The 70,951-nt window shown below is 40.8% G+C and overlaps 9 protein-coding genes across 10 annotated transcripts; 6 read left to right on the top strand and 3 right to left on the bottom strand.

Annotated features, from left to right (window-relative positions):
* Window positions 1–83: 83 nt before the first annotated feature.
* On the top strand, window positions 84–2,749 carry LOC134196886 (peroxidasin-like). Its single transcript, XM_062666107.1, has 5 exons — window positions 84–121; window positions 185–451; window positions 790–1,053; window positions 1,903–2,178; window positions 2,466–2,749. Exons 2-5 carry the CDS (start codon window positions 247–249, stop codon window positions 2,747–2,749), a joined length of 1,029 nt encoding a protein of 342 aa, XP_062522091.1. The 5' UTR covers window positions 84–121; window positions 185–246.
* LOC134189999 (uncharacterized) lies at window positions 2,404–3,954 on the top strand. 2 transcript variants are annotated; one of them, XM_062658403.1, is made up of 3 exons: window positions 2,405–2,726; window positions 2,792–3,061; window positions 3,415–3,954. In XM_062658403.1, exons 2-3 carry the CDS (start codon window positions 2,905–2,907, stop codon window positions 3,795–3,797), a joined length of 540 nt encoding a protein of 179 aa, XP_062514387.1. In that variant the 5' UTR covers window positions 2,405–2,726; window positions 2,792–2,904; the 3' UTR covers window positions 3,798–3,954. The 2 variants fall into 2 exon arrangements, with proteins under 2 accessions (XP_062514396.1, XP_062514387.1); XM_062658412.1 differs by having other exon boundaries at window positions 2,404–3,061.
* A 7,711-nt stretch (window positions 3,955–11,665) lies between these two features.
* Window positions 11,666–12,472, bottom strand: LOC134177418 (uncharacterized). The gene is made up of 2 exons (XM_062644196.1): window positions 12,230–12,472; window positions 11,666–11,937 (listed from the first exon to the last, which is right to left on the bottom strand). Exons 1-2 carry the CDS (start codon window positions 12,360–12,362, stop codon window positions 11,765–11,767), a joined length of 306 nt encoding a protein of 101 aa, XP_062500180.1. The 5' UTR covers window positions 12,363–12,472; the 3' UTR covers window positions 11,666–11,764.
* Window positions 12,473–37,744: 25,272 nt separating this feature from the next.
* LOC134196762 (uncharacterized) lies at window positions 37,745–39,944 on the top strand. The gene is made up of 2 exons (XM_062665983.1): window positions 37,745–39,846; window positions 39,915–39,944. Exons 1-2 carry the CDS (start codon window positions 37,750–37,752, stop codon window positions 39,942–39,944), a joined length of 2,127 nt encoding a protein of 708 aa, XP_062521967.1. The 5' UTR covers window positions 37,745–37,749.
* LOC134191135 (uncharacterized) lies at window positions 39,942–40,767 on the top strand. Its single transcript, XM_062659717.1, has one exon. It carries the CDS (start codon window positions 39,967–39,969, stop codon window positions 40,597–40,599), a length of 633 nt encoding a protein of 210 aa, XP_062515701.1. The 5' UTR covers window positions 39,942–39,966; the 3' UTR covers window positions 40,600–40,767.
* Window positions 40,768–44,417: 3,650 nt separating this feature from the next.
* LOC134194411 (uncharacterized) lies at window positions 44,418–45,253 on the bottom strand. Its single transcript, XM_062663349.1, has one exon. The coding sequence runs from the start codon at window positions 45,136–45,138 to the stop codon at window positions 44,527–44,529; it is 612 nt and encodes a 203-aa protein (XP_062519333.1). The 5' UTR covers window positions 45,139–45,253; the 3' UTR covers window positions 44,418–44,526.
* Window positions 45,254–45,361: 108 nt separating this feature from the next.
* LOC134196660 (uncharacterized) lies at window positions 45,362–47,060 on the top strand. The gene is made up of 2 exons (XM_062665870.1): window positions 45,362–46,461; window positions 47,042–47,060. The coding sequence occupies exons 1-2, from the start codon at window positions 45,449–45,451 to the stop codon at window positions 47,058–47,060; spliced, it is 1,032 nt and encodes a 343-aa protein (XP_062521854.1). The 5' UTR covers window positions 45,362–45,448.
* A 242-nt stretch (window positions 47,061–47,302) lies between these two features.
* Window positions 47,303–50,018, bottom strand: LOC134196651 (uncharacterized). Its single transcript, XM_062665858.1, has one exon. The coding sequence runs from the start codon at window positions 50,016–50,018 to the stop codon at window positions 47,388–47,390; it is 2,631 nt and encodes an 876-aa protein (XP_062521842.1). The 3' UTR covers window positions 47,303–47,387.
* Window positions 50,019–50,756: 738 nt separating this feature from the next.
* Window positions 50,757–54,650, top strand: LOC134196641 (uncharacterized). Its single transcript, XM_062665850.1, has one exon. It carries the CDS (start codon window positions 51,023–51,025, stop codon window positions 54,500–54,502), a length of 3,480 nt encoding a protein of 1,159 aa, XP_062521834.1. The 5' UTR covers window positions 50,757–51,022; the 3' UTR covers window positions 54,503–54,650.
* Window positions 54,651–70,951: the final 16,301 nt, after the last annotated feature.

Below are 70,951 nucleotides of genomic sequence, written 5' to 3'. Positions count from 1 at the left end.
AGAAAGGAGTCACATTCATTTATTTCATCGAAAATTTTCTTATTAGGCCCAGAAGGCAAACCAGGTCCCATGGGACGAGCAGGAAAGAAAGGGGAACCAGGAACAAGAGGATCTCGTATAGGCAAGATGAAAATACAACCATAAGTAGCTTTTCAACTCAAACCGTTTCTGTGCACACATGCAGCTGCTCCGGTTATTACCAAGGCACCTTCAAACGTAGTTACAAATGAGAGACTCACGGCTAGTATGCACTGCCAAGCAGACGGCTTTCCCAAACCAAAAATTAGTTGGCACAAACCGCAGTCGTCTGTTCCAGCAATGAGGTCCAGCGTAACGGAAAACAATAGCCTGGTGCTAATCAATGTGCACAGTTACGACTCGGGCGCTTACGAGTGTCGTGCAGAAAGTTTGTTTGGATCAGCAGCAGCATTTGCTAGTCTAGTGGTTCGAGGTTTGTAGCGCATGTTTATGTTTTTTGAACAAACACGCACACACATACACACACACACATTCACACACACAAACACTTTCTCTCACTGTCTCTCTCTCTCTCTCACTGTCTCTCTCTCTCTCTCTCTCACACACACACACACACACACACTTACACAAACTAAAACACACATACACTCACACACACACACACACACGCACGCACACACACACACACACACACACACACACACACTCACACACACACACACACACACACACACACACACACACACACTTGTTATATATATATATATATATATATATAGCAATGTATCTAACAGTTGAGTTGTATGACAGTGCCTGTGAGGTTTGACTACGTTCCTCCAAGAAAAGTGTATGTGACGCCAGGTCAATCTATACGTTTGCGATGTTCAGCCACCGGGTATCCGCAGCCCACAATTACTTGGTCACGTGGTGCAGAAGGCTTGCCTAAAGGAGCATACTTTTCTAATGGAACTCTGACGATAAAAGATATTTCTGATGTTGAACTGGGTCAATATTCATGTGTTGTGAGAAATATACTTGGTCAAAAGTCTTACTCCCTCGCGTTGGCTTACAGAGGTATATATATGTATATATATATATATATATATTCAGATGAGTCAATGCATATGCGTGTAAAATATATTGTTTGCGATACTTGGCCGCGTCTTTTTTTCCGTTTGCAATTTAAATCAGCACGTGCACTCGGGACGGAAAGGGAAGATTTGTGTAAAAAATTTTAGAAACTAAAAATACGTTTATATGGGTCTCCTCTCGAGGGGGCAACCTCCGAAAAATATTTTCTCTATGAAGTAAATGCTACACGATCCAGTTTATTTGAGCACAGGTCCAAGCCTGTCCTTTGTAGACTTTACGTGTCGCTGTCCTCCGCAAAGCTTCGAGCAATCGAATACAGTATTTATTGCCGATGAAACTCACTACTAGATCACTTTCGTTTCTCTCTAAATTTTGATTGCATTTCCACCAAATCCAACTTACGTGCTTTCTGCGCAACACAACACGTTTGGCAACTTTTATCAAACAAATTGCGATTAGAAAGATTTGAATTCATTCAGCGCATCCATAACGGTGCATGGATCAATATACATACAAACATACATATGTATATATGTATGTATGTATGTACACGATAAACGTGTGCAAACTAGGAAGAAAGAAAGAAGCAGACAAGAATAAGAAAGTGTGAATGGGCTTTCCGTTGTATATACAACAAATTATTTTAATTAAGTAGGTATCGATTGGCAAGAATGCATGCAGGAATGGCAGTAAATGAACGGGTAGATATTAGACTTGCCTATAAACGGACAGTAGAGACTACCATGCATGCATAAATGCCAAAATATATAGACTAACAAATGTCTGAAGGTTTATTATATATACGTTATCTTCATCTTTCTTTATCTACAGGCAAAGTGACTTCTATCGGTTATGGAGTAGAAGTGCGAGAATTTTCAGACTTAATACTTAACTGCAAACTCTGTTTTAAACTTGGAGCAAAATTCAACTTTACGTGGAGTAAGATCGAAGGCGAATTACCCCTAGAGAGGGCGTACCAAACGGGATGCGCATTAGTGGTCTCGAACGCGACCATGAACGACACTGGAAAGTACTTATGCTCAGGCAGGTCAGTAGACAGAGTGTCTGACGAGTCGATACGTGCGATCCTTGAGGTAACTGTCATTGGTAAGAACCTTAATATCACTAAGTTAAGTGTAACGTGACACATTTTATAGTAACCAACGTTGGATACACACACACACGCCACTCACACGTACGCACGCACGCACGCACACACACACACGCAAGCGCGCACGCATGCAAGCGCACACACACACACACACACACACACACACACACACACACACACACACACACAACCCACATTGCATTATATCGCCATACTTGTATTCATGCACTCGAGAAAACTGCAGATTCTACATAAGTCAGTACTGTAAGATTTCTGTGAGCAGGTGCTCCTAAAATCACAACATTATTCAAGGACGTCACACTCGTTCATCCAGGTGGGGATCTAGAGCTCAAATGCTCGGCCGTCGGACCGCCACATCCCGTCGTGACGTGGACCAAAGGGTCACAAAAGGTCTTAACAAACGATTCTGAAACAGCTGTGCTACTTATAAAAAAGGCAGGAAAAGACGACGAGGGAGAGTACCGTTGCTATGCGACCAACTACCTGGGAGAAGATGTAGTGGAAACTGTCGTCTATCTAATCGGTCTGATGTCAACAAATAATTAGTTTAATTAGCTTTATAGCGGTTTAAAGTTACGTTTTGTTTAGAAAAACCTCGTTTTATTTATAAACCTGCGGGTGTCGTACAGTTATCCCTCTCTGGAAGTTTAAGCGTCAATTGTACGGCGACTGGTCAGCCAGCTCCTAGTATTACATGGAAAATGCCATGTGGAGCGAAATCGTCTCGTCATTCTGTACTCGGTAACGGAACATTGGTCATCAGTGACGCTACTGTTTGGGAAACGGGTATTTACGAATGTATCGCTCATGGTGGAGGAGCAATCGCGAGTGCTAAAATTCAGATCATCGTTCCAACACGTACGTGACGCACTTTTTTGTCGTCTTCTTGCATTGCATCACTAGTAAATATTACATGATTAATTATAATTTAATTTATAGCGATTAAATTGTATGAAATAAATTGATTTTGGTTTATAATTCTACTCTATTAAGCTTGTATAGTCTAAGTACCAATCTATACATTAGTAGCAACTGTGCATGTTTATATGAATAGGTCTGATTTATTGTGTTAATTTTGAGATTTACTTATACAATAACAATTTTCGTTAGGCCGTAAGTTTATTAATATATTATTATTCAAATTAATTCTTTCAGAATCTTTCATAAAATTTTAAAAATTATTGCTTTGAATTACTAGATTTTTGTTTTAGTTGATCAATCATGGAGGTTGAGTGACAGTTGTAGTGGTTTCAAGCAGTCAAAATACAACAGTTCAGTCTCATATGCTGCATCTTCATCAAGTACATGGTCGACATCGAAGTATTACTATTGTCCTTCCGGATATCACTGGGCGTGTACAGAAGAAGGAAAGAAAATATTCAAGAATAATAAGAACTGGTCAGGACAATACACGTACTATGGCAAATGTGGGTGGAGTGCATACACTTACGGAGGATATAGTCGGGAGTATTTTAGATTTCGAGATTCCTATTCTACAAATGCTGTCAAGCACGCCGGAAGTTATGAAGAGTATCAGCTTGAATACACCTCCAGAACATCCAAATTTGCGGGCGCTGTTTGCATTATTAATTAATTAACTTAATTCAACTGTATCTTGCAAGAGATTCAGAAACACAACTATGTGCGTAAACTCACGCACTTAGTATCAATGTAGTTTACCATATATATTAGAAATGATTCGCACTCTTGAAAGAGTCGTATCTAAATATATTGACCTAATCTGATTGCAATTTTGAAATGTTCCATTTATCTAACAGTTGCATTACAGCTCTACTTAAACAATAATTAACAGACACAACTCATATAATACCAGCTACTACAACAAGCAAACTATCGTGCACCAGGTGTTTGCCCTTGTTTCCGCGGTCGCACAGTCTTTTTACCGACGAGTACCTTTTTCGCTGCATCTCAGAAGACTTTCACTGGATTGCAACGCGTACACTCTCGGATACAATGCAATATGCGTATACACGTGTAATGTACGCACTGTCTGTTACAGGATACATGACCGACGCTACCGTAATCATCGCTCCAGCGAATGCGCTGTTTGAAGCAAATTGCCTAGAGTTAGCAACTCTATACGGACCCGAGAGTTGCCAAATTCAATTCAACCTAACACTGACCAAAATTGACGCACCTACAGCGTCTAATCTTTTAGCTAATATATGCATAAAGTTGCTATCTACAAAAATTCTCGAAAACAGAAAGTCGCTCTAAGTCTCGGGGGCGTAGGAAGCAAAGTGACTGGTCTGGCCTAACGCGCGGTAATGGGTGGGGCAACGTTGCGTGCTCTAGTAGATGTGTAGGGTAACACTATATAATAGTTCATATCTCTTGGAAACGTTGATAGTCTCGACTCCATGGCACATCTGAAGATGTATTTTACAAGCATTATCGACACACGCACACACACACACACACACACACACACACACACACACACAGACTCACACAGACACACACACAGACACACACACACACACACACACACACACACACACACACACACACACACACACACACACAGACACCAATTATTGTTTAAATATCCTTCTCAGACAAGGTGCCAAAAACATTCTTTCTGTGTTCATTACTACTGGCAAACGTGTTTGCAAGATCTCTAATTGACAGTCTTGTTCTTGTGCACATGAAGCAACATCACTGCATTTAGTCGAGTCTGGCCCATTGTAGAGCGTAAATTTGTCTTGAACCTGCTCATGGCGGACAAGGAACGCTCACTGATGGCGTTGGTGGCATAGTTAACTAAGATGAGCCAAAGAAATTTCAACACTTCTGAAAAAATTACACGTTCTGCAGACTAAACTCTTTCACATAAGTCAGGATATCCAGGAGACACAGTTCCATACTTCCATTAAATTGTGCCGCTAGTGATTTCAAATGCAAAGACAGGCGATTTGGGGCGAAGTCATCGCCATAGTAGTCTGTCACCGACCTGAATTCGTCGCTGGCATCTTCTGCACGCAGTGTTTTCAAGAGGAGGCCTTTCACTTTGCGGTACATTGCATATCCAGATTGATTAAAGCTCGTGTTGATGGTAGAGATAGCATAGTCTAAGACTTCAAAATAAATCTGACGGTAGTGGTCTTCCACCTTTACTGGAAAATCTTTTGATTCATTAGCTGTGTCTAACCCCTGAGGTGCTCTCTGACGGCGAGAAAGCCTGAAACGCCTCCAATTTTCTACCAAGCGCCAAAACATCAACACCTCGTTCCGCCATTTCACCCAGCTTCCTCCCCTGCTTCTCTCACTTGCTCTTCCATTTTTCTATCTCCTTCCCCAAACTCTCTCTCTCCCTCAATAGCAAATCTCGTCTTCTCCTCCTTCAACTTATCAACATGCTTCTCTATGTGCTCCTTCCATTTGTCGCTCGTATTCTTAAGTGCCGTTTTCTTAACTGCCTCTCTCGTTCAATCGCAGCCTGTATGTCTCTCTGAACGACTTCCACCATGTCTCTCGCATCGTTGGCGATTTTTCGAAATTTCGTCGCTTCCCGTTTCTTCCTTCCGACATTAATCGACCACGAGTTGTTCAACAATTCTATTTCGTCTTGCTACTTGCCTTTCAGACGCTTCATCTCGCGACGATTCGCTTCCGACTTCGACGCCTCGGCGTCTCGCACCTGCGCGAGTCGCGTCTCGAATTGACTCTTTACCGAACTCAGTGCGTCACTCAGACGACGCGCGTCGTCGAGGTTTTGCCGCTTGAGTGCCGCCTCGTCTCGTGCGACGTCGGCACGGAATCTCTCGAATTCATTCATGGCCGGTGCGTGCTGCTTCTCTTTTTCGCAAATTGAGGCTTCTAGTGCCTCTATTTTCACTCGGTATTCGTTGTGGCGGCTTACGGCGTTTTTGTACGTCTCCATTCTCTCTTGTGTGTCGCTGGTGAGGCGCTGGAGTTCGTTATTGTGTTCATGGCGCGTGAAAGAAATTGTGAGTTCGTGTTCGTCGTTTCTCGTGTGGAGATTGTAGACGACCTTCGTCATTGAGCGAGTTTCTTGGACATCTTGTGGTGAAAGTCTTGCGTGAGTTGTATCCCCGCCAGATTGCTTGGTCGGCTCGCTGTTGACGCCATTGCTGCGAGTTTGTTTTGTGCATCCCACGTCTCTATGGTAGTTCACGTAACGTCTTGCCGTCACGTTCCCATATAAACATTGACAAGCTAGTCATTTGTAAGCTGCGTTTTCATGACAACGTCAATCACTATGTAAAATGCTACGCTAGAATACTACCGTCCAACATAGACATAACAAAAAACTCATACTTAATACTAAAATTAAATGCAACCAGCAGCAGCATTCCTCCCAATACAATATTATCATAATTCATCACCTGCACAGTTTGCAAACCATCTACAGGTACGATGGTCTTAATTGATATGCAAGCTGACGCAATTACAGCTGCCTGATCGTACGCATTGACGTGAACAAGTCCATCATTGATACAATGCTCTGAACCGCAACACACAAAATTCTTCTGGCTATAGGCATGGTTCTTGATAGAGCTGAGTAAGGGTATCTACTATATAGAGCTCAAATTGTCTGTGTTTGTGTGTGTGTGTGTGTGTGTGTGTGTGTGTGTGTGTGTGTGTGTGTGTGTGTGTGTGTGGGTGTGGGTGTGTGTGTTCGCGTTTGGGGGCCACGTCTTTTGTCCGTTCGCAACCGAAATCGGTACGCACACTCGGCACGCACGGGTGAAGGTTTGCGTAAAACAATTAAAAAAGGATGCACCTGTTCCCCTCTCGAGGAGTCGACCGCCGCGTAAAATTTCTCGATGACGCAAACGCTACACATTCCGGTTCATTCTAACACACGCCCACGCCAATCCTGTGTAGACCGTATGCATCGTCGTCCTTCGCAAGCTTCGAGCGATCGAATATCTCTTGCCGACAAAGCTTACTCTTCTATCGCATTCGTTTCTCTCCAAATTCTGATTGCATTTGCACTGAATCCAACCTACACGTTTTCTGCAGCAAGCGCTAAATGGGGAATGTGTCGATTTCTATCGAAACAAGCGCGGCGACGTACCTGAAGTGTCTAGAGAGCGAGAGCCACGAATTAGCCCTCACAGAGCGACGCATTCTCTTCAATGACTTGCCAGGCAACTGGAGACTGCGCGTGCAGGATTTCTTTATGTCTAGACCGTGAGATAAACCAACCAATCACTATCATCGCATGTGACCATCACGCCTCAAAGTAAACAACAGTCCCAATTATGAACAAGTCCCAAAGGAAAAGACCCCAATATATAGAGGTTAATGTATTGTGTTGGCCATTCCTATGGGAGGGACCATAACCGCGTCTAGAGTTAGGTGTATGGTTTTTGTGGTGTGAATACAGTTGTGTACGCTGGTACGGAGAAGGCCACTCGGTGTCTCTCACCAAGAACCCAATAGTACGTGGTGTCAGGAGTGAAGCAACTCTAGAGAACTACCGGCGATGACTACGTTCCAGGATGCACCTCCAGAGAAGTCTGACTTCTCGTCCTATAATTAACTAACTGAGCAAAGGCCAGGATAAAGTCGCAGATTTGAGAGATTCCGAACCGCTTCAGGTCTCGCGGAGAGAGAAGACGGAATGCAGGTCTTTACACTCGTGTACTCCATGGGCGCTCAAGCAGAAGAAGTTCTAACGTGTTCCACCCTACCGAGGAGCAGAGAACGAAATATGCAGACGCCAAGGCTAGATTAGATGACTACTTCATAAAGAAACGAAACGTGATCTATGAAAGAACGAAATTTAACCAATGACGCCAAACGACGGATGAACCGTTCGAGACATTCATCACAGTGTTTTACAGCTTGGCGGAGCATTGTCATTTTGGAACGAGCTAATTCGCGACCACCTGGTGGTAGGATTGCGAGATGCCAAATTATCGGAACCTTTGCAGATGGACTCAGATTTGACTCTTTCGACAGCAATAACAAAATCTCGTCAGTGCGAAGCTGTAAAAGGGCAGCAGAATGTTGTTCGAGAGAAACTACCCTTGGAACCTCAGAATTGAGCCAATAGAGTTGGAAGCAGATTTTAAATAAGCCGCGCGAAGCGATTGCTACCAGAGCAACGACAAAGCAAGCCGGCGAATTTTCAAGATCGTAGACTGTGAGCAACAAGCAAACGAGCACACTAGGAAGTACATGCCAGAGGTTCGGAGCAGAACCTACACGCGGTAGAGAGCAGTGTCCTGCGATTAACACGAAATGCCAAAAGTGCAGGAAGTTGGGACACTGCGTGTCTTCAAGACTAAGAAGGTCTCAACGGTATTTGAAGACCAAGGCTCCAGAGAGTTTGGTGATCTTTCCTCACTGAATAATAAAAAAGCACTAGAAGTGCAAACCCTCGGCCGGTATGCACCGTGAAGGTAATTAGTCCCGCTATGACAGAATAGTTTAATGTAAATATTATTTCCAGTTGCTTTGTGCCAAGGGGGCTACCATCAAAATCTGCTGTAATTCCACCTTCATTGGCTTTCAGTGAACGACTAAAATCAATGGCAATGAGGAGAGAACTTGTACCTCTAAGAGTCTTGAGTAGCCAGCCCCTCCCCCTTTTTAACTTTCTGATCCATTGGCGGGTATCGGAATTCTCAAGACGAGAAGCGGCATGAAAAGGCTGATTTCCATTATTGTCTGTCAGATTGCCCTTTGCACCTTGTAACAACAAGAACGAACAAATCTCGGGATTCTCCCAAATGACGGCATAGAGTAGAGCTGTGCGTCTAACACCTCTATCCACAGCATTCACGTTCTCTCCTTGTTTAACCAGTCGTCGAGCCTTCTCCCAGTCTTTGTCACGCGCAGCTTCAGCGGCATTTCGTTCCATCTCGAAACTTTCGTAAAATATTCGCTAACACACAAATCCCACAATTAGCTAAGACAATCGCTTACTATATATCAATTTTCTCTTACAGAACCAGTAGGTAAAAGAGACCGCACCATAGCAAGCCAACACCCAGTTTGCGTCATGTGAGCTACTATGGCAAGCTCCCGTATACGATACAGACCTTCGCCAATGGTATGCTAAAGCGGAGATCTATGGGTCGCTGTGTGACGACACATCAATCTTACCATCGTGAGTTTCATCACAAACGTGTTGATTCAAGTAGAAAATCTTAGTGTCAAGAAGTTGTGGACAGTATCGTATAATTATTAGACTGATTTACGCAGAATATGCTGTGGGTATGTTACCGGATAACCTCATACAAGCAAAGGATAATTGCCGTTGCTCTGGTAGTCCTTCTTGACTTGCGTAAGGCTTTTGACACTGTGAACCATCAAAGGTTCGCTTACAAAGATCGCCAAATGTGCGGTTTTCGGTAACGCGTTCCTAAGTGCATGGCTGTCCAATTATCTATTTGATCATTGGCAGTTTGTCCAAGTTAGAGATGCGGCCTCGCTGTTTGAGAAGGGTTCCGCAAGATTTAAGATTTGGGCAAATGTTATTCAATTTCTAAACAAGTAACTTTTCTTTCAGTAATTTACGTTCTTCAGTCATTTCGTATTGTGATGACACCCGTCTTTCTGCATTTGGTGATTGATATAATACTGGGATGTCCTTTATGAAAATTGATGTTAACAGCCTTTTTCAGAAACAGTTTGATGGCGCTAAATGGAACAAAATGTATCTAAATTGGTTCTACATGCATTTCTAAAATTAGTGATAAAATTTATGTCATCTTTATCAATTACAGGTCTCTCAAACCAATAGACTGCAAAATAGCTGGGTGTTATTTTTGATCACAATCTGATTTGGCCTCCAAATTTAAGTTCAGTTGTAGAAGAAAGTTGCACGAAAATCAGGCATTCTATACAGTTCATTCGATTTACTCAATGATCCTGCTCCTGTAGCGTTTGTGCGATCGGTTATTGAACCTTATCTTGACAACTGTTCTTCTATTTGCAATGACGGTTCTTCGGGTATATCGGCTACGCTTCCGAGAATTGAAAAGTGATGTCTACGAGTCCTCGATGGTCGTCGTAGTATAGTATAAGGAGCCCACTAACGACATTTCACGTATTTTTGCAATATATAGAACCTGTCCCTGCATGTATGCGTTGTTGTTCGCCTGTATCTAAACATATATAGTTCGCAAAAGTTGTCATTGCAGCAGGAAACAGACGATGAAGCTGCTGGCCGGCTTGAAGCAAAGCACATGTGCCCATTGACGGATCGCAAGAGCTTCTTCTAAATCGGGACTAACAGCTGCAAGCGAATACTTGGTCACTTTTACAGGGTTACATATTATCCGGAATTTTCTGTTTTTTTCCGCCCAGTAAGCGAATTGTATGATGCCTCGATTATATATACGCGGGAATTTGTGTTAATTAACAGAAACTACCCAAGCTAAGATAGTCTAATCAGCTAGTAAATATGTACAATTCGAAAGGCTAACAAGTAACATGTATTTGCCGTCATTGGTCCATTTTGGTGTATTACGCACTTCCCAATTCTGAAGCCAGGCTACGTGCCTGTTCTCTGTCCTGCATGTAACTATGTATAATTTGCCAGTCGGTTTGCGTTCCTCATCCAGATATTTGGAGTTGATTAGCGTTTCGTTGCTTGACATCTTTATAGATAAATGTAGATACGACATATTCTATCGCCATATATTCTCAACCAGATAATATTGGCAGAAATTAGCGATTTTGTCTACACTAGATCATTCATATCTTCGTGCTAAAATGCATGGCTATTCCATCCGTACATGGTCGTAGTAGAAAATAATATTAAACTGTGCGTGTTGTTAACACCGACAAGTAGTGACATAGCTTAATTAAGATTTGCAAAGAGTCGAGAACATGTACCAGCACTCTGCTCACACTTGGGCCTCTCCATTAGCACTTACGGAGACTGAGAAGTCTTTCCGTTTCTTTATGCTTCAACATAGAAACATTGAAGAAAAGACCCGTGTGTGTGTGTGTGTGTGTGTGTGTGTGTGTGTGTGTGTGTGTGTGTGTGTGTGTGTGTGTGTGTGTGTGTGTGTGTGTGTGTGTGTGTGTGTGTGTCTTTGTGTGTGTGCGTGTGTTCCTGCAGCGACGCCAGATTTTTTACGCGATTGACTGCATTTATGCGTGCCTGACTGTCGGTTCGTTTGTTTTTCTGCTGGCCACTCGACTTTTCTATTTGGTTCACCAACGGTGTTGTAGTCTATCATTGGTAGCTATATACAGACGACGTCAGAAAGTTTCACAAATGGAGTACACAAATTGCCGCCAGCGAACAATAAAAGGTGAAACTGATAGGGTGCTCAATTAGTTCAGACAGGCGGTTTGCTAATAGAACTACATGCCTTTCTATATATAACGTTAACTGTTACAATGCAATTGTAAAAATTACCAACTTAGTTGAAGAGAAACTAAGCTATTACTGCATACTTTGAATAGGTTCAATCAGTTAACCGTCAGCAACATCTAACTTTTCTGCTCTGCAACTTACCTAATTCCACTGTCTCAATGGATTCTATACGTTTACTAAATTGATGACTGCGAGTCTACTCGTCCTTCTTGAATCCTAAAGTGACATCTTCAGGTAAGTTTGGACATTTCATTTCTATTTTGAATTGCGTCCTTATGATCACTGCGACCGGCAGAGTCTTCATCAGTAAAGAGGTAAATAAAGAAGTCAGCAATCAATTTATCACGTCTGTTGGAAGAGCGAACTCTTTTAATGGCAACATGGACAGAAAACACTAAACGACCTGCAAGAGCCAAAGCAACAATTAATACTATTTAATATCAGGAAATAATTGGAGGCCGGTTGTCGACTCGACAGCAATGCGGTGCTGCCCCTTGCTTCTTTTATAGTTTGCCATGCGTTTGCAGATTATTGGCCAATAGTTTAAACGACAACACGTCATGTTTCTTCAAACTCTATTTGGCAACCATTTTTAGTTTCTGCATTTATTTGTTGCCTCGACTCGTAGTTTTGATTGTCTGTCGACTTAACACATTAGAGCTTATCGACAATCGGCCATTAATATGATAACTCACCAATAAGATATGTCACAAAGAAGGCATGAACCAACAGCAAGATGATTGAGAAAACGCGTCTGTCGTTGACATCATTCGATGTCGTCAGATTGTCTGCTGTCGCTTCCTGAAGTGTTATCAACGTGCCCAACATGAGACTCAGAGAAATCACAAGCAACGACAAAAGTTGTAGCCAGTGCTCCGATTTACGTTTGATCGGCTTGAATTGTGCGTGAAACAGCAAGAAGAGATTAGCAATCAAAGCTGCGATTGCCACGCCAGACAAACTATTGCTACCAAAGTATGCGATGGCACACGTGAGCAGGAATTTTCGTACAATTTCCAAAAGCTCCCAATACCAGAACTTCGTCTCGTAATTCTCGTCGAGAAATTCAATCGACTGAAAAAGATCGTCACGTACAGATACAAGATGTTCATCTTCTTCGATGTGGTTCAAATTTCGGACAGTTTGGCGATGTCGCATGAAAAGAGCCAATAGAAGTAGAATTGGTAAAGAGATGACATAGATTGTGCAAACCCAACAGATGATAAAGAAACTTTTATTGCTATCATCTGAATTGAAATTGCACTGAATGCTCATATCGGGTTTCAAATACCAGGAGCAATTCTGTTGAGTGTTGTAAAGGCAAAGTTTGATACACGTCAAGGCTTTGAATGGAAGTGTGGCCATGATATTGGCAGTGGTAGATGGATAGCAAAGAAACAAGATCCACCAACTGTTGCGTAAGCACGATCGTCTGGCTAATGAGAGGGTTTGTGTTTGTAGACGCAACGTCTTCCAACAGTACGGGAGAATGCGATATCGCAAATGATAGTAGACGGCGATTGCGAGAATGAGAATGAATTGCGCGGATATGTTGGCTACTGCTTTCTCCAGAAAATTGAATCGCAATTGATAGTTGATGCACGTGGGAGTAGCCATCTCTACCACTTGCAACTCTAAGTGTTTAACCCAACTACCCACGGAAAGTAAGAGTGGAGGCCAAGGCACATACAATATCGCCGACAAAACTCCAGACATGACTTGCGCGAATCCTACGACAATCTTCACTTTGGAGGCGATCTGGTCTACCACAGTCGTCATTCGCAATTTGTCCGCCTTGAACAATGCGAAGAGAAATGCCATCACAAGTAAAGATATAAGCAAAATCTGCAAAATGCTGCGCCACAAAGCAGGGCATCGTTGACAGGTGTTGAACCAAGAAAAGTATCCGTTGGAGCAGAGAGAGCATAAAGGTCCTTCGTACCCTGGCGTACACATATCTTCATTTGTAACCCCGCCTTTGCAACTAGCAGACAGTGGACAAGGATAAACCATAGGCAGCTCGTGAATATAGTTGACCTTCTTTTCATCATACTTTATCGTGTCTTTCGTTAAGTTGATCTGTTTAGTAAATTCGACGTATTGTTGTTGTGCATCTATATGGTTCCATTGCCACCAATATCCTGGTTTGACATAAAGATAGTCGTTTTTGCAAGCGAATCCAAGATGTGTCACGTTGCATGCTTTACAAGGGCCAAATCTCCGAAGTCTGTAATAACCGACGAGACACGGACAAGCTCTGTAACCTGCCTGCACTGTTGTGTTTGTTCCTGTTGGGCAAACGGAGCATTCTGAAGGGCTTCTACCGGGAGTGTGCTCGGGTGACACGTATGTCCCGTTCACACATAATTTGCAGCTTTTGCCACCTGCTTCATCTTGATAAAATCCGCCTAAACAAACATATATCACATCTCATGTCAATGTAGGAAAAATTATGCAGTATCAATGTCATTGTCCATCAGTTACATCTTAAATACTTCATGTACTATGCACTTGGTTTACCTATTGCTTTCCAGTCAATGCATAATTTTAAGCAACGTTCCTCGACTTTAACTGATTTAGCTCCAGACGCATTTCAACTAATTGGGCTTAAAGCATTGGCTCACAGGTTGCTAACTTACATGCAACCTGTTTTAGAAATACGTTTGCTACATCCATAACTAAGTCACTACGCTTTCTAGGCATAGCGAAGAATGGAGCATCTATAGACTGTGCTACAAACGCTTCAAAGCTTCTTTTGACTAAACTCGCTCATCCTAATTCAGGAGAAGCAGAATTTAATGTGTTTCGGCAATGAGCAGCCTTTCTACTACTCTCCTATAATGTTGCTGTGCCAAATCTACAAAAACAGTTTGCTTGCAAAGATGTCTACATAGTGATAGAGCGAAAACGCTTCAAACCCTCCAAACACCAGATGCAAAGATATGCATAATCGGTATTTGGATTAGCTAGTTTGTTACTAGAGCGCTATATGAACGCTCCTCAATGTTACCTTAGGCTAGGTCAATTGCCTAGCAATTCAATTTTCCATATGATAGTGTTTACTTAGCTAGCTTAACTTAATTATCCTAAGGCAAGTGTGAAAACACGCAAAGTTTAAAATTAGTAATGTGATTAAAATATAATAAATTATTATATAGGGAAAAGATGTTTATATTTAGAAGATAGAATTATTCGCTATATATATATATATATATATATATATATATATATATATATATATATATCTGCAACATAAGTTTTAGCCAAGTAAGTTAATTAACGGCATAAAATTTGGGTATGACTTGTTTTCGTGTGTGTGTGTGTGTGTGTGTGTGTGTGTGTGTGTGTGTGTGTGTGTGTGTGTGTGTGTGTGTGTGTTTGTGTGTTTTCGCGATTGGGTGTGGGTGGGTATAGCTGTCCGTTTGGGTATAGCTGTCCGTTTGCGTATTTCTCCTCTCTAAAGTGCATACCAGCTGGGCAATTTTTGCATTTGGTCGCATGTCCGACTTCTGTTCGAAAAGGAACGGCGTAGCTTCCCGAGCGACATTGAGTGCAGTTGCGAAATCCTTGTAAATTTTTGCTGTTACAGACGAATCCGAAACTGCCATATTCCCAAAGTGCTCGCCTTCCGGTCTCAGAATGGATCGTCACAACACCTCCAGTCTTGACGCATTGACTGCAATAGAAATTGTTACCTGAGTACACTAATTGTACATGTCTATTTACATCGAGACGTTGATGGGAGGATGTGGCAGATGCTTGAGTTGACTGCAATCCAACCAACTGAATAGAACATGAAGTAACGTAATATACAATACCATTGAGATAGAACAAATATGGCAGTTCTTACATTGTTGCTTTAGAAGCGATCAATGGTTTAAACAAACTGTCTGCTAATGATGTAATTGTGTTACCAGACAAATATCTGTAGAGACACAAACATTGGCTATAGAGTCTAGAATTCCCATGCTGACATTTCACTTTTCAAATTACGAGTCTCCTGATGCATACTCATAATTTGAAGAATTAATATTCACAAACATGTTGCCAACAAAAGACATAGTCGGAAAAGCGTCTTCTTCCAAAGTAGAAATGCTGTTGTTCATCAGGTTTCTTTAATATCGAAACAACGGTAACAAGATATCTTGTTTCTATTTCTTCTAGTTGTGCTTACAGAGTTTCGATAAGTTTTAGTTCTTTTAATCCGTTTCTTTTAAGAATGGTAAAATTGTTTTCCATAAGAATTCTAAAAAGAAAGAAAAATTTAAAGAAAATTTATATCTTACGTTGGTTAGTTATATTGGTGTATAAGAACTTAATGCCATATTATATATTAACATTCAACTGACAATTTTTAAAAATTACATTTTACGTAGAGTCCATTGTTTACTGATTGTTGTAGGCAGGGCTTTCAGTTGATTTCCGGAAGCGTCTCTATAAATAATCAAACTAAAGTTACCCGTAATATTCTTAATATCAGTTGAATCTTATACAAAGTTAGTAGTTTCAACTCACAGTATTAAAAGATTTCTTATTTTTTGAAACAAGACGCTGTTCAGTTCAACTAAAGAATTGCGGTATAGATACCTGTTGAAAATTGATAGCATTCAACAATAGCTAGAGAGGTATATTAAACTAAAACAATGTCTGACAATTCTAAAACTTGCTGTCCTTGTCTAAATAGGGAGCCAGAAAATGTGGTCAAGTGATTATAACCCAAATTTCTGAAACAAAAACAATCAAGAGCAAATGAAATTTACTACTTTTAAAAGCATACAGTGTCTGTATGGCCTTTAGGTGCTCAAATACTCCGGTTGGAAGATAGTGGATCTTGTTTCCACTTAAATCTCTACAAAAGGCAAGGGATTGTTACACACAGCAATTTTGCATTAATTTTTATATAGCAAATTACAGTCTTGCCAATTTTTTTACTTTTCTAAATGCGTTACGATGAAGACTTGAGATATTACTATCTGCAAACCACCTGAAATAGTTTACATATATATTAATGTTAACACAATCCTATAGTTATTCTTTCAATGTAAATACAGCTCTGTAATTGATGGTAACGTGAGAAAATCTTGTAGAAGTTGGCCAAAGTTGTTTGAATTTGCTCTTATGGATCTACAAAATATTTGCATTTCTGTCAGCTAAAAAGCAATACTATGTTAGCACAATACAAAAACTGACAATGATCTACTCTTGCTTGCAAGGTTATGACATCGCTGAAGAGAAGCAAGGGACATGTTATTACGGTCAAGAGAACTATAATAAATAGAATAATAATTGAAACAAACAGTTGTAAAGCAGTGAGTTGAAATTACAGTTTGACCAATCTCGGAAGATTAGAAATCGCTTTATTATCGAGCTGAAGACCTCTCCTCATTTCGTTGAGGTATCTGTAGCAACCATTATTGATAAGTTCACGTTATATTGAAAAGTTGCATTACATGGAATGAGCAAAATTGAAACTTCTTACAGTTCTGCTAAGTTGGGAAAGTCCGAGATGCCTCTGGTGTGTATTCGTTGAATTGAGTTTCTGTCAAGTTTTCTGTAGATATCAGTACACGTAAATACGACATTTGTGTTTCTTGTTACTGTTTACTCGCTTACAACATATTTAAATATGTGAAGTTGTAAAGTTGTCTTTGAAAAAACGCAGAAGCGCTAGTAACATAATTGTTACTGAAATCACTAGAAATAGAAAATATGAAAACAAGAAACATGGCAATTTAAGATATTAGACTGCAATAGTCAGTGAATGATGAGAGTCGGTGTCCCCAGACCTTCAATGTAATCACTCACTAACCATTCTAATCATGACAGTTTTAAAGACTTACACTTGAGCAATCTTAGGTGGAAGATAGAAGGACTCGTTCACTTTGTTGTCATTCCCCTTTCTAGATATTAACGTATACAAGTACGTAGCTAGGTTAGTAAGTATACTTACAAATTGATACAACAAGTGCATGTTTCCGCACATTTCATGTAGGAAAGGAAAATTCAAGAAGTAATTAGGATCAATAAATGACACGCTGCTGTTCTGAAACAAACTTTATAAGAAAGACAAACTGTTGTTATCAATCCAATTTACACACTGGAAGGGTTTCTGGAATTTCGATGATCTTACAATACTTTCACTTGCTCTGTTGGAAAATCCGACGCAGGTGGGAGACCGTCGTGTAAGTCAATGTTACTACAATTCACCGTCCTGCTGTCATAGTCACACCTACAGATGGAGCATCCTTTCTGGGTCCACGATAACGCCACGTTCTTCTCTATCCTTCCTGCTACTGGAAAGCTTGCTCTAACGAAGTGGGTTACGTTTGAGAGGCATGGGACCAGCAAAAGAGACAAGAGAAGTGTTGTGCGAGATACGATGATCAGAAACATTGGACTGTCCTATCTTCTCTCTTGAACAGCTGTTGATAGAATGGTGCCAAGAAAATCTCAGCGTATAATATCACTACTAAGGGCGGAGACAGTACGGGAAGTAGCTTTCCAATATATGTAAACGAATGTGCACGGTCAGTAACATGATTCAATATTCCCATATATAGAAGTAGAAATACGGAGCCGGTCTTTAGTTAGTTAAAAGCAAAAGTTTCTTGAAGCTGATAGAAAGCAGCGGGAATCTTTCTATATTCGATACAATTAAAATTTATTATCTATATTGCATCGTTAACCGTGCTTTTCTATATCAGTATCACTATCAGATTCCGAGCAGTTGTCACTACTAGCAGTAAATCAATTACATCCTTTTGAAGCCTGACAATCTACTGATCCTGTCGTTTCATCTTCTAGCTTTCGATCCATTCGTTAATTAAATGTAGTAGCTGCCAAACTGTTTAGTATATTGCTCTGTATATATTACATTGCCAAAATTTATGTTGTTTTTCATTCACTTTGTCGAGAAGAGAGCCTGGGTAATTCTTTTAAATCTCAATTTTGATTTTAATTTTTGTTTTTATTGTTTGTCAAAGGTTCTTAAATATTTTGGTAAAAAATTAAATTGGAAAAATGAAAACTAAAAAAATAAAAAATAAAAAGAGAAATAAATTTCTAAAAATAAAAATTTAAAATTTTCTGGACGAATATAAGTGGTATTAGCAAAATAATTGTAAAAATTAAAGAAATTAAAAAAGAAAATTAACATCTAGCAATTAGAAATTGAAATGGTCGATAGGGTCACGGACAAGCCGTCATGTACAGTAATGTAAGTAACTTCATAAAGGAAGTTTCTTTAGCTTCGCTGTCCAGAAAACAATTTTATTGTAAATTTCATTCAATTCAGCCGTAACTTGAAATTTATTTTTCTCACCGCAAGTGAAGGAAGAAGTTGCTTGATCTCTATATGGTGGCAGCTGTCCTGAACAAGCATCACAAGACAAAGTAGTAGAATTAAGAGATCCGACTTGACTTTGGCTTTGATTTGGCTCACAAGATGAAGTATTCTTTCTGGGTCCACGATAACGGCACGTTTTTCTTTATCTTTTCTGCAAATGGTAAGTTTGCTCTAACGAAGTGGGTTACGTTTGAGAGGCATGGGACCAGCAAAAGAGACAAGAACAGTGCTGTGCTAGATACGCTGATCAGCAACATTAGACTGTCCTATCTTTCCTCTTGAACTGGTGTTGACAGAATGGTGGCAAGAAAAACTCTGCGTGCGATATCACTACTACGTGCGGAAACAGTATAGAAAGTAGCTTTTCAGTATGCGTAAACGAAAATGCACGGTCAGTCAAATGATTGAATATTCACGTATATATAAAATTAGAAATACGGATCCGGTCTTTAGTTAAAAGCAAAAGTTTTGTTGAAGCTGATAGAAAGCAGCTGCGTTAACCTTTCTATATTCTATACAATTAGAGCTTGCTTTTCGGAGGTTATACATTGTGCGTTCAAAGACAATTAATAACCAAACGAGATGCCAACCCCAATTATGCTCTCGTTATCACTGATTAATAATTTATTATATTTAGGTTCTATTATTAGACGTTCTGTTATACCATATTCGCCCTTAATATCGCCTGTACCGAAATAACGCCCATGCCCGTATACACGGCCATGTGCAGCAGGTCAGAACTTTCAGCCCGAAAAATCGCCCATGCCCAACTCTACGGCCATGCCCCAACTATACTCCCATGCCCAACTATACGCCCAAAATACGCATTCGAGTAGAATATTAGAAACAGCTAGCCACGCCACTGTACATGCGCGCGGTCCTGTGTCCATAGCTTTACCTTTGACGTTGCTAGAGGAACGTAACAGAGGATAGGCTGCACGAGCCCACAAGTCACAAACATTCCCAAAGTCAAACTGTGTCAAAGATATAGTCTTCCGGATGCAATAGCACCGGCATACCGTCTACCACGCACAAGAGTTAAGCGCTGTGTTAGCTGCATTAAGTGAGAATGTTTTTAGTTTAGTGCTACACACATAACATTGAAATGGTTCTTTTACAGTTTCATGAAGTCTTTATTTAGTTATCACCGTTTGAATTTGTAGGATTAAGGACTCCCAAACAGTAAACACAGAACACCCTCACCTTTACTTGGCGCTATGATATGAGAAGGTTGTTATTACTGTAACATGCTGTGCTTGTCAGGTAACCTAATTTGCATGGCGTTGTCAATCATCATTTGATATTGACAGCACATGCATCCCCACAGTGCAGCGCTCTACAGTGACTGGATCAATAACGTCGCCAGTGCGACAAATAACACGGCGTTCCTGTGCAATAGATGGCCGCCCGTCATGCCATTGCATCCCTGGGAGAACCTTTGAGGTTGCAGATGTCAGTGTTGAGTGAAAGTGCATAGTTACCGCTATACCCATGACTGATACTCCGACCGACTCTGGTTCACCTGTCGCAATGAGGAGATCCTACACGCTTGAGTTTAAGTTAAAAGCTCTGGAGTGGTATAAAAAATAGCAGAAATATTTCGGCAACTGCGAAGCAATTCAAAGTCGCTCCGAAAACGAATTCGAGAATGGCGGAGTTTAAAGGAGCACATTCAAAATCAAGCTGGAGGATGCAGATCTAATGGCCGTGGACGAAGTTCGTTTTCCCCCTCATAGAGAAGCAAATCCACGAAAAGTTCTTTCAGCAGAGGTGAGAGGGAAGGAGAGTGAAGCGGCGGTGGTTTACAGCGCGTCCAAAGGTCTCGATGAAGAAACTGTATTCTGATGTGTCGAACTTCAAATTCTCAGAGCACTAGTTTAGAAGATTTCGCGTTTGTTTCAAATTGAGCTTCATGAATAATACCAATGTCGCTGAGAAAGCACCACAAGCTCCCGTTCAAGCCATTACCAATTTTCATTAGAAAATTTATGCTGTTCGAGTAAGTGTTGTGTTTTCTGCTGTTGATCTGGCAAACATGGATCAAACCGCGTTGCTTTTTTGTCTTGGATGATGAAAGACGTACTGAGAGACTGGTGCAAAAAAAGTGTTCCGTGCAAGTGCAGCATCAGGCCTTGAAAAAGGCGGTGTACAGTAAAGCTGACTGTGTTTGCAGATGGTATCAGTCGCCTGCGTTCGTTGACTGTGTTCGGGGCCGAGGCAAGCGCCTTGCTAGGAAGGAGGAAGATGGGTGGGATCCACGAGTCCGTGTTATGTTTCAGGTGAATGCGTGGACTGATGGTGCAGTCATGAAAGAGTGGATCGAGTCTGACTGGAGTAACGTCTTCACTAACTCACCGTCTTCTTCGTGTACTGGAAATATTTTGGTATCTGATATGCATCGCGCACAGCAGACAGACGAGGTGATTGAGCTGCTGCGTCAACGCAAAACAATCATGGTATCCATACTTGCTGGCTGTTTAAGCCGCATACAACCACTCGACTTGTGCATAAATAGACTATTCAAAGATGCATTTCGGGCAGAGCACGAGAGGCACCAGCAAGAGAACCTAAACCTGTACACGCAGAACAAGATGTCGACTTCTGAGCGACGCATCCTCATCACGACATGGGTTGCGAATGCCGGGCAGAAGGTGTGCTCCGACAAAGATATGGTTATTCGATCCTTCAAGAAGTGTGGCATATCTGTAAACCAGGATGGCAGTAAAGACAAGAGCATAAACATCGGAGGCCTCACAGATTACAAGTATCGGATGGCGGTGGACGAGGGTGATGACAACGAGCTCGTGGAAGCTGGATGCAATGCTGTTGCTGCTGCTGAAATTGAGTCGGTGGACGAGGGAGATGACGACGAGGTAATGGCAGCTGCTGAGCCAGCTTGCAATGCTGCTGCTGTTGAGACTATGGACATTAGTCACTGATGGTAACACTCACATAACAATAATACCGGTATCGATATCGGTACTTTCCTTTTCTTCTTCAAGTGCGTGCTGCGTGTGTAGTGTTTAGTTTCTGATTAGCTATCACAGATGCATGGTATTATAACTGTAAACCTAGCTGCTTATGTTGTTAATTAATAACAATAATGGTAGTCTAAATGGTTAATAACTTTGGGAACCTTTTCCTTCGGAGGACATCAGCGTGTCATGTACTGCAGTAATAGTTTCTAGGTCTATGACATTGTAGTCTTAGTAGTAGTATACCCTTGATTGCCGGGGGCGTTCGTGGTATTTCTGTGTCTAGATGATAACTGCATGGCCAAACGACAGTACTTTTGACCATTTATAATACCTCCCATGCCCTAGTATACGCCCAGAAAAAACGTTTCTTTTCTATACGCCAAAGGCGTTATTACGGACGAGTACGGTATTATATCTATATTCTATTACTAGAATTGCTGTTCCATATTAGTATCACGATCAGATCGCGTGCTGTTGTTACATATTTTTGAAGCCCAACAATCTGCTGATGCTGTCGTTTCATCTTTCAACACTGGATCCCTTCCTCAATTAGGTGTAGTAGCTGTCAAACTGTTTAATATATTGCTTTGTTCATTTACTGTACCAAAATTAATTTTAGTTTTTATTTATATTTGTTGCAGAAGAGAGTCAGGGTCTGTCTTGTAAAACTCAATTTCAATTTTTAATTTTTGTTTATTTTATTTTTGTCCAAGCTTCTTAATTATTTTGGTAAAAAATTAAAATAGAGAATATAGACTCAAACATATAAATGAGAAATAAAAATTTGGAACACCAAAGTTTAAACTTTTATGGTTAAAGGTAATTTTTATCAACAAACTAATTAAAAGATTCAAATATAATTTAAAAGTTAGAAATTTAGATCTAATAATTAGAAATAAAAATGGTCGGAAAGGTCACGGACAAGCCTGTCGTGTAAAGTAATGTATGTAAGTAACTTCATAATAGAAGTTTCTTTAGCTTCCTGGTCAATTAGAAGTAACCCTAGTTATAATCGTGTTAGTTGCATTGCGTTTTTATCTCAAACGTTGAAATTTGTATTTGTTTTGCAGCTTAGAATTTTTACAAAATTTTTAGATATCCATTTCTCATAATCTTTTGCCTTGCCGCTCCATATTTCTTCAATGTTACTCGCTTTGCATGCCATATAATGTACGTACTTAATTACAGTCGATGAAATTTTCAAATAGTAATTTTAAAGAGGAGTGCACTTGTCTTCTTGACAGTGTAATATTTGTGAATAAGACTGCGGACGCAATAAGTTCATCTAGCCGATTCTTCAATTCTTGGCAACTGACAGTCTGTTGGTCTTTTTCACTTGACACAATACAGTGCCGAATACACCTTGTAATATTTCATTACTTGAATCTTTAGTATCACTATAAAATCGCGAGATCTTCTCACAACTACAGTAAATAGATTATGGCAGATTAAAGACTGACAAACTGCTGATCCGAATGTTTCATCTTTCATCTTTGTCACTTTCATAAAATTTTAGTGCGCTAGCTACCGACTGATATATGGCCTTGTAGTAATATGAGGATTTTTGAGTCTTTAACTTCTGTTAAGAAGAGACAGACCGTAAAGTTTAGTACATCCCTATGAAACTCAGAAAGGAGTTTCTGAATCTCTGTCCTGCGTCTAACTATGTATAATTTTGGCAGGCAGTTTGCATTCTTTATATGAAATTTGAAGTTGATAAGGGTTTTGTTCTTGACGTTTTGTGAAGATAAATATAGATATATATGACTAATACTTGCTCTCGCCATCTTTTTTTCAATCAGATAATACTCGCAGAAATTAGCGACTTTGTCCACACTAGCTTATGCATGATCTCGTGTTTAAATGTACAACTCTTTCATTCGTGCATTGTCGTAGTAGATAATATTATTAATCTGTGGATGTCGTATTTACGGACAATTAGTGACATGGCTCAATTAATATGATCTGCAAAGAGTCGAGAAAATGCACCCCTACGCTGCCCACACTTTGGTCTCTCCGTTTACACTTACGCAGACTCAGCAGCCTTTCCAGTTTGTCATGCTTCAACCTAGAGACATTGAGTAAAGACCTCAGTGCGCGCGCACGTGTGTGTATGTGTGTGAGTGAATGTTGCTACGGCCTCGTGAGATTGTTTACGCTATCGACTACATTCATGTGTGACTGACTGCCTGATCGTTTGGTTGCCTGCTGGCCAGTTTACTCTCCTATTTGCTTCTCCAAAGTTGTGGTATTCTATCATTGGTAGCTATATATAGACAACCCAAGAAAGTGTTACAAACGGAGTACACAAAATCCCCCCCCCCGCGAATAAAAAAATATACAAAGCGATAGATTTGCTGGATTAATATAGACAGGTTGTTTGTAATAAAGGTACATACCTTCGTATATATAACGTGAATTATTGCTATGCACTTGGCGAAAGTACCAAGTAAGTCAAAGATAAAACTAAGCTATTGCTGCATACTTTGAATATGTTCATTCAGTTAATCGTAGGCAAAAATCTAACTTTTCTGCTCTGCAAATTACTTAGTTCTACTTTCTTAATGTATTCTATACGGTCACTAAATCAATGACTGCGAGTCTTCTCGTTCTTCTTGAGTCCCAAAGTGTCGTCATTATGCAAGGTCGGGTAATTCATTTCCATTTTCAATTGTGTCCTCATGATCAATGTGACCGACAGGGACTTCGTCAGTAAATAGGTAAATAGAGAAGTCAGAAATCATGTTATCACGTCTGTTGGAAGAGCGAACTCTTTTAACAGCAACATAGACAGAAAACACTATGCGACCTGCAAGAGCCATAAAACACATATAGTACTATTAATATCAGCAAGTAATGGGAGGCCGGTTCTCGACTCAATAGTGATGCGGTGCGGTCCCTCGTTCTTGTAATATTTTTCATACGTTTGGAGATTACTGGCCAATAGTTTGAACAAAAATACGTCACGTTTCTTCAAACTCTATATGGCAAACAGCTTTAGTTTCTGCGTCTACTTGGTTCCTCGAATCGTAGTTTTGATTAGCTGTCAACTTAACACACAAAAGCTTATCGAGAATCGGCCCTTAATATATAACTCACCAATAAGATATGCCACAAAGAAGGCATGAACCAACAGCAAGATGATTGAGAAAACGTGGCCGTCGTATACATCATTAGATGTGGTGAGTTCCTCTGATGTCGCTTCTTGAAGTGCTATCAACGTGCCCAACATGAGACTCAAGGAAATGACAAGTAAAGACAAAAGTTGTAGCCAGTGCTCCGATTTTCGTTTGATCGGCTTGAATTGTGCGTGAAACAGCAAGAAGAGATTAGCAATCAAAGCTGCGATTGCCACGCCAGACAAGCTATTGGTACCAAAGTATACGATCGCACACGTGAGCAGGAATTTTCTTACAATTTCCAAAAGCTCCCAATACCAGAACTTCTTGCCATAATTCTCGTCGAGAAACTCTATCGACTGAAAGAGATCATCACGTACGGATACAAGATGCTCATCATCTTCAATGTGATGAAGATTTCGGACAGTTTGGCGATGTCGCGTGAAAAGAGCCCATAGAAGAATGAGAGGTAAAGAGATGACATAGATTGCGCAAACCCAACAGATGATAAAGAAAATTTTATTGGAATCATCTGAATTGAAATTGCATTGAATGCTCATGTCGGATTTTAAATACCAAGGGCAATTTTGCTGAGAGTTGTAAAGGCAAAGTCTGATACACGTAAAGGCTTTAAATGGAAGTGTGGCCATTATATTGGCAGTAGTAGACGGATAGCAAAGGAACAAGATCCACCAACTGTTGCGTAAGCACGATCGTCTGGCCAATGAAAGAGTTTGTGGTTGTGGACGTAACGTCTTCCAACAGTTCGGTAGAATTCGCCATCGCAATTGATAGTAGACAACGATTGCGAGTATGAGAATGAATTGCACTGATATGTCGGCTACTGCTTTCTCCAAAAAATTAAATCGTAATTGATATTTGATGCATGTAGGAGTCGCCATTTCTACCACCTGCAGCTCTAACTTCTTAACCCAACTACCAACGGAAAGTAAGAGTGGAGGCCAGGGCACATACGATATCGCCGACAAAACTCCAGACATGACTTGCACGAATGCTACGACAATCTTTGCTTTGGAGGCGATCTGGTCTACCACAATCGTCATTCGCAATTTGTCCGCCTTGAACAATGTGAAGAGAAATGAAATCACAAGTAGAGAAATGAGCAGAATCTGCAAAATGCTGCGCCACAAAACAGGGCATTGTTGACACGTGTTGAACCAAGAAAAGTATCCGTCGGAGCAGAGAGAGCATAAAGGCCCTTCATACCCTCGCGCACACATGTCTTCATTTGTAACCCCGCCTTTGCAGCTAGCAGACAGGGGACAAGAATAAACAATAGGCAGCTCGTGAATATAGTTGATCTTCTTTTGGTCATACTCCATCATGTCTTTCGTTAAGTTGATCTGTTCAGTAAATTCGACGTATTGTTGTTGTTCATCCTTGTCGTTCCACTGCCACCAATATCCTGGTTTTACACGAAGGTAGTCGTTGTTGCAAGCGAGTCCTAGGCTTGTCGCGTTGCATGCTTTACAAGGACCAAATCTCCGAAGTCTGTAATAGCCGACGAGACACGGACAAGCTCTCTGGCCTGCCGGCACTGTTGTGTTTGTTCCTGTTGGGCAAACGGAGCAGTCTAAAGGACTTGTACCTGGAGTGTGCTTGGGTGAAACGTAGGTCCCGTTCATACATATTTTGCAGCTTTTGCTACCTGCTTCATCTTGATAAAATCCGCCTACACAAACATACATTACATCTCCATACAGAAAGAATCATGCAGTACGTCGTCTTTGTCAAACGTTTGGATCTTCGATGGGTCATAAAAGTACACTAGAAATAGCTTACATATTGCTTTCAAATCAATGCATGGGTGCTTTGCTTTCGCACGGCATTTCTGACGTTGCTTGAGTCTGATTGATTTAGTTCCAGACGCATTTTAACTAATTGGGCTTACCTAATGGCTTTGGCTAATCTATAGGTTGACGCTAACCCACTTGCATGCTATTGGTTAGAAACACGATCGTTTCGCCTGTAACTAAGTCACTCCGCCTCTTAGGCATAGTGAAGCATAGCGCGTTTCCAGACCGTGCTACAAACAATGCAAAGCTAGTTTTGACTACACTGGAGCATCGTCAGTGGAAAGAGAAGAAGAAGAAACGTGCTTTGGCTACTACTTTCCTAGTGTTACAGTGCACAAGCTACAATTTCTTGTAAAGATGTCTATAGAGTAAGAGAATAAAAACGCTCCAAGTGTGTGTGCGTGCGTGCGTGCGTGTGTGTGTGTGTGGGTGTGTGTGTGTGTGTGTGTTTGTGTGTGTTTGTGTGTGTGTGTTTTGTGTGTGTGTGTGTGTGTGTGTGTTTGTGTGTGTGTGTGTGTGTGTGTGTGTGTGTTTGTGTGTGTGTGTGTGTGTGTGTGTGTGTGTGTGCGTGTGTGTGTGTGTGTGTGTGTGACTGCGTGTGTGCCGTGGGTGTTGGTTGGTAGGTGCCCGTTTGTTTGTCTTCTCTCTGTAATGTGAATACCAGCCAGGCAATTTCTGCATTTGGTCGCACGTCCGTGCTCTGTCAGATATAGAAAGGCGTAGCTTCCCGAGCGACATTGGGTGCAGTTGCTAACTCCTTCTAAAAAGTTGCCGCAGACAAATCCAAAATTGCCGTATTCCCAAGGTTTGCTCCGTCCTATCGTAACATGAGTTGTCACAGCACCTCCAGTCTTGACGCATTGACTGCAATACAAAATGTTACTTGAGTACCAAACATTGTACATGTCTATTTACATCGACACGTTGATGGGGAGATGTGGCAGATCCTTGAGTTGACTGCAATCCAACCAACTGAATAGAACATGAAGAAATTTAATATGAAATACCATTTATATGGAACAAATATGGTAGCGCTTACATTTTTGTTACAGACGTGATCAATGGTTTAAAAAGATTGTCTCTTAATGAAGTAATTGGGTTTCCAACTAAATATCTGTATATACACAAAGATTAGATATAGAGTCTCCAATTCCCATGCTTACTTTTCCGTTTTCAAATTACAAATCTAATGAGCCATACTTATACTTGAAGTATTAATATTTACAAACATGTTGCTATGATGGATAGGCATTGCCGGGAAAGCGTCGTCTTCCAAAGTAGAAATTTTGTTATTCATCAGGTTTCTGTAAGGTCGAACACAGTAAGAAGATGATCTCTTTCTATTTCTTCTATTTGTCTTTACAGATTATTGAGAAATTTCAGTCCTTTAAATCCATTTTTCTTAAGAGTTGTAAAATTGTTTTCCATAAGAATTCTAAAAAATAATAAATAAAATTAAAAATTAATGTAAAAATAATTTAAAAAGTACATTTATTTGTTATATTGGTGTAGAAGCACTTAATGTCATATTAGCAATTACATTTCATGTAATAACCATTGTTCACTGATGGTTGCAGGCAAGGTTTTTAGTTGATTTCCCGAGGCGTCTCTGTAAATAATCAAACCTAAGTTAGCCGTGTTGTTCTTAAAATTGATTTAATCTTATTCAAAGATAACAGTTTTAACTCACAGTACTACAAGATGTTTTATTCTTTGAAACAAGGCTTTGTCTATTTCAACCAAAGAATTACTGTGTAGGTGCCTGTTGTAAATAGATAACATTTAACAATGTATATATATATATAGATGTATAACGTTTAAACTGAAATAACATCTGACAATCTCAAAACTTGCTGTCCTTGTCTGAATGGGGTGCCAGAAAATTTCGTCAACTGATTATAACCTAGATTTCTGAAACGAAAGCATTCTAGAGCAAATAGACTTTTCTACACTTCTAAGCATACAATTTATTTAAAGTGGTGAGGTACTCAAATACTCCTGGTGGAAGATATCGTATCTTGTTTTTACTTAAATCTCTACAAAAGACATTTTTACACACAGCAATTTTTTATTACGTTTTAGACAGTAAAATTACAGTGTTGCCAAATCTTTCAGTTTCCTAAATGCGTTACGATGAAGTCTTGAAATATTACAATCTGCAAACGACCTAGTACAAACACATTACAAAATATTAGTAATTGCAGCACAATACTACTTCTACTTTTAGTTTAAATATACAGTTCTGTAATTGATGATAACGTGAGAAAATCTTGTGGCAGTTCGTCAAAGTTGTTTGAACTTGCTATTATAAATCTACAACATGTGTCAGCTGAAAAGCAATAATAATTTGATAAACAAACCGACAGTGATCTACTCCTGCTTGCAATGTCATGACATCTTTGAAGAGATTGAAGGGACATGTTATTTTTGGCAAAAGACCTACAATATATAAAATATTAATCAAAGCAAATAATTTTCAAACCGTTATTTGACAGTACAGTTTTGCTAATGCTGGAAGATTAGAGATTGCTTTATAATCGAGAACAAGACCTCCTCTCATTTCGCTAAGATCACTGTAGCAACCGTATTGAAAATTCCGTATAAGGCACTAGACAAATTCAACAAAATAGAAAATTCTCACAGTTTTGATAAGCTGGGAAAGTCCGAGATGCCTCTGGTTTCTATTCGTTGAATTGAGTTTCTGTCAAGTTTTCTAAAAAGACATCAGCACATTAAACGATATTTGATGTTGTTGCAGTTGTTGTATAATCGCATACAATATAGTTAGAAATGTGAAGTTGTAGAGATGTCGTTGAAAAAACGCAGAAGCGCTGGTAACATAATTGTTACTAAAATCACTAAAAATAGAAAATAGAAAAAATTTTTGTGTCAATTTAAGATATTGGATTTGGACTGCCGTAGACAGTAGGTGATTGAGAGTCATTGAACAAAGACCGTCAGATCAATCACCCCCTGACATTTCTAAAACAATCATGACAGTTTTGAGACTTACAATACTTGTATAGTAGATGGGAGAAAAAAGGACTCGTTCACTTTGTTTTTATTTCCTGTTCTAGAAATATCGTACAAGCATTTTACATTTGTATAAGCACAAAATACAAATCATTTATAGTTTTTTACATTTCTTGTAGAGAAGGAAAATTAAGAAAATAATTAGGATCAACAAATGACACGTTGCTGTTTTGAAACAAACTGCATAACAAGGACATACATTGAATCAAATTTTGTAACATATTTACACACGAGAAGAGATTCTATAAATTATAACATTTCGATGATCTTACAAAACTTTCACTTGCTCGGTTGGAAAATCCGACGCAGACGGGAGACCGTCGTGTAAGTCAATGTTACTACAGTTGACTGTCTTGTTTTCATAATCACATCTGCAAATGCTGCATGCTTTCTGGGTCCACGATGACGGCACGTTCTTTTCTATCTTTTCTGCAACAGAAACGTTTGCTCTAACGAAATAAGTTACGTTTGCGAGGAATGAGAACAGCAGCAGAGACAAGAACAGTGCTGTGCGAAACATGATGATTATCAGCAGCATTTGACAGTCTTCCCTCTTGAACGGCTGTTGATGAAATGGAGTCAGGAATAATATGCAATGTTATATGACTTCAGTAAGCGGAAAACCTAAGGAATCAGATTTCCTGTAGGGTGAGATAATGAATGTGAACTTGCATTAAGGATTCAATATCGGTAGATATCCGTGTGAGTTGACGTTTAGATCAGTCATTACGGATAGTTTGAGCAAAAACTTTCCAGAATCTAGCAGTTGGACAAAAGCGGCATTAACAAAGTTTGCTATTCAGTGGTTACATTACTTCTCACAAAACGACCATGCAAATGCGGTAAAAACCTCCAATAATTATCTACTTACCGATCATTAACTAATTGTACGTATCCTTAAGGACTTACCGCTCTGTATTACTTGAAAATTTCTTGCATCATCATATACTATATCAATACTCTAACTGCAATCAATAGAAATCGCAATTCTCGAGAGGAACGCACTTCCTGACCTTGCCACATTTAGAAGTAGACTGCAGACGCAACTAGTCCATCCGAGTCTCATATTCCAGACGAATGTTTCATTTTCCTCACTTGACACTAGACGGTGTTTCATACAACTTTTATCATTTTTTTACTCGAATCTTCAGTATCACTATACGATCGCATGCTATTTTCAGGACTACTAAATCAATTATCGCAGTTTTATGCCTAAAAATTGCGGATTCTGCTGTTTCAGCATTCATTTTTGTGTCATTTTCATACAATTATTGTCGTAAAGTTAGCTGCCAAATTGAATGTTTGATAAATGGGTTTTGTGCAAGCCACAGAATTTTTGAGTGTTTATCTACTTTCTGTATCTTCAGGAATAGACTGACCGTTATGTTTAATATATCTATGCATGTACCGCAGCAAGAACGAGATTGGGTAGTTTCTCTGCCCTGTAGAGTACATGAACGTATCTCAATGTGCAAATTTGGTATTCTGTTTATGTTCTTCATCTAGAAAGTTGGAGTTGGTTAGCGTTTCTTTGCTTGGCGTTTACTAAAGATAATTATAGAAATGGCTAACTTACCTGGTCACCTTTTTCTATTCCAGATAATCTCAGCAATTAGCAATTTTTCAAAAAAAATGTTTAATTAATGGTTCTTCCATCCTTGGTCGTAGCTAGTAGATAATGTTACATTAAACCCTTCTCCTGTAACAATAAAATAACGACCTGCTAATAATTTTGGCTTTGCATGTGATTAACTACACGAAGTAGTTGTTTGATAATATTGTATGCAATGACTTATCATTATTAGCTGACCTTACTCACCATGTGCCATTCTTACTTCTAGTTAGAGACTAAAGGCTGCTTTACACTGAGCGCGTAACGTAATGTAACGGATTTGTCAACGTAGAGTGACCCACGTAAATTGACGTAACGTAACATGCCAACTAGATAGCATTCACATTGATAAGCTCTGTATCCCACGACGTCACGCATGGAAACTTTCGTCACATTTAAGCAGAGGAAACTTCGTTCCTTTATGCCTCCTATTTCTCGGAGACAAAGGAAAAGCCATCAGAGAGGAAAATTTGGATTACATATAGTTTCAAGTGCAGGCAGGCTCTAGGGAAATACCACGCCCTAATCAATAAAATGAGAATGACAGACCACATCGTAAAACACGGATACTGGCGTACAAGGTCAATAAGTCGCTCATCTTAAAACAGCAATGGGCATGATCAAGAGAGACACTCACGCTCTGCTTCATGATTGAACAATTGCTTACGTCAACGGGAAAAATTTGAATCAAACTCAAAATTATGCGTTACGTTACGAGAATCAATACGGTAAGTTGAGACAACAAAATTGGCTAGTATGAATGACTTTGCATAACGTAAAGTAGGTTTATGTTACGCTATGTTATGTTAATTGGTCAGTGTGAATCAGCTTTAAAGCTAATCATACAATACTGCAAGAGCGAATTCACTTATCAGGCCAATCGATTATTCGGTGCGCATTAGGACACCTAAATGTAGAATTAACTTCTTTTTGGTTTTGGTGTAACTGTGTGTGTGTGTGTGTGTGTGTGTGTGTGTGTGTGTGTGTGTGTGTGTGTGTGTGTGTGTGTGTGTGTGTGCATCTTTGTGTGTTTGAGTGTTTGTAAAAGGCAACGGTTGCTATATACCCGCATTTGCTTTAGTGCCAGATCATGAAACCACTCCCACTCTAGCGCCTTTATTATGCGAATTATGCGAATGTGTTAGTTGATTTATCACTTTGCCACTCTACCGGTTCAAAGAAGGAAACTACTTCTAAAAAAGCGATTCTCCTGGTGTCATGCCTCTTCTCTTACGCTGCATTGTTTGCCGTTTCTTTCTATCGGCTTTGGAACCTTAACAATAACATGCACGAGATGAGAAGAACAATGCAACGAGAGTTGAAAGGGCTTTATCCTGCCACGGATAAGCTCGCATCTATGCTTGAAGCAATGAAAGCTGCAGACGAACAGTCTTATCGTAACACAGAGGAAGACGACCCTTTCGTGACGTAGACGAACTGACGTATGATAACAAGCTGCGGAGTGCAAGAGACACGCGACTGGATAAAACACTGGACAGATATTTTAAGAGTCCATCAAAGTTGCGGGTACACTGTACAACTGACATAATAGCGCCTTTCATTTGGGCTGATTTAGAGTTGTTTTTTGTATAGTAACGGTCTCTGCAGGCGACTTGCTTGTCAAACGAGAAGGTGTGCATTCAGGGTAAGACAATTAGCAAATGATTAACACATGCACCTGACAATGACCTTCGACAACGGCGTGCTGTTTGTGCTTATGTATCTGATGTTCTTTTTAGGACCAAAATGCGAGGCTGGCCATAAATGCTCAAAGTGCGACTTTGGCAAACTAGGTAAGCTTGAAAAAACTGCCTTCTGGTCGTTATGTAAATAATTTGAGACGCACCTGTCTCAGCCAGACTTCCATGCATGATTGAAGGTCCTGTACCCACTCCATGCAATTGTATTGGCTCTGCGTCTTCTAATGGGACTCTGAAAGATTTCTGATAGACGGTCTAAGGACATATACAATGTATCTAGCGACCTTTAATTAAATACGTTTTGGTAACATTTTCATGGCAGTTTCAAGCTTACACTCCACTCAGTGGTCGTGCTGCCGAAGTGATTGGGTCACGCTCTCATATACTTGATCAACAATTGACTTCTACTTCCATGAAGACGTCTTGTATATAATGTAACTCATCGTTGTCAAAACTACCGTTGTGGAGATGAAGCGTTTGACCGAATAAACAGATTCCTGTGTGGCTTAGATCTGTTTGGTTTTCCAAACTTATGTTTGGATAATTTTGACAGCTGTTGTAGCTACAAATTCTTCTCCCTGCTATATCTATCTGCTAAAATTTTATAGCACCAGACGAGTCTATACTCCGTTAAACCTTCATGCATGCAGGTCTCTCCAGCAGTCTTAACTAATCTTCTTCCTTTCTGTTCTCTTTGAGGCAGTTGCTCTGTCTGTTGTACATGACCGATCTAGGGGATATTTCTGAGCTCCAAAGGTGAGCAAGCGCTACATCTAGCTGTACGTTGTGTCCAACCATGTGTCGAGCACTGTGATGTCTGTTCCACTGTCAAAAGTGTAATACCTGTCTCTTGGTCTTTTTCTGATGATGTAAAATATTTCATTCAAGCAGCCAGACCGACGCAATGCTCTTGAGAGCCCAAACTGGTCACACATTTGCTGACTTAGATGTTGTTTGGTAGTGTTGACTTCAGTCAGCGATGGCTTTTAAGCCATCACTGTATAAATATCGTAACTAGAATGCAAGGAGAAACCAAGCCTCAGTAAATTCGCCAACCGAAATTAAAAATTCAAGTGCGAAATTTGAGAATGGAATGGCCGATAACCATGCATGATGGACAGAGACTCGTTGGAATGATGTTGAGTCCTATGAACTTAATTATGCAGTGTAAAAATATTTTGGAATATTAAATAGAGATAGTTGAAAATGGCAACTATTGGCCGCGTTCCATAATCAAACGTTTAAAAGTTACAACAGCATTTCAACATAGAAGAAGAAGACAAAGATAAAAGTCTTATTGATGAACTAAGACAACGGCGAAAAAACGACTCGTAAAACAGCCTTCTGCGCTGTATCCACTCTTACTGTTTCTTTTAGGTATTAATTCCGCAAGGTAGGTTTGATTAGTCAGCAACGTACATGTACAGTAGTCATTATACCGTGTCGAGTTATAGTACTTAAAGAAGGTAACTCGGATTGGGACTTTGTGAATACGGAGGATATAATAATTAGTTATTAGAGTATAATTATGGTTAATTCAAGACTTATACTAAGTGCTTTGTATACAATATGAATATGCCACATGTTACACGGTCCTCGCTCGAGTTCTCCAGACTTACTGCAACTTTTCTCAATTTTCCCAATCACAACTGCCCACATGAGGCTTGCGTCTCTCATAACTCAATGGATTTGTGACACGCGCCTTTCCTTGTCTACAAATTGCCAAGCAATGTTTTCCAAACGTACATCACAGAATAGTTACAAGATACGATTCAAGAATTCGGCTCAGTAGCAGCAGCAGTAGTAGTAGTAGTAGTAGTAGTAGTAGTAGTAGTAGTAGTATGACGTCTATTTTTTTGAAAAGACTAGCCTCACTTTTATCGGAAAAGCACCACACCGAGTACAGCACAACTATCAACTGGCTGAGATGTCGACTGTCATTTGCACTCCTTCGGGCCTGCGTGATGTGTTTGCGAGGATGCAGGTCCAAGCTTCACAGAACCTCAAGGGACTTCAACATTCTGCTGGAAGCAGCAGAAAGTAGATTATAGAAGACTGTTTATCTCAAAGTTGTTACAACCTAGAAACTTGTTGCTATAGAGGAAGCTTTTACATACAGTAGTAGTATGTAGTAGTGTGTTAGCAGATGCCGTTTGATTGTTCAAATACACCAGTTCTCTCAGTACTAGTAGTATTATTATTAGTAGTAGTAGTAGTAGTGTGTTAGCAGATGCCGTTTGATTGTTCAAATACACCAGTTCTCTCAGTACTAGTAGTATTATTATTAGTAGTAGTAGTAGTAGTGTGTTAGCAGATGCCGTTTGATTGTTCAAATACACCAGTTCTCTCAGTAGTAGTAGTAGTAGTAGTAGTAGTAGTAGTAGTAGTAATAACATACAACACTATAAGTGACAGATATACGCACGCAGCAAAACAAACAATTAAAAGTCAGTTACTACTTTACGTCATTACACTGTATGCTTAACTATTATCACAAGCTATAGTCACCACCTACTCATCTAGGTGGGCCTCACTTTCAATGAGTCCCAGCAGGTCCACTTTGATAGGTCTATACGTAGAGGATCTTGTTCCACGGATACACAGTATACTCGAGCGAAGTAGGGCAAAACTCAATCTACAGCGAATTAATTGCATAATTCTACTGTACTGCTCTCCTGACTTGGCTGCATGCAGACTTGCCACTTGCTTATAGAAGGTTGTTGCCTCTGGGCCTGTGCTTCCGTATGACGTAAACACTAATGGAGTGAAAGACCCATGCTCAACTTCCCGAATTCTCTCACCGTAAGCGCGTTTCTTCTCATTCTCGTGACTCACATAGGCGGATTTGAGTGAAGAGTGTTTGCGGTTGGAAGCAGCGTTTGGGTAGAAAACCCTCACATCAAAAAATGCCCGTTCTCCATGCCTCCACACTCCTCTAGCAGAAATGTCGACCCAGCGTTATCATCTGTGATGGCAGTGCGATGCGCAAACTGTTCTCCATCCAAGGGACGAAGTACAGGTTCGATTGTAACATCTGTAGAAACCTCCCTTAGAAGATCAGCTGTGATGTTCCGGATCTCGTTGTGCCTTAGCGTGGGAAAGCCGCCTTTCTGGCATATCATGACATGGTCGACGTTAAAACTGAGGCCGCATTCACATTTCGAGGGCAAATCTGATAAAGGCCAGCCATATCTTAAGCACAGAGCATCACGAAAATCGTTCTTGGCAAGATGGAAACCATACTCTTCAATAGGCTGCACGGTAAGCCAGCTCGATACTCCCTTTTCGGATAGGACTTCCAAGCTCCCTTTTATTTGCGGTGATGCATTTGTTTGCAACTTCTCCAAGGTCTCATTGTGGAAAGCTTGTGTCTTGGCCTTGATCTCAGATTTTCTTCTTTTTGTTTCCAATGGAGACACTGTGATGGCGTTCTCTTGTTCGACAATAAGAGCAGCCAAAGGCGCAGTGATGTGCTCGGAAGCTGCAAATAGTGATTCAGCAGTCTTCGACGGATCAGAAATGTTCAACCCACCGAGATTGCAAGGTAATGACAAGAGGTCTCTTATGTCTGCACCGCACACTGGTTGACCAGTCAGTCTAGGCAAAAATCGTTGGTGGATGACTTCTTCTAACGGCTTGAGCATTTCAGATATAGATGGAACAGTTCTCAAGAGATAGGACCAGCGATGGGCCAAACCTTGAGTAAAAGCTGAGTATGCGACATGAGGATGAGTTACAGCAATGGTTGATAGTTTTTCCACTTGACGAACCCACTCATTGACTTTACTGTCAACGTATTCACGAACAAACGAAGGGTGCCCTAAAGCAGCACCTAGATGTCGTTTACCTGATGTTGTGATTTGTACTGCCGTATCAGCAAATGCAGAGCAGGCATCTTCCAATTTGTTCTGCTTTACTATCAACCAAGTTTTAACAGCGTTTGCGTGATAGTAGTAGTAGTAGTAGTAGTAGTAGTAGTATAAACGGCAGGAACAAGAGAAGAAAAGGCGATACGAGGAACGAATTAATAACGTGGAGCTTTCATCGTTCACGCCAATCATTTTAGCATGCACTGGAGGATGCAGTAAACTGACGTCTATTTTTTTGAAAAGACTAGCCTCACTTTTATCGGAAAAGCACCACACCGAGTACAGCACAACTATCAACTGGCTGAGATGTCGACTGTCATTTGCACTCCTTCGGGCCTGCGTGATGTGTTTGCGAGGATGCAGGTCCAAGCTTCACAGAACCTCAAGGGACTTCAACATTCTGCTGGAAGCAGCAGAAAGTAGATTATAGAAGACTGTTTATCTCAAAGTTGTTACAACCTAGAAACTTGTTGCTATAGAGGAAGCTTTTACATACAGTAGTAGTATTTTGAAAAAAGTAGTAGAGATTTTATTATTATTAGTAGTAGTAGTTTATTCAAGTAGTAGTAGTAGTAGTGTGTTAGCAGATGCCGTTTGATTGTTCAAATACACCAGTTCTCTCAGTAGTAGTAGTAGTAGTAGTAGTAGTAGTAGTAACACCCAGGAAGATGAAGACATTCATGACTTAAATCAAACAGCTTCTCCTTCCCTAGAGTTACATGAACGCCTTCCTTACAGAGTGATGGCATCACCAAATTTCAGTTGGGGTTCACTGAATGGTGTTGAAGTGATGAGTCAAATAGAACAGGCTTACCAAGAAGTTGTTCATTGGAGAAGGAATTTATTTCAAGTACCATACGGTTCTACTGGTAAAATGTTCGCCTCCGAACTTGCCAGATTGTTTCATGCGTATGCAAATGCATCTGCTCTTGAGTGTGTCTCATTGACTGCTGCTATGGTGATGCCCCATCTTCTGCTACAGAAGCCACACAAGCGGTCCAGAGGTCCTGATCATGTCTCTTGTCTGACCCGTCGCTTAGAAGCCTGGAAGGCGGGTGATATCAAGGCTCTGTTGTATGAAGCCAAGACGATCCAACAACATCTAACTTATAGTAGGTCTTCTAACAAGGCAACCAAAATCGACGATCTTCCTCACGTTTTCGCTGGTCATTTGAAGAAAGGAAATGTGAATGCTGCTATGCGTTTACTGTCTGATGAAGGTGCTAATGGTCTTTTACACCTGGATGACTACCTGACAAATTCAAGTCAAAAAACCGTGAGAGATGTACTCAAAGAAAAACATCCAAATGCTTCTTCCCTCGATCCTGACTATGTTGTGAATTCTAAAGAGAACGCTTCTCCAGTCCATCCTGTCTTGTTTGATTCTCTTGATGGACAACTGATCAGGAATACAGCAATGCGATGTTCTGGTGCAGCTGGTCCTTCTGGCCTTGACTCGACTCAATGGAAACGCCTGTGTACGGGATTTCACACTTCCTCCAAAGATCTCTGTAATGCTCTAGCTGCTGTTGCTCGTCGAATTTCAACAGAGATAGTAGATCCTGACGGTATCTCAGCTCTAGTGGCTTGTCGTCTTGTACCTCTGAACAAAAATCCTGGGGTGAGACCAATTGGTGTGTGTGAGACAGTTAGAAGAATTATTGGAAAGGCGGTTCTTTCTGTGGTCAAGTCTGACGTGCTCTCGGCAACCGGAACCTTGCAGCTTTGTGCAGGACAGATTGCTGGGTGTGAGGCTGCAATACATGCCATGCAGTCATTGTTTGAAGATGACAATACGGAAGCCATACTACTTGTAGATGCAACAAATGCCTTTAATAGCTTGAACCGTCAATTGGCTCTAAAGAACATCTCAAGCACTTGTCCAGCAATTCATACCGTATTGCTCAACACATATCAACAGCCTTCACCCCTATTCGTTGGTGGGGAAGTCTTGTTGTCGCGTGAGGGAACCACACAGGGAGATCCTCTCGCGATGGCAATGTACGCCTTGGCCACAGTACCTCTGCTGAAAAAAGTACAAACAGAAGGCAGCACCCAAGTCTGGTATGCCGATGATGCTGCAGCCGGAGGAAAGATACAAGCAGTCAAACAATGGTGGGAGAAACTCTCCATACATGGAGAAAAATTTGGATACTTTCCAAATGCCAAGAAATCCTGGTTGATCGTCAAACCGAATTGCCTTGAAGAAGCCAAACGTGTGTTCTCAAAAACGGCTGTGAACATCACCTCTGAAGGTCGAAAGTATTTAGGAGCTGCACTGGGAACTGAAAACTTCTGTAACGGCTATCTCAGTGATGCAATCTTAGACTGGACACGTCAGATTGACAAATTGGCTTCCATTGCCCAAAGTCAGCCACAAGCAGCTCATTCCGCATTAAGTCACGGTCTTCTGGGCAGGTGGATTTTTACTGCGAGAACAAATCAGAATTTCAAAACTTTTGCTGGGCTTTTAGAATCATCAATACAATCTCAACTGATTCCTGCTATAACTAGTCGTTCGGCCCCTGGAGAACTGGAAAGAAAACTCTTCTCCTTACCAGCCAGACTTGGTGGTCTGGGAATCACAGATCCAACTTCATTGTCTTCTGAATACTTAAACTCTCGAAAGATGACTGCACCGCTTGTTGACTTCATTTTGAATCAGGAGATCACTCTAGGAGATGCCCCAGATCAACAGGATTCTCTCAAAAAGCAAATTCGCAAGCACAAAGGACTAGAAATCAAAACTCTTGCTGATAATGTTCGAGATAACCTCTCACACCAACATAAAAGAATGTTCGAGTTAGCAAATGAAAAGGGGGCATCAAACTGGCTCACAGTACTGCCATTGGAGGATCACGGCTTCTCATTACATAAGTCTGCATTCAGAGATGCTCTATGCCTCAGATATGGATGGGTTCCCCCTCATATGAGTGAATCTTGCCCTTGCGGTGGAAAAATGTCAGTGGAGCATGCTATGTCCTGCCCCACGGGAGGCTTTCCAACTATACGCCATAATGAAATCCGAGATATGTTTTCTCATCTGTTGTCTGATGTCTGTCATGATGTGGAAACGGAGCCCACGTTGCAATCACTAAGTGGAGAGACGTTCTCTTTACGTTCAAGCAGTCGAGATGATGATGCAAGATTAGACATTTCGGCAAGAGGTTTTTGGGGAGGAAGATTTGAGAAGACATATTTTGATGTCCGGGTGTTTAACCCCAATGCCACCTCGTACACATGTTTTGAAGTTGCATCATGCTATAGAAGACAGGAACAAGAGAAGAAAAGGAAATATGAAGAAAGACTGAGAAAAGTAGAAAATGCTTCCTTTACACCTATTATCCTTTCTTGCACTGGTGGCATGAGCAAGCTTACAACGTCATTTACCAAAAAGCTGGCCTCAATGATATCTGAGAAAAAGGACACTCCATACGGTAGCGTGATCAACTGGCTAAGATGTCGACTCGGGTTCGCACTCCTAAGAGCTTCCATAATGTGCATCAGGGGCAGCAGGTGCAAACGCTACGTCAGGCCGGAAAACAATATTCTCCTGGCTACGTCTGAGGGGCACCTGGCCTCCTCAGCTTAGTGACTTTACTGTACATGACATAGTAGTAGTAAAAGTTGTACTATTGTATATGACAGTAATTGTTTAGTAGTAGTAATAGTTTATTGCCATTCGCTGTAGGTTGCCGTTTGTGTATACGTAGTCTGCTATTGTTTCAAATACACCATATCTTCTCAGTAGTAGTAGTAGTAGTTTTACATACAGTTGTAGTAGTAGTAGTAGTAGTAGTATACTCAGCAAAAGCATCCACCGGTCATGCCTATACTACAAAAGCCACTACAACAGCACTCAACACAACACTATATCAATCCATTCAATTAAACAAACCCACTTAAGTCAACGTCACAATCTATTTAGTGAGGCAAGCCTCACTGTTGATTAAATCCATGTCATAACATTTTAGAGGCCTGTGCTTGGCTGATCTACTTCCGCGAATGCACAAAACAGAAGATCTTATTAGAGAAAAGCTGATCCGACATCTCAGAAGTTCCATCACTGAACTATATTTCTTTTCAGTTTTGTTGGCAATTAAACTGGCAAGATGTTTGTAGAAGGTGGAAGTTTCAGAGCCCGTGCCACCGGTAGAGGAAAAATCAACGGAGTGAAGCTGGCATGTTCCACTTCCAGTACTCGCTGCGCATATTCACGTTTTTTTCCACATTCATGGATGTTGAATACTGATCTCAAAAAGCCTTGACTATTGGAGCGCGCGTTTGCGTAAAATACCCTTACATCAAAGAATGCACAGTCTCCTTTTGTCCAGACTCCTCTCGCTGAAAGATCAAGTCTAGCCTCGTCAGACATGTTCGCTATTTTCTTCTGAAACTTTGCTCCAGTCAGAGGTTGTAACATCGGTTCTATCGCTACATCACGACACACTTCAGTCAAAAGATCGGCAGTTATATCCCTAATTCATTGTGCCTTAGCGTCTGAAAGCCACCTTTAGAACATACCATTGCATGGTCAACGTTGAAAGCAGATCCACAGGCACATTTTGAAGGTAGATTTGGTAACACCCAACCATAGCGCATGCATAAAGCATCACAAAAATCTCCTTTGCTCAAATGAAAACCATGTTCTTCAACCGGTAAAACGGATAGCCAATTTGATGCACCCTTTTCAGAGGCAAGTTCAACGCATCGTTCCATAGATGCTGGGCAATTAGATTCAATTTCTACTAAAGCTTGTTTCTGAAAAGCCCGTTTTTCAAATTTTGTGGCAGATTTTTCTTTTTGAACAGCTTCGACAGCCACATTGTAGCGCTGTTCTTGTTGTATTATGAGAGCTGCTTATGGTGCTGTGATACGACAGGAAGACTTGAACTCAACATCGGACGTGTGAGTTGGATTAGTCAAGTTCAAACCTCCAAGTCGACAAGGTAGAGCCAAAAAATCTCTCATGTCTTGGCTACAATGTTGCTGGTCGGTTATGGCAGGAATGAAATAATCACGAATGGCTTCCTCAAGCGGCTGCATCATGGAAGAGATGTTTTCGACAGTTCTTGATATGTATGACCATTGACATGACAAGCCATGAGTAAATGCAAAATAAGCAACATGTGGTTGTGTTAATGCAATCTCTGACAAGCGTTTTACTTGCATGACCCATTTATCTACCTTTCTGCTGACATATTCTTCAACAAAGGATGAAATACCAAGAGCAACACCAAGGTGTTTCTTCCCTGATGTTGTTATCTGAACAGAAGTGTCCCCAAAATTATCTCCTGCCTGCTCCTGCTTGTTCTCTTTCACGATCAGCCATGTTTTGTTAGCATTAGCAAAATAGCCAAATTCTGGTCCATGCTCTGTAATAGCATCCCACCATTTTCTCACATTCTTAATGGATCCTGCCTTAGTAGCATCATCAGAAAACCTAACTTGCTTCCACGTACCCATAACTTTGGTGATGAGAGGACTAATGCCAATCGCATACATTGACATGGCCAGAGGGTCACCCTGTGTAGTACCTTCAGTTGACTGTATAGTCTCTCCTCCAATCACATACATCAATATGTCAACTCTGTAGGTGTTAACTAAAGCTGTTGCAATAATAGGGCATAATATGCGAGCATTGTGCAAAGCAACTCGACGGTTCAAAGCATTGAACGCATTACTTGCGTCTATCAACAGAACACAGTCTGTAGCATCATCTTCAAATATTGCTCTCATTGCATGAACAGCTCCTTCACATCCTCCTTCTTGACCAACACATACTTGCAAAGGCCTTGAACAACAGCAGACATCATACTTTACTATAGACATTATCGATTTGGCAATGATCCTTCTGAACGTTTCTCCAACACCAATTGGACGTAGACCAGGAGACTTGTCGAATGGGATTATTCAACAAGCTACTACTGCTTGGATTCCTCTTGGGTCAACAAATTCCGTACAAATGCGTCTTGTCAGAGCAGCCAATGCATTGCATAATTCAGTGGACTGGTTGTGAAATGAGCAGCAAAATCTTCTCCATGCAACAAAGTCAACTCCGGAAGGCCCGCCAGCACCCTGAGTTCGCAAAGCTGCAGACTTGATGACAGAGTCATGAATCCTGTCAAAAATGACTTTTGGTATGTCATTGACAGGACCACGAAGCAATGCAGATTCACATATTGGTTGATGTTTGGGATGCTTCAAATGCAATAGTTCTTTTGCAGTTAAACCGCCACTCCCTTCAACAGTTTCATTAAGTGACAAAACACCTCCTTTGGCATTGTCTGATAGGTACCGCAATGCACTCTTAACTTTGCCTTGAATCATAAGACGTGTAAAAACTCTTGTTATTTGTTTTTCTGAAACATGGCATGACTTATGCAAACGTTGTTGAAGTGATCGACCTTCACGCAGCAGGTTCTCAAATCTTTAATTTTTTTATAGTTCCAAACGCCTTAGAAGATTTCGTATATGTTTATGTGACTTGGACTTGGCAGAGGGCTTTTGTAGTAGAAGCACTTGCAGGACTACTACCGCCTTAAGAGCAATACCTTCCAATGTTGTAGCATTTGCAAATTCTCCAATCAGCCTTGACATTTCTGATACAAACTCCTTTCCAGCTTTTCCAGATGGCAAAAGGAATAAATTTTTCTTCCAGAAAACAACTTCATTGTAAATGTCATTCAATTCAGTCGTAACTTGAAATCCGTTTTTCTCGCCCCAAGTGAAGAAAGGAGTTGCTTGATCTCTATATGGTGGCAGCTGTCCTGGACAAGCATCACAAGACAAAGTAGTAGAATTAAGAGATCCATCTTGACTTTGGCTTTGATTTGGCTCATTATCCTGTTCGTTATCACTCCTAGATGAATCATCAAATCCACTCACTTTACTATATATCCCGGATAAGCCATCTCCTTAGCCTCCCGTTGACAACAAAGGTCGTTCTTCGTCAGAGCATAAGCCAGGCTTTGACTTCCAGTTGAGACAGCGTTGATGGATCAGAGGATTACAGTTGGTACAACATAATCCTTTCTTTACCCAGCTGCAAGACTTACATCTCCCGCTGTTATTGCATGAGCAACACTTAACCATGACACAAACGTTTAGACGTGTAGATATCACACTGATAACTACATCAAACGTCGCTGGAGTCAGCAAATTCAAATGAGAACACAAAGTTCAACCGAAAAACCGTTGGAACAACAAGATCGACAAAACAAGAATGTCGTTGAAGGAACTATTGTATACGAACAGCGACAAGTTTAAGAAACAAGCAGAAAACCGTCTTACACCACCGTAATCAAGAAAATCAACAGAGTAGATCGCACTCAATCCTTGGCCATCTCACATCCGGGGTAGTAGTAGTAGTAGTAGTAATAGTAGTAGTAGTAGTAGTAGTATACAACACTATAAGTGACAGATATACGCACGCAGCAAAACAAACAATTAAAAGTCAGTTACTACTTTACGTCATTACACTGTATGCTTAACTATTATCACAAGCTATAGTCACCACCTACTCATCTAGGTGGGCCTCACTTTCAATGAGTCCCAGCAGGTCCACTTTGATAGGTCTATACGTAGAGGATCTTGTTCCACGGATACACAGTATACTCGAGCGAAGTAGGGCAAAACTCAATCTACAGCGAATTAATTGCATAATTCTACTGTACTGCTCTCCTGACTTGGCTGCATGCAGACTTGCCACTCGCTTATAGAAGGTTGTTGCCTCTGGGCCTGTGCTTCCGTATGACGTAAACACTAATGGAGTGAAAGACCCATGCTCAACTTCCCGAATTCTCTCACCGTAAGCGCGTTTCTTCTCATTCTCGTGACTCACATAGGCGGATTTGAGTGAAGAGTGTTTGCGGTTGGTAGCAGCGTTTGGGTAGAAAACCCTCACATCAAAAAATGCCCGTTCTCCATGCCTCCACACTCCTCTAGCAGAAATGTCGACCCTAGCGTTATCATCTGTGATGGCAGTGCGATGCGCAAACTGTTCTCCATCCAAGGGACGAAGTACAGGTTCGATTGTAACATCTGTAGAAACCTCCCTTAGAAGATCAGCTGTGATGTTCCGGATCTCGTTGTGCCTTAGCGTGGGAAAGCCGCCTTTCTGGCATATCATGACATGGTCGACGTTAAAACTGAGGCCGCATTCACATTTCGAGGGCAAATCTGATAAAGGCCAGCCATATCTTAAGCACAGAGCATCACGAAAATCGTTCTTGGCAAGATGGAAACCATGCTCTTCAATAGGCTGCACAGTAGTAGTAGTAGTAGTAGTAGTAGTAGTAGTAGTAGTAGTAGTGATTGGACGCTGGAAATTTGCACTCAGAACCAATGAAAACTTTGCAGAGTACCTTAATCCTCTGGAGGAGGCGTTACGATCCAAACTGATTCCCGCCATAACCAATAGAAGTACTCCAGGAGACAAGATGAGAAGGCTTTTTGCATTACCACCTCGACTAGGCGGCCTTGGAATTGTAGATCCACGTTCGTTGACTTGTGAGCTGGAATACTCAAAGTTAATTTGTGCGCCACTGGTCAACCGAATTGTGCAACAAGAAACAAACCTGGATAACGTTCCTACCAAGCAGAATTCTATGAAAGCTAGCATTCGCCAGCAAAAACATCTAGCACAAAAGTCTCATTCTGAAATCACTGTCAATGATCTATCTGTGGAATTGAAACGTTCAGTTGAATTGGCCTGTGAGAAGGGTGCCTCCTGCTGGCTGACCGCAATCCCACTAGAGCAACACGGATTCACTTTGCACAAATCTGCGTTTCGGGATGCCCTGTGCCTCAGATACGGTTGGCACCCGTCCAACCTACCAGACATATGTCCATGTGGATCTAAATTCTCAGTAGATCACTCTCTGTCATGTCCAACAGGAGGATACCCCAGCATCCGCCATAACGAGGTCCGCGATTTATTTACCAACTTGTTGACAGAGGTTTGCCACGATGTACACAAAGAGCCCGTTCTGCAACCTCTCAACGGCGAGGTGTTTCAAAAACGCTGTACTACCTCTGACGAAAATGCCAGACTTGATATTGCTGTCAGTGGATTTTGGGGTGGGCACTTCCAACGAACTTTCTTTGACGTCAGGGTCTTCAACCCTAATGCCTCATCCTACAAATCAGTGCAGATCCCGTCATTATATAAACGGCAGGAACAAGAGAAGAAAAGGCGATACGAGGAACGAATTAATAACGTGGAGCTTTCATCGTTCACGCCAATCATTTTAGCATGCACTGGAGGATGCAGTAAACTGACGTCTATTTTTTTGAAAAGACTAGCCTCACTTTTATCGGAAAAGCACCACACCGAGTACAGCACAACTATCAACTGGCTGAGATGTCGACTGTCATTTGCACTCCTTCGGGCCTGCGTGATGTGTTTGCGAGGATGCAGGTCCAAGCTTCACAGAACCTCAAGGGACTTCAACATTCTGCTGGAAGCTGCAGAAAGTAGATTATAGAAGACTGTTTATCTCAAAGTTGTTACAACCTAGAAACTTGTTGCTATAGAGGAAGCTTTTACATACAGTAGTAGTATTTTGAAAAAAGTAGTAGAGATTTTATTATTATTAGTAGTAGTAGTAGTAGTAGTTTATTCAAGTAGTAGTAGTAGTAGTGTGTTAGCAGATGCCGTTTGATTGTTCAAATACACCAGTTCTCTCAGTAGTAGTAGTAGTAGTAGTAGTAGTAGTAGTAGTAGTAGTAACATACAACACTATAAGTGACAGACATACGCACGCAGCAAAACAAACAATTAAAAGTCAGTTACTACTTTACGTCATTACACTGTATGCTTAACTATTATCACAAGCTATAGTCACCACCTACTCATCTAGGTGGGCCTCACTTTCAATGAGTCCCAGCAGGTCCACTTTGATAGGTCTATACGTAGAGGATCTTGTTCCACGGATACACAGTATACTCGAGCGAAGTAGGGCAAAACTCAATCTACAGCGAATTAATTGCATAATTCTACTGTACTGCTCTCCTGACTTGGCTGCATGCAGACTTGCCACTCGCTTATAGAAGGTTGTTGCCTCTGGGCCTGTGCCTCCGTATGACGTAAACACTAATGGAGTGAAAGACCCATGCTCAACTTCCCGAATTCTCTCACCGTAATAGTAGTAGTAGTAGTAGTAGTAGTAGTAGTAGTTTATTCAAGTAGTAGTAGTAGTAGTGTGTTAGCAGATGCCGTTTGAGTAGTAGTAGTAGTAGTAGTATAGTAGTAGTAGTAACATACAACACTATAAGTGACAGACATACGCACGCAGCAAAACAAACAATTAAAAGTCAGTTACTACTTTACGTCATTACACTGTATGCTTAACTATTATCACAAGCTATAGTCACCACCTACTCATCTAGGTGGGCCTCACTTTCAATGAGTCCCAGCAGGTCCACTTTGATAGGTCTATACGTAGAGGATCTTGTTCCACGGATACACAGTATACTCGAGCGAAGTAGGGCAAAACTCAATCTACAGCGAATTAATTGCATAATTCTACTGTACTGCTCTCCTGACTTGGCTGCATGCAGACTTGCCACTCGCTTATAGAAGGTTGTTGCCTCTGGGCCTGTGCCTCCGTATGACGTAAACACTAATGGAGTGAAAGACAAATGCTCAACTTCCCGAATTCTCTCACCGTAAGCGCGTTTCTTCTCATTCTCGTGACTCACATAGGCGGATTTGAGTGAAGAGTGTTTGCGGTTGGAAGCAGCGTTTGGGTAGAAAACCCTCACATCAAAAAATGCCCGTTCTCCATGCCTCCACACTCCTCTAGCAGAAATGTCGATCCTAGCGTTATCATCTGTGATGGCAGTGCGATGCGCAAACTGTTCTCCATCCAAGGGACGAAGTACAGGTTCGATTGTAACATCTGTAGAAACCTCCCTTAGAAGATCAGCTGTGATGTTCCGGATCTCGTTGTGCCTTAGCGTGGGAAAGCCGCCTTTCTGGCATATCATGACATGGTCGACGTTAAAACTGAGGCCGCATTCACATTTCGAGGGCAAATCTGATAAAGGCCAGCCATATCTTAAGCACAGAGCATCACGAAAGTCGTTCTTGGCAAGATGGAAACCATGCTCTTCAATAGGCTGCACGGTAAGCCAGCTCGATACTTCCTTTTCGGATAGGACTTCCAAGCTCCCTTTTATTTGCGGTGATGCATTTGTTTGCAACTTCTCCAAGGTCTCATTGTGGAAAGCTTGTGTCTTGGCCTTGATCTCAGATTTTCTTCTTTTTGTTTCCAATGGAGACACTGTGATGGCGTTCTCTTGTTCGACAATAAGAGCAGCCAAAGGCGCAGTGATGTGCTCGGAAGCTGCAAATAGTGATTCAGCAGTCTTCGACGGATCAGAAATGTTCAACCCACCGAGATTGCAAGGTAATGACAAGAGGTCTCTCATGTCTGCACCGCACACTGGTTGACCAGTAAGTCTAGGCAAAAATCGTTGGTGGATGACTTCTTCTAACGGCTTGAGCATTTCAGATATAGATGGAACAGTTCTCAAGAGATAGGACCAGCGATGGGCCAAACCTTGAGTAAAAGCTGAGTATGCGACATGAGGATGAGTTACAGCAATGGTTGATAGTTTTTCCACTTGACGAACCCACTCATTGACTTTACTGTCAACGTATTCACGAACAAACGAAGGGTGCCCTAAAGCAGCACCTAGATGTCGTTTACCTGATGTTGTGATTTGTACTGCCGTATCAGCAAATGCAGAGCGGGCATCTTCCAATTTGTTCTGCTTTACTATCAACCAAGTTTTAACAGCGTTTGCGTGATATCCGAACTTGGGGCCGACTTTGACAATGTCATTCCACCACTGCCTCACACCTCTAATGCACCCTGCACCTGTTGCGTCATCAGCATACCAGACTTGCTTGGTTTCACATTGAAGTTGAGTGATGAGCGGCAGGATGCCAATCGCGTACATGGACATCGCCAGCGGATCACCCTGTGTTGTTCCTTCAGCTGATCTGATTATCTCGCCTCCCACAACGAACATCAAAACCTCGTCCCTGTATGTATTTATGAGAACCGTTGCAATAGCCGGACACAAGATTCTAGCATTGTGAAGCGCTGCCCGTCGATTTAGGCAATTAAAAGCATTCGAGGCATCAACCAGAAGAACGCACTCAGTCTCATCGTTGTCAAATATTGTGCGCATTGCATGAATAGCCGCTTCACATCCACCTTCTTGTCCAGCACACACTTGCAAAGGTCCAGCAGTATGGCAGACGTCGTCCTTGATAACTCTCATTATCGCCTTGGCAATAATCCTGCGGAAGGTCTCACCAATTCCGATTGGACGTAATCCAGGATTCTTGTCTAAAGGAATCAAACGGCATGCAACAAGAGCCTGGATAGCACTTGGATCCACAAAATCACAACATATGCGTCGTGCTAGACCTGCTAGGGCGTTGCACAGCTCAGCTGACTGCTTCTGAAAAGAACAGCATAGACGTTTCCAAGCTGTGGAATCCACACCAGATGGTCCACCAGCGCCCTGGGTTCTCAGAGCAGCAGAGCGAATAGCTGATCCATCAATCTTGTCAAATATAACATGTGATAAGTCATTAACGGGACCATTCAAGAAGATCTCGTCACATAACGGTTGCTGTTCAGGATGTTTGACTCGCAGCAAGTCTTTAACTGTACCACCATTGTTATCAATCACCGCATCAAGAGACAAAACGCCACAGTTGGCATTGTCAGACACATATCGAAGGGCTGCGTTGACCTTACCTTGAATGACAAGACGACTAAAAACCCTAGCCACCTGGACATCCGGGATACTACGGAGGCTGTGATTTAGTCGACATTGCAAGGTACGGCCCTCTCTTACCAGATCGTCAAACCTTCCCATCTTCCACAATTCCAAACGTCTCTGAACACATTGGATGTGACCTCGAGATTTGGATTTTGCATGGGGCTTCTGAAGGACCACAACTTGAAAAACTACCAGAGCTTTCATAGCAATACCCTCCAGTGACGTTGCATTTGCAAACGACTCTATTAGTAGTAGTAGTAGTAGTAGTAGTAGTAGTAGTAGTAGTACCAAAAAGCTGGCCTCAATGATATCTGAGAAAAAGGACACTCCATACGGTAGCGTGATCAACTGGCTAAGATGTCGACTCGGGTTCGCACTCCTAAGAGCTTCCATAATGTGCATCAGGGGCAGCAGGTGCAAACGCTACGTCAGGCCAGAAAACAATATTCTCCTGGCTACGTCTGAGGGGCACCTGGCCTCCTCAGCTTAGTGACTTTACTGTACATGACATAGTAGTAGTAAAAGTTGTACTATTGTATATGACAGTAATTGTTTAGTAGTAGTAATAGTTTATTGCCATTCGCTGTAGGTTGCCGTTTGTGTATACGTAGTCTGCTATTGTTTCAAATACACCATATCTTCTCAGTAGTAGTAGTAGTAGTAGTAGTAGTAGTAGTAGTAGTAGTGGAACAAGATCCTCTACGTATAGACCTATCAAAGTGGACCTGCTGGGACTCATTGAAAGTGAGGCCCACCTAGATGAGTAGGTGGTGACTATAGCTTGTGATAATAGTTAAGCATACAGTGTAATGACGTAAAGTAGTAACTGACTTTTAATTGTTTGTTTTGCTGCGTGCGTATGTCTGTCACTTATAGTGTTGTATGTTACTAGTAGTAGTAGTGTCCCGGATGTAGACCTGTCATGGCGGCGCGCATCATTCGGTAACATTTTGCCAGTTCATTTCAGTTTACGTTCGTTCCTAGGTTTGAGGATTACTTCGTTAGTTTGTTTTTGGTTTCACCACGATCCACAACGATTCTATAGTGTGGGGGACAGAAAATCTCTTTCAACGGTCAACCGAGATTTGAATTTCAAAAGTCTCCTGTTCTGTTCAGCCTCGTCACTGTCTACTCCTTAACATATTGGTCTGAGATTTAAATTGTGACTTCTACTTCTAAGTGTTCAACTGTCCAGCGATCTCTCGGTGATGTCTAAATGCTGCTTATGCAACAGCAGCGGCCGCTGTATGAACTGTCGCTGTGCCAAGTTGGGCCAATTCTGTAGAAATTGCAATCCACTCAACCACAACCGCTGCCAAAACTGGGAAGCAAGAGGGAAATATCAACTACAACGTCCTAAAACTGCTGGTACCACTTCTAGCAAGATATCCCCGACGAAGCCGTGCATGTCAAGTGATGATCATCAGGCGCCTACAATCATGGACTCGCCAGTGAATCAGCATTCAGGTCATGATAAGCCACTGTCTTACGCTTCGGTTGTTGCTCGGTCTAGTTCTCCAGGAGGTAAAGCACTCTCTTCATCCAGTCCAGAATCTAGTGTCCTTACTGCTGCAACAAGAATGCTTTATTCCGATGCCGTCCAGCTGCACCCACCTTGTTCTTCGTTGTCGCAAAGGCAACTGCCTTGTTCTAAGTTATCGCAAAAGCAGACACTTGAACAGTCCAGGGTCCATCCTAAATTGCAACAGCAGACAAGTTCACCAGTCGCTCACATTGTCGATATGATATCTAACACCCAGGAAGATGAAGACATTCATGACTTAAATCAAACAGCTTCTCCTTCCCTAGAGTTACATGAACGCCTTCCTTACAGAGTGATGGCATCACCAAATTTCAGTTGGGGTTCACTGAATGGTGTTGAAGTGATGAGTCAAATAGAACAGGCTTACCAAGAAGTTGTTCATTGGAGAAGGAATTTATTTCAAGTACCATACGGTTCTGCTGGTAAAATGTTCGCCTCCGAACTTGCCAGATTGTTTCATGCGTATGCAAGTGCATCTGCTCTTGAGTGTGTCTCATTGACTGCTGCTATGGTGATGCCCCATCTTCTGCTACAGAAGCCACACAAGCGGTCCAGAGGTCCTGATCATGTCTCTTGTCTGACCCGTCGCTTAGAAGCCTGGAAGGCGGGTGATATCAAGGCTCTGTTGTATGAAGCCAAGACGATCCAACAACATCTAACTTATAGTAGGTCTTCTAACAAGGCAACCAAAATCGACGATCTTCCTCACGTTTTCGCTGGTCATTTGAAGAAAGGAAATGTGAATGCTGCTATGCGTTTACTGTCTGATGAAGGTGCTAATGGTCTTTTACACCTGGATGACTACCTGACAAATTCAAGTCAAAAAACGGTGAGAGATGTACTCAAAGAAAAACATCCAAATGCTTCTTCCCTCGATCCTGACTATGTTGTGAATTCTAAAGAGAACGCTTCTCCAGTCCATCCTGTCTTGTTTGATTCTCTTGATGGACAACTGATCAGGAATACAGCAATGCGATGTTCTGGTGCAGCTGGTCCTTCTGGCCTTGACTCGACTCAATGGAAACGCCTGTGTACGGGATTTCACACTTCCTCCAAAGATCTCTGTAATGCTCTAGCTGCTGTTGCTCGTCGAATTTCAACAGAGATAGTAGATCCTGACGGTATCTCAGCTCTAGTGGCTTGTCGTCTTGTACCTCTGAACAAAAATCCTGGGGTGAGACCAATTGGTGTGTGTGAGACAGTTAGAAGAATTATTGGAAAGGCGGTTCTTTCTGTGGTCAAGTCTGACGTGCTCTCGGCAACCGGAACCTTGCAGCTTTGTGCAGGACAGATTGCTGGGTGTGAGGCTGCAATACATGCCATGCAGTCATTGTTTGAAGATGACAATACGGAAGCCATACTACTTGTAGATGCAACAAATGCCTTTAATAGCTTGAACCGTCAGTTGGCTCTAAAGAACATCTCAAGCACTTGTCCAGCAATTCATACCGTATTGCTCAACACATATCAACAGCCTTCACCCCTATTCGTTGGTGGGGAAGTCTTGTTGTCGCGTGAGGGAACCACACCGGGAGATCCTCTCGCGATGGCAATGTACGCCTTGGCCACAGTACCTCTGCTGAAAAAAGTACAAACAGAAGGCAGCACCCAAGTCTGGTATGCCGATGATGCTGCAGCCGGAGGAAAGATACAAGCAGTCAAACAATGGTGGGAGAAACTCTCCATACATGGAGAAAAATTTGGATACTTTCCAAATGCCAAGAAATCCTGGTTGATCGTCAAACCGAATTGCCTTGAAGAAGCCAAACGTGTGTTCTCAAAAACGGCTGTGAACATCACCTCTGAAGGTCGAAAGTACTTAGGAGCTGCACTGGGAACTGAAAACTTCTGTAACGGCTATCTCAGTGATGCAATCTTAAACTGGACACGTCAGATTGACAAATTGGCTTCCATTGCCCAAAGTCAGCCACAAGCAGCTCATTCCGCATTAAGTCACGGTCTTCTGGGCAGGTGGATTTTTACTGCGAGAACAAATCAGAATTTCAAAACTTTTGCTGGGCTTTTAGAATCATCAATACAATCTCAACTGATTCCTGCCATAACTGGTCGTTCGGCCCCTGGAGAACTGGAAAGAAAACTCTTCTCCTTACCAGCCAGACTTGGTGGTCTGGGAATCACAGATCCAACTTCATTGTCTTCTGAATACTTAAACTCTCGAAAGATGACTCCACCGCTTGTTGACTTCATTTTGAATCAGGAGATCACTCTAGGAGATGCCCCAGATCAACAGGATTCTCTCAAAAAGCAAATTCGCAAGCACAAAGGGCTAGAAATCAAAACTCTTGCTGATAATGTTCGAGATAACCTCTCACACCAACATAAAAGAATGTTCGAGTTAGCAAATGAAAAGGGGGCATCAAACTGGCTCACAGTGCTGCCATTGGAGGATCACGGCTTCTCATTACATAAGTCTGCATTCAGAGATGCTCTATGCCTCAGATATGGATGGGTCCCCCCTCATATGAGTGAATCTTGCCCTTGCGGTGGAAAAATGTCAGTGGAGCATGCTATGTCCTGCCCCACGGGAGGCTTTCCAACTATACGCCATAATGAAATCCGAGATATGTTTTCTCATCTGTTGTCTGATGTCTGTCATGATGTGGAAACGGAGCCCACGTTGCAATCACTAAGTGGAGAGACGTTCTCTTTACGTTCAAGCAGTCGAGATGATGATGCAAGATTAGACATTTCGGCAAGAGGTTTTTGGGGAGGAAGATTTGAGAAGACATATTTTGATGTCCGGGTGTTTAACCCCAATGCCACCTCGTACACATGTTTTGAAGTTGCATCATGCTATAGAAGACAGGAACAAGAGAAGAAAAGGAAATATGAAGAAAGACTGAGAAAAGTAGAAAATGCTTCCTTTACACCTATTATCCTTTCTTGCACTGGTGGCATGAGCAAGCTTACAACGACATTTACCAAAAAGCTGGCCTCAATGATATCTGAGAAAAAGGACACTCCATACGGTAGCGTGATCAACTGGCTAAGATGTCGACTCGGGTTCGCACTCCTAAGAGCTTCCATAATGTGCATCAGGGGCAGCAGGTGCAAACGCTACGTCAGGCCGGAAAACAATATTCTCCTGGCTACGTCTGAGGGGCACCTGGCCTCCTCAGCTTAGTGACTTTACTGTACATGACATAGTAGTAGTAAAAGTTATACTATTGTATATGACAGTAATTGTTTAGTAGTAGTAATAGTTTATTGCCATTCGCTGTAGGTTGCCGTTTGTGTATACGTAGTCTGCTATTGTTTCAAATACACCATATCTTCTCAATAGTAGTAGTAGTAGTCTCAGTAGTAGTAGTAGTAGTAGTAGTAGTAGTAGTAGGTGCAAACGCTACGTCAGGCCGGAAAACAATATTCTCCTGGCTACGTCTGAGGGGCACCTGGCCTCCTCAGCTTAGTGACTTTACTGTACATGACATAGTAGTAGTAAAAGTTATACTATTGTATATGACAGTAATTGTTTAGTAGTAGTAATAGTTTATTGCCATTCGCTGTAGGTTGCCGCTTGTGTATACGTAGTCTGCTATTGTTTCAAATACACCATATCTTCTCAGTAGTAGTAGTAGTGTGTGTCGACTCGGGTTCGCACTCCTAAGAGCTTCCATAATGTGCATCAGGGGCAGCAGGTGCAAACGCTACGTCAGGCCGGAAAACAATATTCTCCTGGCTACGTCTGAGGGGCACCTGGCCTCCTCAGCTTAGTGACTTTACTGTACATGACATAGTAGTAGTAAAAGTTGTACTATTGTATATGACAGTAATTGTTTAGTAGTAGTAATAGTTTATTGCCATTCGCTGTAGGTTGCCGTTTGTGTATACGTAGTCTGCTATTGTTTCAAATACACCATATCTTCTCAGTAGTAGTAGTAGTAGTAGTAGTAGTAGTAGTAGTGTCTGATGTCTGTCATGATGTGGAAACGGAGCCCACGTTGCAATCACTAAGTGGAGAGACGTTCTCTTTACGTTCAAGCAGTCGAGATGATGATGCAAGATTAGACATTTCGGCAAGAGGTTTTTGGGGAGGAAGATTTGAGAAGACATATTTTGATGTCCGGGTGTTTAACCCCAATGCCACCTCGTACACATGTTTTGAAGTTGCATCATGCTATAGAAGACAGGAACAAGAGAAGAAAAGGAAATATGAAGAAAGACTGAGAAAAGTAGAAAATGCTTCCTTTACACCTATTATCCTTTCTTGCACTGGTGGCATGAGCAAGCTTACAACGTCATTTACCAAAAAGCTGGCCTCAATGATATCTGAGAAAAAGGACACTCCATACGGTAGCGTGATCAACTGGCTAAGATGTCGACTCGGGTTCGCACTCCTAAGAGCTTCCATAATGTGCATCAGGGGCAGCAGGTGCAAACGCTACGTCAGGCCGGAAAACAATATTCTCCTGGCTACGTCTGAGGGGCACCTGGCCTCCTCAGCTTAGTGACTTTACTGTACATGACATAGTAGTAGTAAAAGTTGTACTATTGTATATGACAGTAATTGTTTAGTAGTAGTAATAGTTTATTGCCATTCGCTGTAGGTTGCCGTTTGTGTATACGTAGTCTGCTATTGTTTCAAATACACCATATCTTCTCAGTGTATTACTCAGCAAAAGCATCCACCGGTCATGCCCATACTACAAAAGCCACTACAACGGTACTCAACACAACACTATATCAATCCATTTAATTAAACAAACCCACTTAAGTCAACGTCACAATCTAATTAGTGAGGCAAGCCTCACTGTTGATTAAATCCATGTCATGACATTTAGAGGCCTGTGCTTGGCTGATCTACTTCCGCGAATGCACAAAACAGAAGATCTTATTAGAGAAAAGCTAATCCGACATCTCAGAAGTTACATCACTGAACTATATTTCTTTTCAGTTTTGTTTGCAATTAAACTGGCAAGATGTTTGTAGAAGGTGGAAGTTTCAGAGCCCATGCCACCGGTAGAGGAAAAAACCAACGGAGTGAAGCTGGCATGTTCCACTTCCAGTACTCGATGCGCATATTCACGTTTTTTTCCACATTCATGGATGTTGAATGCTGATCTCAAAGAGCCTTGACTATTGGAGCGCGCGTTTGGGTAAAATACCCTTACATCAAAAAATTCACGGTCTCCTTTTGTCGAGACTCCTCTCGCTGAAAGATCAAGTCTAGCCTCGTCAGACATGTTCGCTGTTTTCTTCTGAAACTTTTCTCCAGTCAGAGGTTGTAACATCGGTTCTATCGCTACATCATGACACACTTCAGTCAAAAGATCGGCAGTTATATCCCTAATTTCATTGTGCCTTAGCGTCGCAAAGCCATCTTTAGGACATACCATTGCATGGTCAACGTTGAAAGCAGATCCACAGGCACATTTTGAAGGTAGATTTGGTAACATCAAACCATAGCGCATGCATAAAGCATCACGAAAATCTCCTTTGCTCAAATGAAAACCATGTTCTTCAAACGGTAAAACGGATAGCCAATTTGATGCACCCTTTTCAGAGGCAAGTTCAACGCATCGTTTCATAGATGCTGGGCAATCAGCTTCTATTTCTACTAAAGCTTGTTTCTGAGAAGCCCGTTTTTCAAATTTTGTGGCAGATTTTTCTTTCTGAACAGCTTCGACAGCCACATTGTAGCACTGTTCGTGTTGTATTATGAGAGCTGCTAATGGTGCTGTGATACGACAGGAAGACTTGAACTCAACATCGGACGTGTGAGTTGAATTAGTCAAGTTCAAACCTCCAAGTCGACAAGGTAGAGCCAACAAATCCCTCACGTCTTGGCTACAATGTTGCTGGCCGGTTATGGCAGGAATGAAATAATCACGAATGGCTTCCTCAAGCGGCTGCATCATGGAAGAGATGTTTTCGACAGTTCTTGATATGTATGACCATTGACATGACAAGCCATGAGTAAATGCAGAATAAGCAACATGTGGTTGTGTTAATGCAATCTCTGACAAGCGTTTTACTTGCATGACCCATTTATCTACCTTTCTGCTGACATATTCTTCAACAAAGGATGAACTACCAAGAGCAACACCAAGGCGTCTCTTCCCTGATGTTGTTATCTGAACAGAAGCGTCTCCAAAAATATCTCTTGCCTGCTCCTGCTTGTTCTCTTTCACGATCAGCCACGTTTTGTTAGCATTAGCAAAATAGCCAAATTCTGGTCCATGCTCTGTAATAGCATCTCACCATTTTCTCACATTCTTAATGGATCCTGCTCCAGTAGCATCATCAGCAAACCAAACTTGCTTGCACGTACCCATAACTTTGGTGATGAGAGGACTAATGCCAATCGCATACATTGACATGGCCAGAGGGTCACCCTGTCTAGTACCTTCAGTTGACTGTATAGTCTCTCCTCAAATCACATACATCAATATGTCAACTCTGTAGGTGTTAATTAAAGCTGTTGCAATAATAGGGCAGAGTATGCGAGCATTGTGCAAAGCAACTCGACGTTTCAAAGCATTGAACGCATTACTTGCGTCTACCAACAGAACACAGTCTGTAGCATCATCTTTAAATATTGCTCTCATAGCATGAGCAGCTCCTTCACATCCTCCTTCTTGACCAGCACATACTTGCAAAGGCTCTGAACAACAGCAGACATCATCCTTCACTATAGACATTATCGATTTGGCAACGATCCTTCTGAACGTTTCTCTAATACCAATTGGACATAGACCAGGAGACTTGTCCAATGGGATTAGTCGACAGGCTACTAGTGCTTGGATTCCTCTTGGGTCAACAAATTCCGTACAAATGCGTCTTGTCAAAGCAGCCAATGCATTGCATAATTCTGTGGACTGGTTGTGAAATGAGCAGCAAAATCTTCTCCATGCAACAGAGTCAACTCCGGAAGGCCTGCCAGTACCCTTAGTTCGCAAAGCTGCAGACTTGATGACAGAGCCATCAATCCTGTCAAAAATGACTTTGGTATGTCATTGACAGGACCACCAAGCAATGCAGATTCACATATTGGTTGGTGTTTGGGATGCTTTAAATGCAATAGTTCTTTTGCAGATAAACTGCCACTCCCTCCAACAGTTTCATTAGGTGACAAAACACTTCCTTTGGCATTGTCTGATAGGTACCGCAATGCACTCTTAACTTTGCCTTGAATCATAAGACGTGTAAAAACTCTTGTTATTTGTTCTTCTGAAACATGGCATGACATATGCAAACGTTGTTGAAGTGATCGACCTTCACGCAGCAGGTCCTCAAATCTTCCATTTTTCCATAGTTCCAAACGCCTCTGAAGATTTCGTATATGTTCATGTGACTTGGACTTGGCAGAGGGCTTTTGAAGTAGAAGCATTTGCAGGACTACTACCGCCTTAAGAGCAATACCTTCCAATGCTGTAGCATTTGCAAATGCTCCAATCAGCCTTGACATTTCTGATACAAACTCTTTTCCAGCTTTTCCAGATGGCAACAGGAATAAATTTTTCTTCCAGAAAACAACTTCATTGTAAATGTCATTCAATTCAGTCGTAACTTGAAATCCATTTTTCTCGCCCTAAGTGAAGAAAGGAGTTGCTTGATCTCTATATGGTGGCAGCTGTCCTGGACAAGCATCACAAGACAAAGTAGTAGAATTAAGAGATCCATCTTGACTTTGGCTTTGATTTGGCTCATTATCCTGTTCGTTATCACTCCTAGATGAATCATCAAAACCACTCACTTTACTATATATCCCGGATAAGCCATCTGCTGAGCCTCCCGTTGACAACAAAGGTCGTTCTTCGTCAGAGCATAAACCAGGCTTTGACTTCCAGTTGAGACAACGTTTATGGATCAGAGGATTACAGTTGGTACAACATAATCCTTTCTTTAGGCAGCTGCAAGACTTACATCTCCCGCTCTTATTGCTTGAGCAACATTTAACCATGACGCAAACGTTTAGACGTGTAGATATCACACTGATAACTACATCAAGACGTCGCTGGAGTCAGCAAATTCAAATGACAACACAAAGTTCAACCGAAAAACCGTTGGAACAACAAGATCGACAAAACAAGAATCTCGTTGAACGACCTACTGTATACGAACAGCGACAAGTTTAAGAAACAAGCAGGAAACCGTCTTACACCACCGTAATCAAGAAAATCAGAGTAGATTGCACTCAATCCGTGGCCATCTTACATCCGGGGTAGTAGTAGTAATAGTAGTAGTAGTAAAGCTATGTCTACGCCATGGCTGGTGACAGCATTTCTACCTGATTTCTTCTCTTGTGGAGACCATTTCTTAGTTGATCACTCACTCTCATGTCTTATCTGTGGATCACCCTAGGTGGATACATCCCTGTCTAGAACTTGAAGCATTCTGGTACGATAAAGCGTTTAGGGTGCAATTGGTCCATCATATGATCATGGATTTTCATAACCAATATCTTTAGTCCTGATTATCTGTAGCCTTGCTGTTTCATATTTCTTGAAAGTTATTCGCATTGCATGCCATATACTGTAGGTACCATAATTACAGTTGATAACATTTTCAAATCTTGATTTCCAAGAGGAGTGCACTTGTCTACTTGAAATTGTCATATTTGTGAATAAGACTGCTGACGCAATAAGTTCATCTAGCCGAGGCTTCAATTCTAGACAACTGACTGTCTGTTCGGCTTTCTCACTTGACACCAGACAGTGCCCTATACAACTTGTAATATTTCATTACTTGAATTGTCAGTATCACCATAAATCGCGAGCTATTATCACAACTACAGTAAATGTATTACGGCAGATTAAAGATTGACCAGCTGCTGATCTACAATTTTATCTTTCATCTTTGTGTTAATTTCATACAATTTTAGTGCAGTAGCTGCCAATTGATATATGGCTTTGTACTAACAAAAGCATTTTTGCGTCTTTACTTTTTGTTGGAAACAGACAGACTTTGCTGTTCAGTATATCTGTAGCTATGTAACTCAGAAAGCAGTTTCTGTAGCTTCTCCGCAGGCCCGTAGGCTGGGGTTTCGGGGGTGGGGGTAGACGACCCGTCCGTTCAGCCGTAAAGGTCAGCTTTCGATCCAATGTATATAAATTAGGTCAAACTCTCCCTTTTTTTATGCAATCCCTAAATTTCTCGTATTTATATATATATATTTTAATTACATTGTCTATAGATGTATATCTAAAGAAAAGTGTTACTTGGACGCAGCCATATTATTGTTTGTTCCGTATCATATATAGATGTGGTCGCAAACCACTATCTTCTCCTTTTCACTCCTAAAGCACGCAACCTTTACTACTTTGAAGGGCAACTATAGTGCCCTTGCAAGTCACAAAATGTTTGCACCTAATGCGCTCGCCAACTGCTGCAATTTTGCGCTCCACCTTTACATTAGCACGCAGCCTTTTCTCACTTTGAAATAACAACTGCAGGGTGTCGTTCGCAGGTCTCTTGCAAATGTGCGTTGTTGTTCGTCTGTATATATATATATATATATATATATATATATATATATATATATTGCAAAAGTTAAAATTGCAGCAGGAAAGAGACAGCAGGAAAAAGAAGCACAGAACATGTGCCTGTCGACGGATCGAAAAAGCTTCTTCTAAATCGGTCTAACAGCTGCAAGCAAATACTTGGTCACCAATTTCAGGGTTAAATATTATTTGGTATTTTGTGTTTTCTCCGCCCAATTAACGAATTTTATGATGCCCCAATAATATATCCACTGCAATTTGTATTAATTGATCCAAATTACTCAGGCGAAAATGGACTAATCAGCTAGTAAATATGTATAATTCGAAAGGCGGAAAAGAAACATGTATGTGCCGCCATCGGTCCATTTTGCTGCATTACGCACCGCCTACTTCTAAAGCCATGCCACGTGCCTGTTCTCTGTTCTGCATGTAACTATGTATAATTTTGACAGTCGGTTGGCGTTCTTCATCCAGAATTTTGGAGTTGATTAAACTTTCGTTCTTTGACGTTTTGTAAAGATAAATGTAGATATATATGACTAATGTATTTTATCGCAATCTTTTTCTCAACCAGATAATCTTTGCAAAAATTAGCAATTTTTACACTGCCTGATTCATTCCTTCTTGTCTAGATGCATGGCTCTTCCATCCGTGCATTGTCGTAGTAGATAATATTATTACACTGTGGATTTGTTAATACCAACAAGTAGTGAATTGGCTTACTCAATTAAGATCTGCAGAGTCGAGGACAAGTAATCGTACTTCGCTCACCCTTGGGTCTCTTCGTTTACACTTACGCAGACTGAGAAGTCTTTCCAGTTCCTCGTGCAGCAACATAGGAAAGATTGAATTAAAGACAACGGTGTGTGTGTGTGTGTGTGTGCGTGTGTGTTTGTGTGAGTGTGTTTGTGTGTGTGTGTGTGTGTGTGTGTGTGTGTGTGTGTGTGTGTGTGTGTGTGTGTGTGTGTGTGTTCCTGCGGCCACGCAAGATTTTTTAGGTGATTAACTGCATTCATGCATGTCTGACTGTCTCTTCGTTTCGTTGCCTGCGGGCCACTTGACGTTTCTATTTGCTTCTCCAACAGTTTTGTAGTATATCATTGGTAGCTATATATAGACGACATCAGAAAGTTTTACAAACTGAGTACACAAATTCCGGCCAGTGAACAATAAAGACTAAAGCTGATAGGTTGCTTAATTGATATATACAGTCTGTTTGCTAATAGACCTGCATATCGTTGTACATATGACTTTAATTGTTACAGTGCATTTGCATAAATTAGCAACTTAGTAGAAGAGAAACTAAGCTATTGCTGCATACTTTCAATAATTTTAATCAGATAACCGTGGAATGAATCTAAATTTTTTGCTCTGCAACTTGTCTAATTCCAATGTCTTAATGTCTTCTATAAGTTTACTCAATTTATGACTGCGAGTTTTGTCCTTCTTCTTGAATCTTGAAAAGCCATGATCAGGTAAGGTCGGGCAATTCATTTCCATTTTGAATTGTGTCCTCATGATCACTGCGACCGTCAGAGTCTTCGTCAGTAAACAGGATAATAAAGAAGTCACCAATCATGTTATCATGTCTGTTGGAAGAGCGGACTCGTTTAACGGCAACATAGACAGAAAACACCACACGACCTGCAAAAGCCATAACAACACTTAATACTATTAATATCAGCTAGTAATTGGAGGCCAGTTCTCGACTCGACAGCAATGCGGTGCTGCCCCTTGTTCCTTTCATAGTTTGCCATACGTTTACACATTATTGGCCATTAGTTTGAACGACAATACGTCACGTTTCTTCAAACTCTCTTTGCAACCATTTCTGGTTTCAGTGTCTATTGGTTGCATCTACTCGTAGTTTTAATTGGCTGTAAACTTAACATACTAGAGCTTATCGAGAATCGGCCATTAATATTATAACTCACCAATAAGATATGTCACAAAGAAGGCATGAACTAACAGCAAGACGATTGAGAAAACTGGTCTGTCGTAGACATTGTTCGATGTCGTGAGTTCGTATGCTGTCGCTTCTTGAAGTGTTATCAAAGTGCCCAACATGAGACTCAGAGAAATCACAAGCAATGACAAAAGTTGTAGCCAGTGCTCCGATTTCCGTTTGATCGGCTTGAATTGTGCGTGAAACAGCAAGAAGAGATTAGCAATTAAAGCTGCGATTGCCACGCCAGACAAGCTATTGCTACCAAAGTACACGATGGCACACGTGAGCAGGAATTTTCTTACAATTTCCAATAATTCCCAATACCAAAACTTCGTCTCGTAATTCTCGTCGAGAAATTCAATCGACTGACAGAGATCATCACGTGCGGATATAAGATGCTCATCCTCTTCAATGTGATGGAGATTTCGGACAGTTTGGCGATGTCGCGTGAAAAGAGCCCAAAGAAGAATGAGAGGTAAGGAGACGACATAGATTGTGCAAACCCAGCAGATAATAAACAAAATTTTATTCTGATCATCTGAATTGAAATTGCATTGAATGCTCATGTCGGGTTTTAAATACCAGGAGCAATTTCGTTGAGAGTTGTAAAGACAAAGTTTGATACACGTAAAGGCTTTAAATGGTAGTGTGGCCATGATATTGGCAGTGGTAGATGGATAGCAAAGAAACAAGATCCACCAACTGTTGCGTAAGCACGATCGTCTGGCCAATGAGAGAGTTTGTGGTTGTGGACGTAACGTCTTCCAACAGTTCGGTAGAATGCGCCATCGCAATTGATAGTAGACGACGACGGCGAGAATGAGAATGAATTGCACGAATATGTTGGCTACTGCTTTTTTCAAAAAATTGAATCGCAATTGATAGTTGATGCATGTAGGATTCGCCATCTCTACCACTTGCAACTCTAAGTTCTTAACCCAACCAGCGACGGAAAGTAGGAGTGGAGGCCAGGGCACATAGGATATTGCCGACAAAACTCCAGACATGACTTGCACGAATCCTACGACAATCTTTACTTTTGAGGCGATCTGGTCTACAGCAGTCGTCATTCGCAATTTATCTGCCTTGAACAATGCGAAGAGAAATGCAATCACAAGTAGAGAGATGAGCAGAATCTGCAAAATGCTGCGCCACAAAGGAGGGCATCGTTGACATGTTTTGAACCAAGAAAAGTATCCGTCGGAGCAGAGAGAGCATAACGGTCCTTCATACCCTCGCGTACACATGTCTTCATTTGTAACCCCGCCTTTGCAGCTAGCAGACAGTGGACAAGGATAAACAATAGGCAGCTCATGAGTATAGTTGACCTTCTTTTCATCATATTCTATCATGTCTTTCGTCAAGTTGATCTGTTTAGTAAAATCGACGTATTGTTGTTGTGCATCTTTGTTGTTCCATTGCCACCAATATCCTGCTTCGACACGAAGGTAGTCGTTTTTGCAAGCGAATCCAAGGTCTGTCGCGTTGCATGCTTTACAAGGACCAAATCTCTGCAGTCTGTAATAACCGACGAGACACGGACAAGCTCGGTGACCTGCCGGAACTGATGTGTTTGTTCCTGTTGGGCAAACGAAGCAGTCAAAAGGATTTGTACCTGGAGTGTGCTCGGGTGACACGTAAGTCCCGTTCACACAGATTTTGCAGCTTTTGCTACCTGCTTCATCTTGATAAAATCCGCCTACACAAACATATATGAAATGTCAATGTAGGAAGAATCATGCAGTACGTCACCTTGTCAAACCTGTGGATCTTTAATGCATCATAAATGTACTATACAGATGCATTATCTATTGCTTTCGAATCAACGAATGGGTGCTTTTCTTTCGCAGAACGTTTCTAAGTTAGGGTGACTCTGATTGATTTAGTTCAAAACGCTTCTAAACTAATTGGATATACGTAATTAATGGCTTTGGCTAACTTATAGGTTGACGTTAACCAACTTGCAATCTTCTGTTTGAAATAAGGTGGTTATCGCCTATAAATGTCACTCCCCCTTCTAGGCAGCGTCAAGAATGACGCGTTTTCAGACCGTGCTACAAATGCTTCAAAACATATTTTCAATACACCTGCGCATCATCAGTGGAACGAGAAGAAGAAAAAAGCTTGTCGACAACGAGAAGTCATTCTAATAGTCTCCTATTGCTGTTCTGCAGAATGTACAATTGCTTGTAAAGATTTCTCTAGAGTGAGAAAACGAAAATGCTCTAAACCCTCCAAACATTGACAGTAACTAGCTAACAAGATATACACTATTAGTATCTAGTTTAGTAATTTTTTTCTACTGTGCGATATATGCACTGCTCAATGATAACTATGCAAGTCAATTTAATGACAAATTTTATGTTTCATGTAGTAGTGTTTACTCAACTAGCATAATTATTCTAGGTTAAACTAAAATCAGTATAAAAGAAACCAATGTTTATAATTCTCATGTAAATAATTTAATAAACTATTTACTGAAAAAATTTTTGTTGTTATGAAAGTGCAACTAGTCACTATGTATAAATTTATGCAACATATCTTTAAGCCGAGTAAGTAAATAATAGCAATAAATATTGGGTACGCCTTGTTTTGTGTGTGTTTGTGTGTGACCTCGCGTGGGTGTTGGTAGGTAGCTGCACGTTTGTCACTGTAATGTGCATACCAGCCGAGCAATTTCTGCATTCGGTCGTACGACCGGTGTTTGTCAAATGAAAAAGGGCATAGCTTCCCGAGCGACATTGAGTGCAATTGCGGACTCCTTTTAAATGTTTGACACAAACGAATCCGAAAGAGCCGTAATCCCATTCTGAGTACGTAGTGGCCGCAGGATAAATCGTCACAACACCTCCAGTTTTCACGCATAGCCTGCAATAGAAATTGTTATCTGAGTACAAAATTTTTAAAAATTATGTACATCGTGACATTGATGGGAAGATGTGGCAGATGCTTCAGTTGACTGCAATCCAACCAACTGAATAAAACATAAACAAACTTAATATGAAATAACATTCAGATAGAACTAATATGTCAGCGCTTACATTGCTGTTTTAGACGCAGTCAGTGGTCTAAACAAATGTTCTGCTAGTGATGTAATCGTGTTACCGACTAAATATCTGTACATACACAAACATTAGGAGTGCCGAGTTCCCATGCCTACGTTTTCTTTTCAAATTACGAGTCTTTTGCTGCATACTCATAATTTGAAGTAGTAATAAATGTTTACAAACATGTTGCTAAAATATACAGACGTAGTCGGCAGAGAGTCATCTTCCAAAATAGAAATGTTGTTGTTCATCAGGTTTCTGTAATATCAAAACCACAGTAACAAGATAACTAGTTTCTATTTCTTCTATTGGTATTTATACAGAGTTTGGAGAAGTTTTAGTTCTTTGAATCCGTTTTTTTTGAGAATAGTAAAATTGTTTTCCATAAGAATTCTAAAAAGAAAAAGAAATTTAAAATAATTTAGAGATTATGTTTTTTAGTTATATTGATGTGGAAGCACATGATGCCATATTAACAGTTACATTTCATTTAAAGCCCATTGTTTACTGATTGTTGCAGGCATTTTTGTCAGCTGATTTCCGGAAGCGTCTCTGCAAATAAAAAAGAGTTACCGGCATTATTCTAAAAATCAATTCAATCTTTTAAAAAGTTAATAGTTTCAACTCACAGTACTCTAAGATTTCTTATTTTTTGGAAAAAGACGCTGTTCATGTCAAGTACAGAATTGCGATGTAGATACCTGTTACAAATCGATAGCATTCAAAAGTAGATAAATAGGTATGCAAGGATTAAACTAAAATAATATCTGACAATTTCAGAACTTGCTGTCCTTGCCTAAATGGAGAGCCAGAAAATGTCGTCAACTGATTATAAGCTAAATTTCTGAAAAGAAAACAATCAAGAGCAAGTAGATTATTCTGCATTTATAAGCATACAATTTTTGTATTGTTCTGAGGTGCTTAAATACTCCTGGTGGAAGATAACGTATCTTGTTTTTACTTAAGCTTCTACAAAACAAATTTGTTACACACAGCAATTTTGTATTAATTTCTTAGACAGTAAATTACAGTCTTGCCAAATTTGGTAGTTTTCTAAATGCGTTGCTATGAAGTCTTGCAATATTGCAATCTGCAAACAACCTAGTACAAATAGATTACAATATTCTTATAATAGTAATACAATCTTAGTTATTCTTTCAGTTTGAATATACAGTTCTGTAATTGATGGTAACGTAAGAAAATCTTGTGGAAGTTCGTCCAAGTTGTTTGAATTTGCTATTATGGATCTAAAACATCTGTCAGCTAAACAGAAAAACTAAGTTGGTACACAAACCGACAGTGATCCACTTCTGCTTGCAAGTTCATGACATTGCTGAAGAGATTCAAGGGACAAGTTGTTATTGGCGAGAGAACTACAATAAATAAAATATTGATTAGATCAAACAACATCAAAACTGTCAGGTGACATTACAGTTTTGCCAATCCAGGAAGATTAGAGATTGCTCTATTATCGAGAACAAGACCTCCTCTCATTCCGCTAAGATATCTATAGCAACCAATTTGACAACTCAATATTATACTAGAAAAATTAAACAAAATGAAAAATTCTCACAGTTTTGATAAGTTGGGAAAGTCCGAGATGTCTCTTGTTTCTATTCGTTGAATTGAGTTTCTGTCAAGGTTTCTAAAATGACATTAGCAGACATGAAGTTAAAACGACATTTGTTGTTGTTGTTATATAACTGCATACAATATGCTTAAAAATGTGAAGTTGTAGAGATGTCGCTGAAAAAACCCAGAAGCGCTTGTAACATAATTGTTACTAAAATCACTAAAAAGAGAGTAGTAAACGAGTAATTTCGCAAGTTAAGATATTGGACTTGTACTGCCGTAATCAGTGGGTGATTGAGAATCAGTGCACACGGACCGTCAGTTCAATCACTCGCTGACATTTCTAAAGCAATTCTAACAGTAATTTTGAGACTTACAAGACTTGTATAGTAGATGGAAGAAAGAAGGACTTGTTCACTTTGTTGTTACTTCCATGTCTAGATAATAACGTACAAGCATTGTATATTAGTATAAGCACAAACGACAAATCAATTATAGTTGTTCACACATTTCCTGTAGCAAAGGAAAATTCAGAAAGTAATTAGGATCAATAAAAGATACGTTGCTGTTTTGAAACCAACTGTGTAAGAAAGACATACTTTGAATCAACTTTTGTTATAACTTCACACACTGGAAGAGATTCTGGGAATAATATATAGCATTTCGATTATCTTACAATACTATCACTTGCTCAGCTGGAAAATCTGACGCAGATGGGAGACCGTCGTGTAAGTCAATGTTGCTACAGTTTACCGTCTTGCTGTCATAATCACATCTGCAGATGCTGCATGCTTTCTGGGCCCACGATGACGGCACGTTGTTCTCTATCTTTTCTGCAACTGGAACGTTTGCTCGAACGAAATGAAATACGTTCGCACGGCATGAGAACAGCAGGAGAGACAAGAACAGTGTTGTGCGAAACATGATGATTATCAGCAGCATTGGACTGGCTTGCCTCTTAAACCGCTGTTGATGAAATGGTGTCAGAAATATTATGAGATATTATATGACTGCAATGAGCGGAAACCTAAGGAATTAGCTTTCCTGTAGAGTAAGATAATAAATGTGCACGTGCATTAAAGATTCAATATTTGTAGATATACGTGTGAGTTAGAGTATAGGCCAGTTATTACAAAAATTTGAGCCAGAACTTTCCAGAATCTAGCAGTTAGACAGAAGCGGCATTAACAAAGTTTACTATTTAGAAGTTAAATTGCCTTCTCAAAAACTACGACCATGCATGCAAACGAGATGAAAACTTTCAATCATAATCTACGCATCGATTATTAACTCACTGTATGCATCCTTGAGGACTTACCGCTTTCTAGTACTTAAACATTACTCGCATTACCATATACTATAGCAATACCACAATTACAGTCAACAGAAATCGTAATTTTCAGAAGGAACGCACTTTCTGACCTTACCACTTTCGGAATTAGATTGCAGACGCAACAAGTCCATCTGAGTCTATAATTCCAGGCGAATGTTTCAATTTCTTTCTTGACACCAGACCGTGTTCTATACAACTTCTAAATTTAATTACTCCAATCTTCAGTATCACAATGCGATCGAATGCTATTTTCACAACTAGTAAATAAATTACAGCAGTTTGAGAACTAACAACATGCTGATCCTGTTGTTTCGTCTTTCATCTTTGTGCAATTTTCATACAATTAATCATGTATGCGTACCTACCCGATTGAACGTTTGATAAATGGCTTTGTACTAGCAAAAGCATTTTTGTGTCTTTATCCACTTTTTGTCTCTTCAAGAATAGACTGATCGTGATATTCTGTATATTGATGCCTGTAACTCAGAAAGAAGAAGTTTCTGTAGGTTCTCGGTCCAGTACAGTACATGCATATATCTCCATGTGTAATTTGCTAGTGTATTTGTGTTCTTCATTTAGATATTTGAATTTGGTTAGCGTTTCGTTGATTGGCGTTTGTTAAAAATAATTATATAAATGGTAAGTTATTCTCTTGTCATCTTTTTCTTACCCAGATAATCACACAAGTTTGCAATTTTCAAAAGAGCATGACTTCATGTTTAATTACTCTTTAATCCGCTGTCGTAGCTAGTACTAAATATTTTATCAAACCCTACTCCTTGAACAATGAAATAATTACCTGCTTCTAACATTGGCTTTACATGTAATTGACTAGAGCATCAATCATGCAAGTTGTGTAACCGTTGCAGTGGCTTCAAGTACACACAATGAAACAGTTCAATCAAATCTATATACTATGCTGTTTCTTTATCAAATTTATGGTTGACGTCAATGTATTACTGTTGTCCTTCAAAATATCATTGGTCGTTTACAGAAGAAGGAATAAAATTTTTCAAGAGTAAAGACAGCTGCGCAGAAAAACAGACATAATTGTGATCAATATTAGTTAGTACAGCTACCATTTCGACAGATATTAGCTTTAATCTTAGATTCCTATTTACAAGCACACTGGAATATTATGAAAAGTACACGTCCCGAGCTTCCGGGTTTGCTGGCACAATTTAGATAATTGTATCATCAACTCAAACTAAATCAGGCTAGTAAATTAATTTTTTTCGTAATTATCAGCGGTCAATAACAGTAATTATTAAATTACATGCACAAAGACAGAAACTTATTAGCAACTATCTATAAAGCAATTTGTGTTAGATTAATTTATTAATGACATTGTTATCAATGGGAGCCGGCGTTCATTGCCTATAAAATACTAGACAGAAGTGGTCTACTAGGCCTAATTGACGCACGAGACGTAGTCTGACTAGTAACATTGTAGTAGAAAATAAGGAACACACTAGGCTCAATCAGTTCTGGTACCCAGATGTGAGATTGCAGACATGGCGTCACTCAAACAAGACACTGACAACCGTTGACATACGCATCTACTAAAATCAGAAAACCCGATTGTTTCTATCGGACGTCAGACGTCAACTCACAGGTTTGTTGCGCTAGAACAGTAAGAGCGTACTAGCCTAGAATTTCAGATATGATTAATAGCTAATACAGGGGATATGCAGGTGAATCCCATGCAACATAGCTAGTCTTTTCTTTCGGTTGCTACTAGAGGTGAGAAATCTGAAACTCAGTCTGAGTAGAGAACTGATGCGTACTGTATACCCCACGTAAGGAAAGCTGGTAGATCAAAATGATGTGGTAGGAAATGACCTTCTCCAACGTTTCGTCGTAACATAAATCATGAACTAGCTGCAAATTACGAAAACCTATTGGAACCTTCGAAACACTAGCTTATCTCAATGCAGTTGTTAGTTGTTTTCAACCGACTGAACAGTGGGCGAACATGTGTTCTTTAAGTCGGTGGGCTGCAGCAAATCGAGAGAAACCAAGTCTACACAGGGACACGGTAGGCGCGAGCAAGTCATTAGAATTCCGAGGAATATCCTTAGTGTAAATTGTAAACATTTTAGTATTATTACAACTCTACCATCTAGAGAGATGCATTTTTTCTATTTCTTTGCTTGTCTTCAGCCTTTCGAAAGAGAGAAATTTTGCAATGTTTTGTTTGCTATCTCATTTACCACCCTGGCTGCTCTCG

This window comes from Corticium candelabrum, chromosome 1 (assembly GCF_963422355.1).
Source record: "Corticium candelabrum chromosome 1, ooCorCand1.1, whole genome shotgun sequence".
Classification (NCBI taxonomy): Eukaryota; Metazoa; Porifera; class Homoscleromorpha; order Homosclerophorida; family Plakinidae; genus Corticium; species Corticium candelabrum.
This window is presented reverse-complemented; position numbering and strand designations above follow the sequence as displayed.

Coding starts and splice junctions, on each gene's coding strand:
- LOC134196886 (XM_062666107.1), top strand. CDS start 247: ATGCACTGCCAAGCAGACGGCTTTCCCAAACCAAAAATTAGTTGGCAC. Junction 452..789: donor TGCTAGTCTAGTGGTTCGAG/GTTTGTAGCGCA, acceptor GTTGTATGACAG/TGCCTGTGAGGTTTGACTAC. Junction 2,179..2,465: donor CCTTGAGGTAACTGTCATTG/GTAAGAACCTTA, acceptor TTCTGTGAGCAG/GTGCTCCTAAAATCACAACA.
- LOC134189999 (XM_062658412.1), top strand. CDS start 2,905: ATGCCATGTGGAGCGAAATCGTCTCGTCATTCTGTACTCGGTAACGGA. Junction 3,062..3,414: donor TCAGATCATCGTTCCAACAC/GTACGTGACGCA, acceptor TTTTTGTTTTAG/TTGATCAATCATGGAGGTTG.
- LOC134177418 (XM_062644196.1), bottom strand. CDS start 12,362: ATGTTGGGCACGTTGATAACACTTCAGGAAGCGACAGCAGACAATCTG. Junction 11,938..12,229: donor CTTTGTGACATATCTTATTG/GTGAGTTATCAT, acceptor TGGCTCTTGCAG/GTCGTTTAGTGTTTTCTGTC.
- LOC134196762 (XM_062665983.1), top strand. CDS start 37,750: ATGGCATCACCAAATTTCAGTTGGGGTTCACTGAATGGTGTTGAAGTG. Junction 39,847..39,914: donor GGGCATCAAACTGGCTCACA/GTACTGCCATTG, acceptor TCTATGCCTCAG/ATATGGATGGGTTCCCCCTC.
- LOC134191135 (XM_062659717.1), top strand. CDS start 39,967: ATGTCAGTGGAGCATGCTATGTCCTGCCCCACGGGAGGCTTTCCAACT.
- LOC134194411 (XM_062663349.1), bottom strand. CDS start 45,138: ATGATATGCCAGAAAGGCGGCTTTCCCACGCTAAGGCACAACGAGATC.
- LOC134196660 (XM_062665870.1), top strand. CDS start 45,449: ATGAGAAGGCTTTTTGCATTACCACCTCGACTAGGCGGCCTTGGAATT.
- LOC134196651 (XM_062665858.1), bottom strand. CDS start 50,018: ATGAAAGCTCTGGTAGTTTTTCAAGTTGTGGTCCTTCAGAAGCCCCAT.
- LOC134196641 (XM_062665850.1), top strand. CDS start 51,023: ATGTCTAAATGCTGCTTATGCAACAGCAGCGGCCGCTGTATGAACTGT.